The 71796-nt window shown below is 44.9% G+C and overlaps 1 protein-coding gene across 3 annotated transcripts; it reads left to right on the forward strand.

Annotated features, from left to right (window-relative positions):
• The first annotated feature begins 2307 nt into the window (after nt 1-2307).
• On the forward strand, nt 2308-40019 carry SNX19 (sorting nexin 19). Of its 3 annotated transcripts, XM_045555660.1 has the most exons (11): nt 2308-4510; nt 7429-7567; nt 8528-8628; nt 8750-8869; nt 10818-10948; nt 12199-12295; nt 12791-12971; nt 15411-15540; nt 36268-36452; nt 37404-37491; nt 38530-40019. In XM_045555660.1, exons 1-11 carry the CDS (start codon nt 2816-2818, stop codon nt 38660-38662), a joined length of 3000 nt encoding a protein of 999 aa, XP_045411616.1. In that variant the 5' UTR covers nt 2308-2815; the 3' UTR covers nt 38663-40019. The 3 variants fall into 3 exon arrangements, with proteins under 3 accessions (XP_045411616.1, XP_045411618.1, XP_045411617.1); XM_045555662.1 differs by lacking the exon at nt 36268-36452; XM_045555661.1 differs by lacking the exons at nt 2308-4510; nt 7429-7567; nt 8528-8628; nt 8750-8869 and adding an exon at nt 8970-9794.
• Nucleotides 40020-71796: the final 31777 nt, after the last annotated feature.

Here is a 71796-nt window from a genome sequence, read left to right on the forward strand (position 1 = left end):
CGTTTTATGAGCCACCCAGTTCCCCAGTTGACCACCCCTCCTTTGTGTTCCCATTTTATTGTACTTATTTCTATTGCAATTGTCATGACACATCATATGTTTTATTCCATTTATATATTTATGTGTTTCCCTTCTTTACGTAGACTGAGAGCCCCTTGAGGTGAATTATTGTATCTTATTTGTCTTGTTACCCCAACACTCTAGCACTATCCTTTAATGTTGTGAGAAATGAATGATAAAAAGGAAAGAAGGAGGGACCTTGGGAGGTGGTGAGTGGTGTGGCCAATAGCCAGCCTCCCTGCCTTCCCCCACATGCACACACCACTGCACATCAGTCCTGACACTCACCTCCTCTCAGTGATTGATCTGTTTGGAGACCAGCACCTGCCCAGGACCCTAGGCAGAAGCTCACACCAGTCCAAATGACAAGTGCGTTGGCATGTCCATCAAATCCACTTCAGAGTCAGGAAGGCACTCTTGGCTACCTCCATGCTGTAGACCATCTGGACAGGTGGCACAGCGCCCACTCACAAGGTCATTCCTTACCACCCTGATCATCATGCTGCAGAGTGAACTTTCTTGCTGAACTGGCACAGGAAGTCTTCCGCATGGTCATTAGTCCTTTCACCATTCATGTTTCTATTTTAGTTCCCAACTAGGTGGCAGAGATGTTTCTCCAGAGCATTAATGTCATCTTCTAAGTGCTCCCAGGGACAACAGAATGGCCTGGGAAGGTAAACGGGGAAGAGTGCACATCTCGTGTTCCTTCTCTGTGGGAAGACAGGAAGCAGTGAAGTGATGTGAACCATGAAAACACAAACATGCATTCTGGGGTCCCAGGAGGGTGCCCAGTCTGCCTAGTGGAGTAAAACCATTTGCTTTAGAAGTGATTAAATGATGGGTCCTTTTGCATTCAAAGGAAATCTTTGCACCAACAGTAGAAATGGAGATGAGAAAAGAAGCCACAATGCACTTCTTATTGGCACAATTTTTGGCTGCAATTTGCCTGAAGTTTCCCTTAAACATTTAGAGAGTAGTGCTATATTGATGAGACACTGCTTACAGCCTAGAGAATGCTGAGATGGGCAACCACGAGCAGCTCTATGCAAATGATGTATGTCCTGTGCCAAAATAAAATGGAGAGCCGCATTGCAGACAGAACTCCTAGGCACTGGGGTGGGGAAGGAAGCTGGCTTCACACAAAACTGACACGAGCACTTTTACACATGGTCCATGCTACTGGTGTCAGATATTCAATCTTGCTATAGGTATTCTGTCTGTGTGAACAACTGAAGGCAAATTTTCTAAAACCAAAAACAATCAAACAGAGCATGTTCCAAAGCAAACCATACTAGAGAATTATCTGAAAACACACCTCCACTTCTGCCTTCCTTGCCTATGTATTTGAGGAAGAAAGGGGAAGAAGAGATGGAGGTGGATAGAAAAAATAAACCCTTATTCTCGAAGATTTAATATAAAGGCTACTTTCTCTCTGAGGCCCCCCTTAACCACTGCACTGCAGCTCACAGTAATCTTTCTTTCCTTTTAATACCTTTAAGATTTTCATTTTCCTGCATCCCATATTGATTTGCATGATGAGATATTTGGTTGTGTTCAAAGAACTGGACCCCCCAATTAGCAGTGAATTCCTTGAGAACAGGAACTGCTTCCATTCCTCCACTCCACCTCTCACAGTCATTGAACAAAGCAGATGCTCAGAATATTTGATTGCCTGGGTAATGTCACCAGCAAATAACCACAAATCAAAAGTTGATTTCGTGATACAGTGTATGAAATTTAAGGAATCACTTTATCTCTGTGTTATGTTTTATGCCTTGTATTCTGCAATTCCTGAGAACAAGTTAGGCGGGCTGCGTTTGGGGGCGGGCTCTGGGGCAAGCAAGTGTACGTTAAAATCCATCAGGCCAATGAAACTATGCCCCCATGGGATTAAAATAAACTGGATTACTTAGAGTGTGCCCAAGCAGTAAGGGATGTCCGCAGACTTCATTTAATAATTAGAGCTGAGACGCGTTTTAAAGGGTCTGGAAGACAGTCGTCGCAGGTGATTGCCGCGAGGCCGCCCTCAGCTCGGTGGCACTTTCGGAACTTGCGCTCTCCCTTGGCGAGCCTCGCTCTGCGCGCGCTCGGGTCCTCAGCCCCGGGAGCGCGGAGCCGCACGGCGGCTTCCCACCACCAGAGGGCGCCGGGCGGCGCCGCTCCTCCGGGAGCGCGGTCGCTCTCCCAGCGTGCCTCGCTCCCGCCGACGTCGACCCGGAAGTTGTCGCCGGCGGGCGGCCGGCCGGCAGCCCTGATAGATCCGGAGCTGCGGAGCGCAGTCGCCGGGGCAGCCCGGTCCAGCGGTGGTTGCGGGGCGAGGCCGGCGGGGAGGATCTCAGGGAGTCCGCTCCAGGTCGGGGCTCAGTCTGGGCGCGCGGCTCCTGGGGCGTGTGACCCAGTCCTGGCCGGCCGCTGCCCTCGGCGTCTGTGAGTGTTTGGGGAGCCGAGGGCCCGGCGCCGCCCTCCCTGAGGCTGCGAAGAGCTTTCCACCCCGGGCGTTATGAAGGCCGCAGACTTTTCCTCCAAAGCAGCATCTTTGCTGAAAGGAACGAGTTTGAGGTCTCTGTTGGTGATAGGCAGCGGGAGAGGCAGAGCTGTCAGTGTGTCTTTGCAGTGCCTGTAGGCCTTCGAGGGCCCAGAGCCCTGGTTCCCTGAATAGCATCCCGATTTCCTTGTATCTGGGACACAGTCCCTAACCCAGAAGTGAAATAGAAAGAGGACTGTCATCTGAATAAGTCACCTTGCCCGTTCAGCCATGAAGGCAGAGACAGTGCCCCCGTTTCAGGACACCCCAGCTGAGTCCAGCTTTAATCTCAATAATCTGTTGAGTAGTCGGAAGCTGATGGCTGTGGGAGTCTTGCTCGGCTGGCTCCTGGTCATCCACCTTCTGGTCAATGTGTGGCTTCTGTGCCTTCTGTGTGCATCGCTAGTGGTTCTGGGAGGATGGCTGGGCTCCAGTGCCATTGCGGGGGCTTCAGGTCGACTGCATTTGGAACGCTTCATCCCAGTGGCCACCTGCCCTCCATGTCCTGAGGCAGAAAGGCAGCTGGAACAGGAGATTAACTGCACTATCCAGATGATTATTCGGGATTTTGTGTTATCTTGGTATCATTCAGTGAGCCAGGAGCCAGCCTTCGAGGAAGAGATGGAGGCAGCCATGAAAGCATTGGTTCAGGAGCTTCGGAGGAGGATGAGCATGGTAGACAGTCATGCTGTTGCCCAGAGTGTTCTGACTCTCTGTGGTTGTCACCTGCAGAGCTACATTCAGGCAAAGGAAGCCACTGCAGGAAAGCAGAGTGGTCCAGTCGAGCCATCCCAGCTCTGGGAAGCTTACTGCCAGGCCACTGCCCCACATCCTGCTGTGCACAGCCCCAGTGCTGAGGTCACCCACACACGTGGCATTGTGAATATGTTACTGCAAGGGCTAGTGCCCAAGCCCCACCTGGAGACTCGGACTGGACGCCACGTAGTCGTAGAACTTATTACTTGCAACGTAATCCTACCACTGATCAGCAGATTGTCAGATCCTGACTGGATCCACCTTATAGTAGTAGGTATCTTTTCCAAGGCCAGAAATCCAGCACAAGTGGCTAAATCACTCTGCACATCCAGTGCCCTGGAACAGCCCTCAGTGCCCACATCTCTACCACTGATTGCTGAGGCAGAACATCTGCCAGGAGGGAGAGCCCCTTCTCCAGTAGCAGCCTCAGTGTTCCCAAACTGCAGTGAGACAGAGGGGCCTTCAGGCCGCTCCCCAATGATTGAAGAAGGCCATGAAGCTGTAGAGGGAGATTTGGGTGGGATGTCTGAAGAAAGAAAAGTGGGAAACAGCCTCTCTCATTTTCTACAGCCAGATATTCGAGGCCCCTTGTTCTTATGTGAAGACTCAGAGCTGGATTCTCCACTGTGTGAACTGGGCAAAGAAACCATCATGCTCATGACTCCAGGCAACTTCCTCTCTGACAGGATTCAGGATGCCCTGTGTGCCCTAGAGGGTTCCCAGGCTCTGGAGCCTAAGGATGGTGAGGGATCTGAAAGCCTCGAAGGAGCAGAAGCTGAGGAGGGGCCAAGGACAGAGACAGAGACAGGCCTGCTGGTCTCCATGCTGAACTCCTGCCCTGAGATCCAGATTGACACAGCAGACAAGGAGGCAGAGCAAGATGTCACCTCCCTTACAGCTTTGCTGGAGGGGCCAGAAAAGACCTGTCCCCCACGACCCTCATGCTTGGAGAAGGATCTCACCAACGATGTGAGCTCCCTCGATCCTGGTCTGCCACCGGTTTTGCTTTCTTCCTCTCCACCTGGCCCTCTTAGTTCAACTTTCAGCTTTGAGCCCCTGAGTAGTCCAGATGGCCCAGTTGTCATCCAGAACCTTCGTATCACTGGCACCATTACTGCCCGAGAGCACAGTGGCACTGGATTCCACCCATACACTCTCTACACTGTGAAGGTAACAGGATTAAAGCTGCAGGCACCCACTCTGGGGTGGGAATGGGTTTGGAAAGCAGAGTCAGTGAAGCTAATGTTCTCAAGGGGGGAGACGTCTCTTATTAGTTTGCAATGTTTAATTCAACAAGCATCTAAATGTGAATGGTCTGAAGCTAATTTGTTAGGCAGAGTAGGCTCTTATCTTGTACTCGTACAGGACGATACTAGAATCTCAGGGTTGTTAGAATACTGAGGGTGATAGTTTTCAGGGGTTCCCAAACTTGACTGCACCTTAAAATCACTTGGGTTGCTTTTTAAATATACATATTCTGACAGACTTTGATAAATTCTGAATGAGAATTTCCAAGGATGGGTCCCAGGATCCTGTATTTTTTTAATATAGAACTCTCCAGGTAGCATGGAGGCAGCCTGTCCTAAGGCCATTTGCAGGGAACTGCTGCTTTAACCTGACCAGCCCTCTTCATGTCATCTCTGCCAAGTAGTTCTCAAGTCTGTGCTTAAACACCTCCGAGAATGAGGAACTTGCTACCTTGTAAGGCAAATATAGGTAAATAACTTACCTTCCTAAAACAAAGTACAAAAGATACTAGTATTTTTAAAAAGAAAGAAATTAGCAAGGAAGAAGTTTGGAAAGAAAATTCCTGGGCAAGATCCTTTCCATTGGGTTTTACTTGCTTTCTTGAATTTATCTCATTCTGAGTGCCAGAGCTATCACCAGGCACAAGCCTGGGTGCTGTACTCCTCCCCACGAACCCCCAATCCAAGTAAGAGGGAAAGGGCTTTTCCTGATCTGCTGAACACAGCTGCAGCATCACCTCACATTTTTTTTTTTTTTTTTTTTTTTGAGACAGTCTCGGTCTGTTGCCCTGGCTAGAATGCCGTGGCATCAGCCTAGCTCACAGCAACCTCAAACTCCTGGGCTTGAGCAATCCTTCTGTCTCAGCCTCCCGAGGAGCTGGGACTACAGGCATGCGCCACCATGCCCGGCTAATTTTTTTCTCTATATATTTTTAGCTGTCCAAATTATTTCTTTCTATTTTTAGTAGAGACGGGGTCTCACTCTTGCTCAGGCTGGCCTCGAACTCCTGACCTTGAGTGATCCACCTGCCTCGGCCTCCCAGAGTGCTAGGATTACAGGCGTGAGCCACCGCGCCCGGCTCACCTCACATTTTGAAAAGGAACATTATGACATTTTCAAATAAGACAGAATGGAAATAATTAGAAACACACACATGCACACACCTACACCCCTTATAAAATAGGTAAGAGTTAGAAGTACAGATGTCTGGTCATAAAATAACTCAGGCTAGCCTCAAAGGACTGGTATAACTTTGTTAAAATTTTGCCTGCCTTTTTGTTGTAATTCTGGGTGTCCCTGTGACATGCACCTTTTTCACATATAAGTGTTGGCTTCTGATTATTTCATCTTCTATTTATGTTATATTCCAACATTGATATTAAACAACAGTTTTTCCCCCCTCATTAGCAGAAAAAATAAGTTTATGGTAGAATTTTTAAGTTCATAGTCTTTCTTCCATTATTCTTTTTTCTTTCTTGTTGCTGAATTTTGACATCTGCTACTACTTACTCCAAGAAAGGGGTAAAGTGAAAAATGAGAACAAAGGAATATAGCCAATTGTTTGAGTTTGAGATTGGGTTTAGATTTTTGTATGGACATCTTATTTTTATGATTTTTAATTCATATGTCAATATTATACATTCTTATAGTAAAACAGTTTTATGTGATGGAAATGAACATATCAGTATTGGATATTATCCCTCAAGGAGCAGAACATTCCACAGAAAGCTAATTCCCAGGTGCTTCCGGTTTCAGAGTCCCCCCCGCCCCCGCCCCCGAATTCCACCTGCCCCTCTCATCTCAGTCTTTCCTTCTCAGTACTGTTCTAAGGAACTGTTTTGCTCATATCAGCTCATAATGAATACCTCACTCTATCTGCCTCTAGAAAAATTTTAAACACCAGTCTTGAGTCCCACCAACTAGGAGATAGGTTTTCCCATCATGTGCCATGGTACAATTCCTCAACCAAACAATAGAAAGGATTACATATACATTTTGCCCACATCATTTCTCTGTATCTTAACTACTCTGTCAAAAGTCTTCCCATGTACTGAGTTGCAGCTTCCATGCCATTCACGGTGTCTGCTGTTGGGGAATATGCCCACATATCCACCCTCCACAGCTGTAGAAGGCAGCAGACTTTGACCCCTTATAACATCTCCAGTCTTTACATGACTGCTAATAATACAGACGATGTGTACTCAGGAAAAAAATTTCGTTAGCTTTAAGAATAACCATTAGGCAAATTAATCTGCCTAAAGCAAAACAAAAACAAATGCCCCTTTAATTTATTCCAGGCCAGCAAATGGTTTTTGTTCATCTGCTGTTTGGATTATTTGTTCTTTCCCCAACTAATATAGATAATCATTGGTTGAGTGTAGTAGCAAAATTGTTTTCCCCTTATAATGTCTAGCACTGTAATTTAGGGGTAATGGAGGCACTGCTTTTTTTGTAGGTGTTATGCCTTCTGTTTTATACTCAATCTTGGGAATTTGAAAAATAATTATTTAGCTATTTTTGTAAATAAAGAAAGTATCTAGGAGAGGGAGCTTTCAGATGGAAATAGCAGTGGAGAGCAATAAAACTTTGGATTTCTGGGCCATATATACTAAGAAGTACAGCTCATACTTTAATTAGGTAACCACTGGAGTTTGAGTTATTCATTACAACTCAGGTCAGCAATCAGATATAGGAGGTTCTGGAACAGAATAGGGACATCTCCCTTCCTTTATCCCTACTCTACTCTTCCTGTGTGGCCATTGAACAAGTAGTTATTAAAGCCAGAATAGAAGATTACCTAACTCTGGCTGATTGGGTCAACGTATTTGTTCATTCAATAGTACGAGACAGCCCTTGATGGTGAGAACAGCAGCGGCCTGCAGCAGCTGGCCTATCACACTGTGAATCGCCGCTACCGGGAGTTCTTGAATCTGCAGACCCGTCTAGAGGAGAAACCGGATCTACGAAAGTTCATCAAAAGTCAGGAGTTTCCCCAGCTGTGCTGTCTCCTTCCTTCTCACATCCTGCCACCCTGATCCGAGCTTGGTGGCTTCTTGGTTTTGGGGGAGGGATGGAGGATGCAGCATTGCATGTCTCTGCTGCCAAAGTTTGCTTGCAGAGTTTTGAGTTTTAGTGCTGGACAGCACTGATAACATTCTTTCTGAGGTGGTCCTTTGCCACTGCATGCTTTGTTCTGGAGCCCCATCTGGTTTAAGTTTAAAAAAGAGTGTTTACATTTCCACTTGTGCCTATACAGTAGTATGAGGAGTTAAATTCACGTTTCCAGATTCGTACATTGATGGTTTTTAAATACTAAAATATTATGCCAAGGTTCTTGCCACTTGCTTTTAACAACCAGACCTTTAATATGCTGTTTGACACCTCTCAGGCACAAGGGAAAATTTTAAAATGTAATAAAATTTAACTCTAAAAGTAAGCTAGTAACTGGTTGCTGTGTTTTAAAAAAATGCTGATGGTCACACAAATATATTAACAAGTTTGGACATAAATTATGCATTTTATTTCTTAATTACAATAGTTGATATTGAGCTAAAATTGAAAATATATGCAAGGTTCTCTTCTAAGTGCTTTACTTGTTAACTCATGTAATCTTCCTAACAGCTTATGAGATAGATACTATGATTATCCTCATTTTACAGAAAAGAAATGAAGTCACAGAAAGATTACACAACTTGCCTATGGTCATCATTGTAGTAGGGATTAGAGCCAAAATTTAAACTTGGACCATTGAACTTCAAAGCCCTCACTTGTAACCACTATAGTGTTGTATGTATCATACTCCTAGGGTATATTTGGAACTCCTAAAGTTTTAAAAAAAAAAAATCCAAGGAAATAGATTCAATAATTCTGATTTGCTTGTATGTTTATCTGGAATAGCTCTCTGTGAATATTAAATGAATTTTTTTTTCTTTTTTAAAGATGTGAAGGGTCCTAAAAAGCTCTTTCCAGATCTTCCGTTTGGAAACATGGATAGTGACAGAGTAGAAGCCCGTAAGAGCCTCCTGGAATCATTCTTAAAGGTCAGCATCTTCCTGTTTTGGCTTTGCTCTCATTCTAACCCCCGAAAAGCCAAGACAAGGTGGAGAGATCTGGGGATTGGAATTTCCCTTTAAAATTTTTTTGTGTGTCTTACTTTTGCAGCAACTCTGTGCCATTCCTGAGATCGCTAACAGTGAGGAGGTGCAGGAGTTCCTCGCTCTGAACACAGACGCTCGTATTGCCTTCGTCAAGAAACCACTCATGGTCTCTAGAATAGACAAGGTACCAGCAGGGCCACTGTGCTCAGCTTTATTTTCTACCTATAAATGTGGGGTATTCATCAGAATGGAGGCAGTGCTTGAAAAATAAGAGGCTGTGAATGGGGAGGGACAGCACAGAGGGGTCAATAGAACATGGACTAGAATTTTCAAGACCTGTTGCCAGATAGTGGCTGAAGCATCAACTTGCTGAATCATGGTGGAATAGCAGTTGGGAAATGGTACCCCTGACACTAAGTGTAGGCATATTTCCAGAGGGTATGTGATACTATTATTCTAGTGGAGGCAAGTGAGGATAAATCTGTATCTTCATAGGTGGCTGTCTGGGGGTGGGTGTGAGGGGTTGCTAACTGGAGGTAAAGGTCGTTCCCAGTTTTGGTCACACAGGAAAGAGAGCTCTAAGACAAGACACTAGGCTAGGCTTAGATTGATGTAGTGATTCTCTGCGTAAGACAGAGTGTGGAGAGAATTGTACCTTCTTCAAGAGAGTGTCTCAGCACCTGCGGAGATGGTAGAAGGACATTTGTGAAACGTATCTGGGGCCTATAAGCAGTGATCACCAACTGATGCTAGAGTCTGAGGTTTATGTTTACCAGAAGATGGCATGTGTTTTACAAGGTTGGGAAATACTGACTCATTGGCAGAAGAGGGTCCTCCCTCTTCTCATCTGGGCTTGGGGGGACACAATAAAATGGAATTTCAGTGGTAGGTTTTAGAGGACATCCATTGCTATGTGGAAAAAACTGCAAACTTGAAAGGGATCAACTAGGTAAAACCTCCACAGTTCCGTGCAAATGTATTTATTCATTGATTCTTTCAGCATCTACTTACTGGATGGCAGTTTGAGCCAGGCACTTCACTAGTTGCTGGTGATACAAGAGTGGCCAAGACAGATGAGAACACCCCCAACCCCTACAAACTACAATTCTGTGAGCCTAGAGAGCAAGTCGTGTTTTCGAAGCTACTTTATCTATACTCATGCCACCCTCTGTGTTCATTCCTGGTTGGCCCTTCCCTGGCCTTTACTGCAGTCTTACTGACCACTTCGGCCCTGTCTTAGCTGTGCTAGCTGTACTCCTGCTAGCACAGGAGGAGCACCACGAGAATGAGTTAAAGGGGGCCAGGTATTGCTCTGAGCCAGCAGTGTTAATTAGCAAGAGACACCAAAGGAAAAGTAAATGTTTCATTCTGTTTCTGTGACATTTTAAGGTTTTGTTTGTTTGTATGTTTTCCTTTTTAGCAAGTATCTGTGTGCCATTTTCCCATTCTCAGAAATACAGTTAATTCTTATTCTTTAATGAGGAGTATTTTGTTTGGTCTTTATGAGTAGAGAAGTTTATATCAACTCTAGATACCTTAATTTTGACCTGAGTGATTTTTGTTATTCTTTCTTTACCTAATGAAGACAAATTGTTTGAATTGACTAGAGAAGCCAGTTCTTTGCTGTGTGAATTACTCTAAGCATGTTTATGTTACATATGCCCTAGACTGTATTTTTTATTTTTAATTGTCATCTTCACTCTTCCTTTTCTCTTTATGTTCCAACCTATATTACTTTTACTTATTCACAGCTTGGGGAAGGTATTATCAATTTTGAAATTGAAATCACTTTTCTATAGAAAAAGAGAAAAGTTGAAATGGAAAGGACTCCACCAGCCTGCAGATCTCCTAGGTTTTAACTTATTTCACTGTTTGTTTTGGCTTCTTTTCTCATGCCACTGTTTGTTTTACTCTTTGAGGAAGAAGAATTTTATGGCCATAGAGAAAAGGGAGGATGGTTGTCACTAAGTCATTAGCTGGTATTTGACTTTCCTGATGGATAAGGCTCTGCTAGACAGCGTGGCTCTGTACTCATCCTGTTGCATAAAATGCTGTGAGGTGACTGCTCGTTTGGGGGTTTCCATCTGGGACTGTGGATGGCCTTACTGACCCTGCACCTCTGACCCCTGCAGATAGTGGTGAGTGCTATCGTGGATACCTTGAAGACAGCATTTCCTCGCTCTGAACCCCAGAGCCCTACAGAGGAGCTGAGTGAGGCTGAGACTGAAAGCAAGCCTCAGACAGATGGCAAGAAGGCTACCAAGTAAGAAGCCCTCCAGTCACCCAGGGACCCTTCCTCAATTCTCAGGTTGATCCCCAATCCTCAGCCAAAACTTACCCTCATTCTCAAGCCCTAGAAGAGGAGATGGGTCGCATATACCAGTTTTTAGGCAAAGCCAAACCCTGGGCTCCTCAGTGCTCCACCCAGAGGAGCCTGAGTTGCTACAGAAGAAGCGTGGCTGAATGTTTGTTTTTGCCATAGAAACCCGGGGCCCAACTGACCTGGGATTTTTGACTAGAAGGAAAACTCTAAAATATGGATATTCTCTTTTCTATTTTCCTGGGAAATAGAGATATTTCTTTCCTACTGAGGATTAAGGCATATAACTGATATTTGCCATCGTTTCTGGAAATCTTGGCTTAGAATTTACATATACTAGCGATAAACAGGAAAGGGCTAGAATGGAAACTTGCAGGCCCTATTTTAGTAACTGGTTGACTGCTGCTACTCTGCTGCACTAGGGTCCCAGCTGTTCTCTGGCAGCATTCAAAGCCCATGTGTGGAAGGCATGGGCACCAAACTTACCCTTACTGAAAATTTCATTTATGTCCGGGTCATCACGAAGGAGAGAGGGGGACTGTGTGTGTCTATGTGTGTGTGCCTGCATGTCTGACCCCATCTGTCTTTGTCTGTGTGCCCATGTTTCATGGCCCAGCAATAAAAGATTCACAGTACTTAGCCTTTTTAACCTGGGCCCATATTTTGATGGATGACCATGATGCCTGTGCCTACAAGTCCCCTATTCCTTGAAATGTTGAAGTTATCAATGTTTCAATGTTGCAGTTTCTTCTCTGGTTTTAGTTGAACATAAAGGGGATAAATGGATGTCCAAAAAGGGTACACTACCAACAACAATAACAAAAATACTTGGTCTATGCCACTTGTCTGTTTAATCTTCAACAAATTTTTAGTTAGTGCCTAGGATGTGCTAGCCACTCTTCTAGCCTGTGGAAGTATAGCCATGATACAGATTGGTCCCTATTTTATTTGGTGCCCTATCACAAGTGCACTATAGTTATAGCTTAGTGTAAGTTGCACTATCTATTAAGAGTCAGAATATACATTGTTTGGGGGATTTCAAGGCCAAGTCTTTGCTGGCAACTCTGACCATAGTAAGCTCCCAAGAATAAGCATGGGTGCTATTGTTTTAACGTATTATCAATACTTGCCAGCTCATATGGGGATCAAGACCATGAATTACATTCTGTTTCTACTTTTTGTTTCTGTACCAGGTCCAGACTGAGGTTCTCATCCAGTAAAATTGCTCCCGCAGTAAGTGTTACTGCAGCACATGACAAGATTCTCTATTGTCTCCAGGAAGCCAATGTGGTAAGAACCAAAGCCCAGGGAATTTGAGACATTAAGATCTGGGAAGTTGATTCTGCAGTTATAGGCAGTTGAGATATTCTCTAAAGTCAGAAAGGTTCTGCTAAAGGACTTCTAACATCTGGATCTCTAATTTTTATGCTAAAATGATTTTCTCTTGGGTGGTTTGGAATTCCTACCAGTTCTGGGTTGGCAGATTGCCTTCTCAAGGGTAGTAGGTTTGGGATACTAGATGACAACATGAGAAAGAAAGCCAGTTCTGGGAAGAGAACAGATGACCCAAAAATGTGTGCAGAAGTGATCCCAGAATCGCAGGGTGGGGTTGTTTTACTTGCAACTTGAGTAAAAAGTAAAACCTTTCCTAAAGTAGTCACAGATTCAGTGGGGTTCTATACCCATGGTACTTTTACAAGGGAGAGATGGGGAAACCCAGAGCACTGCATTTGCTGCCCTCCTGTCTACATTCTTTATGTGATGTGCCACTGGCTGTTTCTTCAGGAGTCAGAGATCCTATCCATGTCTGGGATGTTATCCTTTATTGAAAAACAGACAAAGTTACTGGAAATGCAGCCAGCAGGAGTCCCAGAAAAAGCTCCTGAACAAATCCCCAAAGGATACGTGGACAGTTACTTGTCAGATGCAGCCGTGCCAGCCCAAGACCTCAGAAACAGTGATCTAGGTGAGTGGCCAGGTCTCTGCTCCCACAGCAGAGGGAGCCAGAGTGAAGTTTACCTGGGACTTGGGATAGTTGGACTTCGTAGCTTTAATTTCTTTTCTGTTCAGCTGAGTGAGTCAGATTTTGAACTCCAATGTTGGAGGTGATATGCTAGGATACAGAGATGGGTAGGACACAGTCCCCAGAGTTCAGTCGAGCAGAGGATCAGGGCACAAACACAGGGAGTTCTAATCCAGCAGGATGAGATCTATGCTTATAATATTGATATCTCGTCGAAGTTATTTTTATCATGCTTTGGCATATCAAACTTCTGCCGTTCTCTAGAAAGTTTCTTCCTTTAGCATCTGCAACACCACTTTCCTGGTTTTCTTTCTGCCTTTCTTGTGGCCCCTTCTCAATCTGCTGTGTTGGCTCCCTTATCCACCTTCCAGAGCTGGATTTTTGGCTCTTTGTTATTCGGCACACTCTCCCTGTTGATCCCACCTGTACTGTTATTTTCAACTCTAACACATGTGTGATGATGCTTAAATGTTTGATGTTATCTCCTCTCGAATATACTGTAGGGCAACTGAAGTGTAACATGTTCAAAATGGAATTCATCTTTTTCCCTATATCTCTTCCTCTTCTTTATTAACTACCATGGCAGACAATACCACCCAGTTACCCAAGGGTGAGCGGAGAGGGAGAAGAGGTGAAGGTTCTGCTCCCTCCGTATAAGTATTAATATTAGAGGCAGGGCAGGTTTGCTTCCCAGGAAAAGAAGGGCAGATGTTAAAAATTCATAGTCCTGGATATTAATTAATATGTTTGCTAAACTAGAAATTTAAAAAAGAGTTTATCAATTTCAAGACAGAGGCCTCTGCTTAGAACATAAGATCACAAAATCTTGAATTCAGAAGGGTAATAAAAGCTGATTGCACCACTGTCTCTTAGGTGCCCATGAACAAATCACTTATGCTCTGTGGACCTGAATTTAAGTGTGTGAAACATGAGGTTGACAGCCCCATCCCTTCACTTGGATCTCACTGGTTACTGAAGCCAGGATGGCAGTGAAAACATCAGAGAACTCTTAAGAGACTGTAAATAAGGTGGTGTGGGTTAAACAATACCCTTCTAGCCAAAATGAAGCCTGTAAATGTTGAATGTCATGTCTCTAAGGGGATAGTTTATGCCTGAGCCCATCTTTTAGCCCTGAGAAATTCAAAACGCTCATGGGATGGAACATCTCCCATTTTCTTCAAGAGGACTTGGTGGTACCTTGTTTGCTTTCTTATTTTTTACTGCTATGACTAAGTGTTACCACATGGTGGCAGTTGTAGGCAAATGCTAAACCTGAGAAAGTAACAGAACTGCAGAGGATGACAAAGGCTCAGGGTGATGCTGTTTCCCAAGGAACAGGATATCCCATCTTTGAGCAAATGGCTAGAAAGCAAACAACCTATCAGTCCCATGCCCCTGGAAATGTAAGGGAGAGATGATTAAGAGGGAAGTAGGGTTCAGTTCTAGTAGACCTGTCCAAATCTGAAGTCATTCATGTTCTAAAGAACCCTTAAAAGAGGATAGCTTGGACATGCTAACCCAGAGAACACTTGCTGGTCCTAGACTGACCCAGTCAATATTGATGATTAATTGTAGTACTAATACAGCAAAAGCACCGGATATCTCAGATTCATTCTGGAACATTATATCCTCCTGGTGAAAGTCTCCCCAGAAGCAAATCAGAAATGATGTGGGACTCCCACACCAGATTTAGGGAATAGATGCTTTCCTCCATAAAATGCATTTGTTCAGAAAACTTCAGCTTAACATGGGGTATGAGCTCATTTGTGGCCATTCCAGCCTTTGCAACAGGAAAGAAACCAGTAATTGTCATGGCATTTTACCAGAGCTGTGACATTCGTCCTAGAACTGCATATTATCTTGAAATTTAGCTAAAGCCTCCTGAATCCAAACCCAGCACACTGTATAATGGAGCTGCTTTCAAAGCAAGGTTTTGCAGGAGAATGAAACTCAAGTCTGTCCACATCTGCCCACAGCATTTCCATGATGCTTTTTGGGGGTGAGTGGAATGCAAGGATAGAAGAAACTAGGCCTTGCCAGTTCCCGTTGCTCACTAGTTGTGAGTTCTTCCGTGGAACAGAACATACTCATCATCCTGGGGAAATATTGAAGAAATAGAAGCTAAGTAGGCAAAATAATTATATGCAAAGTTTTTAAAAACATAGAAATATTTACTATTTCTATGAAGATATCAGAAACACAAAAGAATTGTCAAGAAATACAGAGCCTGTCACTGAAATTTCTAGATAGGAAGTGACATCTCTTGATTTGAGTGCAGAGGGGTTACAAAAGCACAATGTGAAGGTGGAAAAGACCCAGGTGCCACCCAGCACATGAACGATGAGTATGGGTCTGTACTTTTGACGTCTTTGCCTCCCTCAGGAACAGAGACAGAGTTAGCCGACACAGCCCTGGATCTGCTCCTCTTGCTGCTAATGGAACAGTGGAAATGGCTATGTACTGAAAACATGCAGAAATTTCTTCGTCTTATCTTTGGGACCCTAGTTCAGAGGTAAGACTGCTGAATTCTCCTTCACATTAGAGTCTTAAATTGCACTTCAGTTGGATGTGATGCTGAATTTTGCACTTGAAAGGGTAAGTATAGAGTTTAAAGAACCTGTGACCATAAGAGAAGATCAATTCTCTGTTACAGACATACAGGGATGAAGGCTGCCTTGAGAGTATCAAAAAGCTTTCATTAATCACCTTGCTGAGGAAAGTTTGAAAGTGTGTGGTTCTGTAAGACTTCTGGCATAACGCACTGAGTTACAGGCATTGCCTGCGATCCTTAAATTGTCCACCCAGTTACGTACTCAAGCCCCACACCTTTCACCTGACTTCATATTGTCACTGTGATGATAAATAGTGGGAAAGAAAAGGAGAAAACACCCACTTCACTGCTGTTGAAATAAAGATTGTTTTCTCTGAGAAAAGCATAAATATTCACAACTGAAGAAGTACTTACTGACACAGGATGGTAAAAATAGAGGGAAGTTTGTATTTGCAAGTTGGCTTTTATAATCCAGGCCTTGTAATCCCAACACCACTTGATCTCCTTAAAGATTGTACACAGGTGGAGTTTTTAGCTGCTGACTTTCTAACCATGGAACTGATGACTTTGCTAACCTGGAGAAGGGCAGAAACTGTCTCTGAGCCAAACAGACACACGTAGTGCTTGGGCTTTGGCCACTCTTGTTTTGAACTCTCTCTTACAAGACTTCCTGGCAGATCCCAAAGTAAGAATCAGCCAAATACTAACTTCCTCTGTTAGCATGTGGCTCCTGCTAAGAGACTAATCAAAAAAATCTTCTTTTACAAAGAATTATGTATCTCCTCTACAAGTAGAAAATCCATTAACAACAAGCAATTAAATTTCCCTTTTCATACTCAAAGTTACACAGGTTCAAGGAGGCTTAGTAAACTTGAATCGTAAAGAGACTAAGTGAAAGAAGAGGAGGCACATCTATATTTGCTGAGTGCTTATTTGTGCCAGCACCTGACCTCTGTTTACAGATAATTTCTTACAGCGGCCAAGTGAGGTAGGTAGCCCCATTTTACAGAATGAGAAAATAGAGCTTGGCAAACTCAATAAACATGCCCTAAGTCAGAGTTAGTGGAATTTTAAGCCAAATTTGTATGACTCCAAAGCTGTTTCTTGGCTTGACTGGTAGAAATCTGTCCAGGCTGTTTTGTAGCATTCCCTTTACCTTAAAATACTTATATCTCTCTATCCAACTAGGGATTTATTTTGATCTTATTCCTTATTCACTGAAAAAAATATTAATAAGGACTATCAGTAATGAAGAAAACAGGCACAGTCCCTACTTTCACATATTTTACAGTTTAGTTGGGGTGAGAACTGAAACTCAGGGCCTCACCCAGATCACAAAGCTAATAGGCATTGGAGCCGAAATTCAAACCCAGCTGTTCCAAAGTCCAAGTTCTTATCTACTGCAGTAGGTTACTATTATTCTATATTTATTCTTTGAGCTTCAGTTTCCTCATCTGGAAAACAGGAATAATGATGGTGTCTATCTCTTTGGGTATATACGTGTCCAGTAAATGTTAGGTCTTGCCACATGCTCTTCAGGAAAGAAAAGAAGAACAAAAAATATTTTCTGTTCCTAGTGCCTTCAGCTAGTGGCCCCAAATAAGCTCCACTTTTTATGTCTTCAAGACACCCCACCCCATACCAGTCTCCTCCTGCCAGCTGCCACCATCCCTGTTGTGCCCATCTCTGAGCTATGTGGAACTGGGCTTCTAAACAATGAAGCCTTTGTGAGGCCTTTCAAGGTGATTGTGTGCCAGTGGGCTCATTTGTTTGTTAAACAACCAGAACATTACCATGTGGTACATCAGGAAGCAAAATCCTGGGCTCTTCCCAGTTCAGGCAAGCACAGGTTAAGTACACAGTGCAGTGGTATTTTTCAGGTGTAGTGATGCTCCTGGTGACATGGGCATGGGAGAGCTGCTGGAGTCAAGTGGGCCATTCTCCCTGAGAAGAGCTTTTGAGTCAGGCAGAGTCCCTCCACTTCCCACACCCATTCCTACCCTCCACTAGAGCCACCCCTCCGGGGAGCTGGGGAGATAGCTGTCTGGTGAATGAAAACTACCAGAACCCAAGTAAAGCTCATGCCAGAAAGGAAATCAGGATGAGGGATTACAGCTGAATTTCCCTTGATTTTCTTTTCACTTTCTGGGTGTTTTTTGTTGTCATCATCGCTGCTGTTTGTATGTGTGTGCGTGCTTTTTTTTGTTCTGTTTTTTAATGGAGAGGCATCACTGTTTGGAAAAGCAGGAAAATTCTGAACATATTTAGTGAATTTGAATGAAGCCAATGTGAAAATTGTACAAGAGCAGAATTTTATGGCTAGTTGCTTTTGAAAAACTCATTGTTACTGTGTAGTCTGTTATCATTGTTCATCATAGATATTTCCAGGTGATGATATTTCATACTTGTTCAGTTATCTCATATTCTTTCCTGCTAAAAAGTTTTTATATCTAATCAAACAGTATCTCCTGCCTATTTTGTTTTGTATTAGCTGTAATGAAAATGGGACCATGCTGGTTAGCATTCTCCTCACCCTAAGCTTCCACAGACGAGAATTAAAAGAAGAATCTCATCCTTCCCTGTTTGAGGCCTTTCATTTCTCCCTTCAAATCATTATCCTCATCTTCTTAATATTTTTAGCCCTCTTGTTAAGTATCGTTTGCTGGTTTCACAGTGTTCTTGAAGCCTCCCTAAGACAGGAAGCATGAAGTTGTGGTAGCTTAAGAAAGGACCAGTTCCCCTTGCAGAGGCTGCAGGGATCTAACACTCATGGCCTCACACCTGCAAGTCCGTGTGCGTGGTGGACATAGAAAAGACAGCGCTCATTTCAGGATTCAGCGTAGACGTTGGTCATCTCAGCAGCATCAGATTTACTATCCAGCAAACATTTGTTGAGAGTTGATTTTGTGCAGACACTGTACTGAACACTGCAAGGATATTGTATCATTTAATTCCCTCAAAAGCCGTGTGAAAGAGGTATTATGACCTCCATGTCAAAGATGAGGAAACTAAGACTTATAATGAATTTGAGTTATTTAATCAAGATCACAGGGCTAATTATTATATCACAAGCAGAATTTAAATCCAGGTTTTTCTGATTTCTAGCTATGTGGTTCTCTAAATTTCAGGATCAGATCTTTGCCCTGTGATTTGCAGGAATAAAAGCTAACTCAAAAGTCTTTGGCTCTGAGGAATGTACATTCCCCAAAAGATTATCAGGCAGTTTGTGGAATCCAAACTGCATCTCCATATTTACGCACTCGCATATAACATAAAGGGCACTACCGCAAGCTTAAGTCAGCCCATGTTACTGTGCCCTGGATAGCTTGGTTTTTAATTTTAAAAAGTGGTTTATGCAGTGCTACACTTTATTCACTTTGGTAAGCAAGCACTCTGGGAACTTGATACCTCCCCAGAGCTGTAGCACCCTCACTACTGCACCTACCCTGCCCCTACCAAGAGACATGGGGTGAGGTCCTAGTGTCCCCCTATCTCTGTGACTGCTGCCCAGGAGGCTCCATGTTTGCTCCTGAAACCACAGCTAGCTAAGCCATATGCTTTTGCAGGGTACTTGGGTTCTCTTCCATTAAGTTCTGTGCTTTAAAGAGCAGGATAGTTGGTATTAGTGCCACAGGTGCCTACTGCCTTTCCTCAAGTTATCTGAAACACACTGCAGTTTGGGCATCAGGGATGCTACGGCCACCTAGATTTGGGTGTATCTCTTCCTTCAAATGTCCTCATTTTCCAACCTACAGCATATTATCCAAGCAGGCAAGTTTATTTCTTCTTCTTCTGGCTTTGTTTACTCTCCTTGCTCCCTTAAAAGACCTATATACATAACTGCCTTGGACTCCAAAGACTTCTGCCAAATTATAAGTACACTCTCTCTGGCCTGCAGGGAGGAAAAAGAAACCAGAGTAAATTCAACCTCATAACCCCTCCTTCTAAGCCAAAGTTGGAAGAGTTCTGACCTGAGCCAGGCTTATAAATCTCCCTTGATTGTTGATGGTGTGGAGAATGTGGAGGAGGGGAACTACAGAGAAGTTAGATGCCCAAAAAAGGCATTGTTAAGTCAAAGGGAAGTCTTGCACGCATGCGTGCCTAACCTTGTGTGTCAGCTTCTGTGCTGGGAACATCCAATTATGTAACAAGGAACTCTCCTTATTTGGAGTGAGAGACACAGGGAGGGGAAGGGGAGTGGGGGTAGCAATCTAAGCCAAGGAGTGAATCCAGCTTGTGCAAACTCTGCTCATGTCCGAAAACAGAAGAAACTTGACAATAGCCCTGCGTGCATCAGAATCAGGTTTAGGGAATTGGACAAGTACTCAGAGCTAGACTGGGTTGGAGGGAAAGAGGAGAGATGTACTGTGCTCCATTGATGGTAGAAGGTGGTGGGCAGGAAGATCCAGCCAAGGTAAGGGGTGAGATTATTATGGAGTCCTGATGTAGAGTGAAGGAATGAGAAGAAGCTGGACCAGCTCCCTGCCTGGACGCCTAGAGTAACGCCACAATAAAAATAGGAGCCAGGCCAGCAGTAGAGTGCGCGAATGCCACATCCGTGGCTTTGCCCTCCCCATGGCCCTGAAGATGGCATCAGATCCTGTGTCAGAAGGGCAGCAGACGCATTCCTGGCATCTACGTCAGCATTTCTTAGTTAGAGAGTGGGGGGGCGGGGACAGGGGGATGTTGGGGGCATGTGGGAATGGACTTGCCTGGAAGAAAGTGTAGGAAAAAAACGAGAAGGTTCTGTGATCTGGAGGCAGCAGAGATTGAAAAGTATGTAAAGTCAGGAAGTATACAGAGTAAGAAAAAAATAATTTGCAGGTTTAAGGAGTCCAACAAGCAATGGACTTTAAGTGCAAGCTCTGAAACTTATACCAGGTCTTGGAATCATTTCCTTAGAAAAGATGTCTCTCTACAAACCATCTCCCAGAAAAGGTCAGGAGAAGGTTTGTGGCAGCATCTAGGAGCATTGGAAAAGGCTGTGCTACCAGGTGGGATGTCTGTCATCTAAGGACAGTTGGGAGTGGCTGCCCTTGCCTCTATTCTCTTAGGTCACTCCAGAGTCACAGGTGTTCTCTCAGTGGAAGTGTACTTTAAGGGCTGGTTTTTTGGGGGGCATGTCTAAGCCCCGAAGGTGGATAAGGGACTTTGTGACATTGGTTATTTATAAAGGGAAACTCCAGATCTGCCACCAAAGGCCACAAGTAATTACAGTCGGAAAAGAACTGACATTTATTAAATATTAACTATACCAGGTAAGCAGCTGTGTACTTTATGTACTAATGTGCAGTTCTGTGTTATTTCCATTTTATAAGTGAAGAAAATTATATTCAGAGTAAATAACCTTCCCCAAATCAGAACTAGTAAGTACCACCCCTAAGATTCCACTTAAGTTATCCTACCTGGCCTCAAAGCCCATGCACTTAATACTGCTGTGCACTGCCTGCCTCTGCAAGCTTTCTCACAAAGCAGGGGCCCCTAGAATTGGCTTTACTTGAAAGTCGCTGTGCCTTACTCCCATCTAATCTCTCTTGCTCTGCATCTGACTTTCCATCAGGGACACATGATCTGATGGTAGCATCTAAATTTGTTTCTGCCTGCATATTCTGATGTTATCGCTAAAGCACTCCTGGGCTAGACATTATGTAGTCTCTCTTAGGTATCTCCATCCTGCATCCTATTCGCAATCAGGAAAAGATTATCAGAGTTAAGGTTCGTGGTTTCCTAGGAAACACAGATTATAGTTTTTTCCTTTCTACACAACTTTTTATTCTTTCAGTTCAGCTCTGGTGCCTTACTATATCTTACAACAGATTTCTTCCTATGCACTTCTCTAGAAATATACATACTTTTTGCAAGAGCCCCAGATACAAATAAAGTCAAGCTACGTCTTCCAGTTTGTCTGTCAGATTATTTCTGGCCCTCTGGTCATTGGCTCAGGCTGTTTTTAGAGGTACTGAAATTGTTTTTCTCAGTGATGGCTTTACTCTGGTTGTGTTGTGTCTCCAGAGGGGGAAGGAGCGCTGCTTGCCCCATGCCTCTCCATTAGACTGTGCCAAAGGGAAGTTCTTGACTTCAGAGACTGGGCCAGAATGGGCCCCAGCAGTTTCTCCTGTCATGAGTGGTCTGCCCATCATATTTCTTGGGTGTCACTTATTCTACAGCCATCTTAGGATAAAGACATCCTGGCTTTTCTGTCATGTGCTGACAGTCTCTGCTGGAATGTGTCTTTGAGGTTGTAGCAGGTGGATGGTAGCTGGCAGCCTCGTTCCTGTGCTTTGTGTTTGTACTTTGGTATATGATACATGCTCTTAAATTTTCATACACTCAAACAGAGGTACAGAATTGGTCATTGTAAAAGTTAAGAAAAAAATAGAACATCGTGAGTTATTTCAGCCTCAGATCCTTTTTCTACAAGTCAAGTTGTTGATATCTCTCGCCTATCTATAACAACAAATAAGAGCCCAAGTATGACATTTCAATGACAGCTTCAGACAGTATGTAAGCATCTTGAGAGCAAGGACTGTGTCTTATTCACCATTATACCTTGAACACCTAGGCCCATACATAGAAGGCACCTGATAAATTTGTGTCCAGTAAATGAATGTATAAGATCACACACCATTCCACTTGGATCAGTCCCTCTGCTTATCACTAGTGAGAGTCTTAGGGGTTCCTCATCTATACTGGTGGAAAAGAAGCACAAATGGAGACTGACTCTTCCATTCCTCCCTCACAGGACTTCCCCAGCACTTTAATTCCAAGAGCCATGGTTGGGCCTAAGCAAAAAGGCCATCTCCCATTCTAGTGGCACTCCTTTCCAGAAGAGTGCAGTGCCCTTGGCCAACCTGGGCCTCCCACCATGAAGCCCCACCAAACTTGCCCTCTCTGGAAGCATCTCCTGCTATTGTGACTTCCCAACCAATTTCTTTCTGCATGGGAAAGAACATGGGCTTTGACGTCAGATCTGAATTCAAATCCTGCTTTGAGGCTTACTATCTATCTATGTGACTTAGAACAAGTCACTTAACCTCCCTTTGCCTCAGTCACTCTCCAAATGGGAATAACAGCTTAGCTCATGAAGTTGTTTGGGAGACGAGATAATTTGGAAGTAAATGTTAGAGAGGCTTTATAAAAGAAGGTCTATGTTTAGAGCTAGATCTTGTAAGATAGGTATCATTTAGACTAGTTTAGGTTAAAGAATATTCCCGGCATTAAAACATTTTTAAAAGAAGAGGAGGAACATTATTTCTACTTTCAAACAAAAAGTAATCTTTAGACATATTTTGAATATTTTTAGCTAGCATCTTTCTGAGAGTATCTGTGTGTGTTGCTTTTGTTGTTAGCCTACCAAGCTGTTGCTGCACAGGAAGTTAGTACAGAAATTCTCCCTCTAGACACCAGAGGGTGCTGCAGGTTAAACAATACCCACTTACTTTCTTGGCGACAGAACCCTGTATTTGGCAGTAAGTCCTCTGCCTTGGTTGTGATACAGTAGTATTGAGGCCAGTCGCTGGCTTGCCCCGTGATTCAGAGGCCACTTCCCTGCCTACTCCAGTGACTTTTAGACAAGCCCCGTTTCTTTCATCTTTCATCCTTCTTCCCTTTGTTCTGATGGGTCTTCAGCATATACTTGCTTCTCTGGGCAGTGTATACTTCCAGAAGTTGCCCCTTCGAGTGCATTCCACTTGTTAAGAATTCAGGGCTGGAGCTGGTACATTCAGAACAAAGTGAACCAGAGAGTCTGTGGTGCTGATGAGACCAGCTGGACAGCTGGGTTACCCTCTATAAGTTAATTGGTCCTACACTGAGGGCCTTTTTGGATTCCAAAGTCCTAGATACTGTACACCTCACTAAGGTAGAGATTGTCAGTGCTAGATTGCCCTGGTGTTAAGAATCTCATTAACCTGTTACATAATCCAGGGTATTTCCTATTGCTTTCAGCCATGGATGGAGATCGTTTAGCTCTCTCTCATTAACTTGGTTTTGGAGAAACAACCACATGTCAGTTTTGATTTTTACCTGTCCTTAGTGGCTGCTCCCAGTGTCCTGTAGAAGAGTAGACCTATTTGGCACTGGAGCAGGAAGGGAGTAGAGGTGAATTGGTGGGAGATATGCTTTAGTCTAGCTCTACTGTAATGCTGGCACTGCAGGATGTCTTGGGGGGAATTTGGCCTTCCCAGGAGGGAGACTTACTGTGTGAATGTGCATCAAGGGAAGTCGCTCATGTTTTCTTTTTTTTTTTTTTTTCCTAGTTTTATGTATTCTCTATGTTTTCTAACCACAGTTGATGTCCCTAAGTCGCTACTATGTTGGCATTCTGGAGTTGCCACTGCTTTGTCCTTATATCCTTAAGATCAGGATAATAGCCTTCTCCTTGCAAGGTTTTAAAATTTAGCATGGAGACAGAAAACTAGAAACAAATACCCTTGGTAACTCATGTACACCAAGGTGATTTTATTAATCATAATCACATTTCCTTCTCCTCTACACCTCTCCCAATGTTCTTCCTCTTTCTTTAACTTGGACAACTGCTTCTCATGCTCATCCTTTATTCTCCTCCAGGATAGTCTTTTTTAGTCTCCTGTAGTCATTTTCACAGCGCAATTTGAAGTCCTACCATATGTACTTATTTAAATGCAGTCCCCAATAATTCTCCTCCAAATCGTGGCTGAGCACACTCTAAATCTGTTATTTATAATATTTGTAGCAGTTGGGAAGTCGGCCTCTTCTAAGTAGAGAGCACATAATTACTTATCACTTCTCCCTCCTCCAACCCTTCCCTTCCCATCCTGCTTTCCTGTGGGGGTTCTGTGCCCAGGGCAGAGCAGGGAGGTCTCCCTGTGAGGTAAAGTCACTGTGAACAATAGGGGCTCTGGTTGTCAAGACAACCACTAAATTACTGCCTTCTCCCCTCCTTTGTGTCTTGCTTTTCTTCCTGGTGCCCCAGCACTAAGAGTTTTGCTCCCTCTCCCTGCCCTTTCCCCTCTACCAGACTCAATTTTCTTCTGAATGGGTGGCCACTTTAATTACCTTTCCCTTCTCCACCCCACCTCCCTGCCCTCGCCCTTGGTGCTGAGAAAGGCAGGGTCAGGATAACTACCTGGGGACTGAGAATGAGCCAGGCTTGCTGTTCACACGGGGCTGAGGAAAGGAGGAGACAGAGACATTTTGGATCCTATAGTCTCCACAGTGTAAATTTCATTATTTAGTTCATAGAGGTCTAGTTTTAGGAAGGATCTTTTCATATTACCTGTAACCCCATGGGGCCCCTTCCCAATCTTCTTAACCACTCAGCACCAAGTGGTTCTGTCCCAATATTTACTTCCCTGAGCCTGCCAGGAGAGTGAGTTTATTAACAGTGGGAAAACCAAAGCATGAAATGCAAAGCTCCTTGCCGTCCATTAGTTCCCTGGATCTGGTAGAATTTTTTAAGAGATTCTGAAGGAGTCTTTTTCTCTGTCACATGCACAAACATACAAGCGCTTTCAAAAATGCTTTTATTTTTCTCATTTGATCTTGATGATAACATTGTGAAGAAGCCAAGACAAGAATTAGCCCATTTTATACAGAAGGTAGCCAGAACTCAGAAAGTTTGTTCAACTTTTTAAGTGGTTAAGCCAGGCTCACACCTATCTGTGGCTTTTCAGTGTTCTTTCTAAAGTGTGTCAGCCCTGATTTTGTCAAAGCTGGATTACAATTCATCGATGACAACATGGTGACGGGCTGAAGAAAGTTGATATGAAAAATCTTCAGAGGCACACGGATGTTTGCAATAAACTTTCAGATTGAAATCCTAAGGGTGTCACAATACTCAAATCTAGAACAAATTTCTAGAGATCTCCCTTTGTGATTGGGTTTATTTATCCCAACAATACAGAATCACCAAGTGTGATTGTCATGTATTTGGTAAAAAGGTAGACTGACCTTTGTTTTTGGTCTTTTCTTTCCTCCCATTCTACCATCTTCTTTTCTTCTTACTAGTTTCAAATAACGGGTTGGAATCAATTTGATGCCCCTCTATCCATCAGAGGCACTTCCCAAAACACAAGTCTGTTTCTCCTCCAGGATTTATAGTGTGAGATATGAAGCATGGCTGACCTACCCCCTTGCCTTCCATTCTCTCCCTTCCAGAGGAACGCATAACCAGATGGGAATTGCCCATTTCATGGGTTATTCCTGAGGAATTCTTAATTCCAGGTCAGCTGAGTTACTACCCAGCATACTCCTTACAACATCAGTCCCACAGCTGGTGTATTGGCCCACAGTTTAATTTTATTATTAGGAAAGTAAATCTGCCAAATGTTTATATAAACACAAATGAAATGCCAAATACTAAGGATTTCTCTATTGTCCACTGTTTTTTAATCTATCATTGTCCTGCTTCATAAACATGAATAAGAGCCCATTAGTTTTTGCTGCTTTAAGTATTGGGATGCATGCCTTCTGCAAAGCTTATTTTGAGCCGTGTGTCATGCTCTAAGACCAGTGTTTCTCCCATACACAGCATTAATTCGCTTACTAACCAATATGTATTGATTGCTTGTTCTATGCCAGACACTATGTTAAATGATCAAAATACCAAAAGAAGACCCCAAATCCCTACCATAGGAGAGTTTCATATCCAGTTGAGGCACAAACATATAAATAGTTCTAGCATAAAATTAGGGCTTTGAAAAGAATTCTATATGTCATTCAGAGAATGGACTAAGTAATCAATTATGAGGGGCCCCAAGAGGCTTACCCAGAAGGTGACATAAGAGATGGGATTTAAAGAATGAGGGGAGTTGACAGCAGACAGTGGTGGATAGAGCAGTCAAGGCAGAGCAGTAAAACAATACAGCATATTTGTGGCAGTCAAAGAAGTTGAATATGATTAGGAATATATGAAGTGCAAGAAGAGTGGCTAAAGATAACACTGAAGAGTTTAATGGGAGCCAACTCATATAGAGTCCTGTGAATCATTCAAAGAACATAGCATTTGTCCCCCTTTTGGTAGGAAGCAAATTTACAAAACATAAACAGGTGATGACATGATTAAATTTGCAATTTAGAAAAATCACTAAATAGTGCTGGGGAAGATTCATTTGAAGAAAGCAAAGTTGGAACCAGGGAGGTAAATTAGGAAGGAGTCACACTGATAGAGATGAGAGGTGAGGAAGAGCTCAACTAAGATTGTTGCTATAGAGATGGTGAAGAGTGGGAAATTCATGAGATATTGAGGAGATAGGATCAACTGGATTTAGTGACTGTTTATATGATCATGTGGTATTGGATTGGGGTCAGGGAAGAGGAAAAATCAAGAATTACTTACATAGTTTTCTACCTTGGGGATCGGGAAGCATTAACTAATAGGATGGTGTAGTATCTTTCTGAAGAATATATCTGAGTTGTGATTAAAATTCTGTTGCTTACTAAGTCGATAGATTGTTATCTACTTTGATTTGTGTAAGAATAAATGATACCTGAAGAAGCATAGATTATTTCTCTAATAATTTTAAGATTGTTTTTCTATAGAAAACTTAAGGCCAAGATTATGTTTTCATCTTTTCTTCTTTCTGTAAGTTCCATCTTTGGAAGAAAAAGGAAAATATGGAATGAATAGCTAACTGTGTAGCTGATACCAAGGGAAGGTTTTTAAATTTTCTCTGCCATGACATAGGGTAACTCACATGGTTAACTCACTGCTGAATACAGAGCACAACTCAGAATAGTATAAGAATGTGTTTGGCAGAAGACCCATCAACCCAGTGAAGAGGAAGAGGTTGAAAAAAATTTCAGATAAAATTAAAGCTGGATATTGTGGAAAACAGTTGACAAAGAAAGGAAAGCAGAGGTGGATGAGAGGTACTGGAATTCAGAGCATGAGATAAGAACTAATACTCTTTTATATGCTATAGTAACAGATGAACTTAAAACACCAGAAGGTATCACTGACAGTTTTGCAATAGGATTGATTCATTCAGGAAATATTCAATGGTTTATTGTATGAATGGCACTATTATGGTAATAAAGGAGATATTAAAATGAATTACATAAGATCCTTGCCCTCAAAACCTTACAATGTTATTGTTTTGGTATTTATAAGAAGCTCAACCAGTGTTCTGAGTAAATGAATAAACAAATTAAAAACACTTTTCAATGAGGAAGAAAAAGAATCAGCAACAAATGGGACGAGGGTAGTTGACTGAGATCAGATTCCAGATGAACATATATTAAAAATAGAAAAGAGGGGCACAGCACGTGGTAATGTAACTAATAAAAGTAGGGTCCAATAAACAAACTCAGAAGGAGCTGAAGTTACAGATAAATATTAGGGGGACAGACTTAAAAAACACATGTTAAAAACAAGAACAAAGAAAACATAGGTACTTTGTAACATATGCTGTAGTATTAACTGGTTACATGGAGAAAGCATTTATTCTTTCACTCAATGCAAATGAATGGGTCTGCTATTTGCTAGGCTAGTTTCTATTTTCTTTGTCAAGGAAAATGGTCTAAAAGGATGAATTGAATAGATGTGATTGAAGTAGAATTGAAAACTAAAATAGTAATGAATATAGTAAGAGCATTTACCTGTTTTAAAGTTCATGTACATGGCCTAGATGAATTATATTTCATGAAACTGAAAGAATTTATATTTAACATTAAAGACCTAATGTCATTAGGAAACATTGGCATATCTCCATATGGGTTAGACATGTACAAATATCTTTCCATTTAAAAAATAAAGGTTGTTTACCCTGACACTTATCTCTAGAAATTTCTGAAGCAGATTATGAAATAGGTGTTTGTGAATACTCAGGAAGGGAAATAGTGAGCCCTAGAAACTGATATGAGTTCAATAGGAGTATGCCCTGCCTGATTAGTGTTTGGGGGTAGTTACATTGTATATGGATTTCAACAAGCTTTTCCAAGACCTATGTGTACAAAATGGACATATGTGGCCTGGGCTATAGTATTTATAAGCGATTCGTGGCTAGTTGAGTGTCTGTAGCCCAGGAGTATTAATTAATGTCATAAATTGATGTCAACCTGGAGGGAAATTTCTAGTAATAGAGCATTACTCTTGATCTCATGCTGTTCAATTTTTTCATCAGTAAATTTGCAAGAAACTCTAATCTTAGAAGAATGGTTAATACTCTAGGTGACACAAATTAAGATTCAAAAAAAATTAGGGCCAGGCGCGGTGACTCATGCCTGTAATCCTAGCACTCTGGGAGGCCGAGGCAGGCGGATTGTTTGAGTTCGCGAGTTCAAGACCAGCCTGAGCAAGATCGAGACCCCGTCTCTACTGAAGGTAGAAAGAAATTGGCTGGACAACTAAAAATATATAGAAAAAATTAGCTGGGCATGGTGGCGCATGCCTGTGGTCCCAGCTACTCGGGAGGCTGAGGCAGTAGGATTGCTTGAGCCCAGGAATTTGAGGTTGCTGTGAGCTAGGCTGACGCCATGGCACTCTAGCCGGGGCAACAGAGTAAGACTCTGTCTTTACAAAAAAAAAAAAAAATTAGAAAGGTTAGAGTGATAATCTAAAACCAATGAGATAGAATTTGGTAGAAATAAATATATAAACCAGAATTTAGATTTTCTTTTAAATTATACAAATACAGAATGGTAAGACTAGGCTTAACCGATGGGCACATGATTTTTTTTTTAATGTACATATGTGGACTTAGGGTTTTCATTGACTGCAAACTCAATATGAGTCGGTACTTTGATGTGTGTGCCAAAAAGCTATCTTAGGCTGTATTAATAGAAGTATGGTGTCTAAATCAAGGAACACATTAATCCCCTATATTCTGTGCTGGTCTGGTCACATTTCAGGGCTGTTTGGTTCTGGGCACTTCATTTTAAAAGAGAATAACAAAGCAGCACATACCCAGAGGCTGGAGCCAGGATGAGGAATGGTTCATTTCTCTCCTTCATTCATCAGACATTTATTGAGTACCTGCTGGGTACCCATATTTGAGGTTGGCAAAATCAAGGATGTATAGCTTATAGAAGAGACTTAGGGGAGAAATAATAGCTGAATTTTAAAATGCAAAGTCTCGTCTTTGGAAGAGATTTGACATAGTATCTGCTAACTCCAGAGGGTTGAACTAGGACCAATGACTAGAATTTACAAGGTGGCAGATTTGAGGTTGCCAATATTTAAGAAACATCTCTGATGAATTAAAATTATCCTTTCCAGGAATTAAGCAACTTCCCCAAGGTCACATTGCTAATGGGTGGCAGAATAGGATAAAAGCCCAAGTTTCTGGATTCACAGGCCAGAGCCCTTGCTTATGTCATGATATTACAGAGAGGGTTTCTGCTTTGGGAGGAGGTTGGATAAGGTAACCTCTAAGTTTTCTTCTAACTCTCAAGTTCTCTGTTCTTATACACCACTTGCTATGAAATGTTTCTTTTTGGTTCTCAGTGTTTTCAAGCGTAGAACTGGTGAGATTGGAAAAGATAACCACTAAGATTCAACAGATGATTTCTTGACATCCCTTCCTTGATTAAGAATCCTTCAATTCTTTATGCATATTAATTGTATATCCGTAACTTCTACATTACTAATCGAAAAGAAAAACTGTTTGTGACTAGATATAAAAGTGTGGAACTCAGATTCTTACCCTGTGGTGTTTAGACAGTGTTAAGTCTTCCCTTGAAGCACATGTTTCAAAGATGTGGATCCATGATTTGAAACATGAAAGCAAAAATCAAGGAAGAAATTGTGTGGACCCTGAGCCATTTTAGATTTCACAATAGTCATTGGGAAAAAGAAACCAGAGTTTCTTGCCCTGGGAGTTCATTTCCTCCTCATTCTTCTCCAACACATGGCAGGAAAGGATGGTGACCTAGATACACAGTCACAGGGCAGCAATGTTGAACTTTCTCAGACACAGCTGAGTAACTTGGGTCTGGCTAGTTATAGGACTCAGAAGCCTAGAGCTGTGAGCTGACAAGGGGGAACCGTCTACAAACACAAGAAGGGGCTGCGGCAGGAAGACGAGGCCTGGGAAAGAAATCAGAGGTAAAAGAAGTGTTACTTTTATCTGGTGTGAAATTGGCAAAAACAACTTGTTTAATGGGGAATGCCCTGAATCCACAATATTGCCCCCAAGACCTTTCTCTCCCACCCTATAGATCGGGCTACTGATTGGATGAGCCAGTACTCATCCAGGACCAGCCAGTACTCATCCACTCCTCAGCCAGGACCAGCCCTACAGAACACAGTGTCCGTGGCTTATGCCATTGCAAACGTTTTACAGGGTGCCTGGGTGGGTGGAGGTGGGGAACGTTTCCAAGAAGCTAAAAATGTGGCTTGGGCTTTTCCCCCTCTCTTGGAACTGCTGATTCTTTATACTATGTCACTGTTTTTCAAACTTTTTAAAAAATTGATCCTACGGTAAGGAATACGGTTTACCTTGCAGCCCACTATGAACACATGCATGAGTGCACACACACAAAAACATATCTTATATATACATACATATATATGAAACAACAGTGTCTCAAAACATGAGATACACTTTCATATATTGTATTCTAATCTATTTCTATTTAGATTTCTTTAAATGTTGTCACAAACAACAAAACAGATTGTTTGGCCTCTAATAATGTCCAGGCCACAATTTGAAAAATACTGTGGTACAACGGCCAGATTTAAAATAACTGAGAAAGTAGCCTGATAACATTATGTCCAAAAGACCCCATATCTAAAGCAGTGATTCTCAGCTGGAGCCGTTGTTTCCTCAGGGGACATGTTGCAATGTCTGGACACATTTTTGATTGTCACAACTAGCATCTAGCTTGAGGGAAGGAGGGACAGGGACGCTGCTGAACATTTTACAATGCACAAGATAGTCCCCTATGACCAAGATTTAGCAGTCCGAAAACATCGGTAGTACCAAAGTTGGAAACCCTGCTCTAGGGATAATAAAATGAGTCAATCCTTCCAATTTATGGGAGGTCTATTTAGAATGATGGAAGCTTTAACTTGATCTTCCTCCTCTCTCTCTTTTCCTTTGAACTGCATTTGGTACCTTAAGATGGTGTTGGACCATAATCGCCCTTGGATTGTCTGCAGAGGTACAGCCCAGTGGCCACAAAGGCCAAAGTAATGGGCCTATTGTTTTCTTTCATTAGACTGCACCGGGCATTTTTATTTAGGATGTTGTAATCGCTCTTATGAATATTTTCTCTTTTGTGACTTCAACATCCTCCTCCCTCTCTCTTCCTTATTAAGCCATATCAATTCAGGACCCTTCCTCATCCAGCCATGGCAGCTGTCTCAGAAAAGAAGTGAAGAGGATTTGGCTAATTGGACTAGACATGGTCTTTAAAACCATCTCTCCTTTCTCATGAGATTTGATTCTGCTATTTTGATGGGAAATGACCTTCTACTAACCTTGAAGTGCCATCTTAAGCCCTAGTATTAAACTGTCTCCTTTTTAGCCATTGCTTCATTCCTCTATCTGTAGCTATTTCAGACCAGGTTCCCTTGAACATGGAGTAGACGTGCAGTCCCAGTGTAGTGGCAAGCACTGATCTCCACATCCTCCCTCCTTCCTTGCCTAGCATGGGAGAAACTCTTGAATGTTTCAGTGCCACAATGTCGTCGTCGTTTTGCCATTTTATTAGCTATTTATGGGCCCCGTAGTAAGTCTCTGAATCATTCAGAGATGGCTTGACAGAACAGACCTAGTTTTTTTTTTTTCTTTTATTTGGGATTAAGGCAGGATGATAGAAAGAAGTGTCTCTAAATCAAACCAGAATAGTGATGGAAAATAAAACCATTGCTATTTAAGGCTATTCTCTACTATATTTATTTTAGCATATTTACTTCATGCATCTTGTGTTACATAAACGATAGCATTTGTATTTAGTAAATGATTTATTGTAAGTAATTTATAATGAATAGTGGGAAGAATATATGTGTGTCTATTCATCTTGAAACCTCAGATTTCTGTTAGCCTAATAGTAAGTGGTACCAGCAGATTCCAGAAACCAATGCTGGAAAAGTTCCTATATGTTGGACTTCAGACATGTAAATTCTATTCCTTTTGCTTACAGAGAGCTGTAGGGATACATATCTCTTTTTAACCTTCCCAACCTATGTTAAGAATAGAAAGATGCCATGTGGAATAGAGAGGTGAAGGGAGTTAATGAGGAGGCTTTGAAGGCTCGGTGTCTCTTTTGACACCCCTGTACCTAATCTCTTTGTCTTCTCTGCTCTAGCTCAGCTTCCAAATAAACTGAGCAAGACTGAGGGAGGTAATAAAGTTAGATAAAGAAATGGTGGTGTGTACTGAGCTCCACTTTAGCGAAGGATAATAGAATAAAAGGAAGGGGAAGGGGAGAGAAGAGATCATTGGATGAAGAAACCCCCACTGTCTTCGCTGTTATCAGCAACCTGTTGGCATTTGGCTCCAGTGGGTATCAAGCTAGGTAAATTATACCAAATCCCTGAATCTGGTGATTTACAACTTAAGAAAGGCATCGTGTGTGATGATAAAGCATGTCTTGGAAATTGACTTACAGCTTACAAATTTTAAAGATTATATTGTGTGAGGGGCAGTGGCAGTAGTGGAGGTGATTTTCTTGGTTTGGGCTTTGTCATTTTTTTCCTTCCAGACTGGAATGTTCATCATTCATGATGAGACACTACACCTCAGAAGTTTCTGTGAAAACAAAAATCTGTCGCACTTGATCTACACAGGCGGCGCCCAAAGGTCTAGGAGAAAGGCTGTGTTGGCTTAGGGCTGGGAAGAAGCCGGGCAAGAGGGGAATCCTGAAGAGCAAGCGAGTGTTCAGACCACGTGTGGCACAGGCCTGTGGTTTGTGTCCTTCACCTTCAGGGTGTGGGGGAGAGTCAGGGAGGCTGGTGCTCTGCAGCACCCAGCACATAGAAGCCACTTTCTCACCTCGTCCCTCTTTGTCAGCCTGGATGGAGTTTGTTTTATTTCTCCCAGTTTGTCCAAGTCTTGTTCTTACATTCCTGGGACTGACTTCCAGGGCCTTCTGTGCACCAGCTCTGTGCCTCGGTCTTACAGTGCTTGCCAGCGTCTCATCTCCTCTGCAGTTGCCATTTACTTGGGAGGTTCAGTTCTCTTTGTTGGTTAGCTCTGCTTATTAGCTCCCACAAATTTTATTCACAGACTCATCATCAGGTGCTTATTTTTACTTTTTCATACTTTGATTTTCTTCCCACCATTCCTACTTAAAGTTTGATAAGCCATAGACTAATAGATTTGTATAAATTTATAAATTCTTATTTTGCCACATGCTGCAATTTATTTTGCACCCAGCACATGTACGTGAGATGCTAAATCACCATGGAAGAGAACAAGGAGGACATCCTTGCCCTAAAGCATTGTGAGGTCCTGTCCCCATCGGGTGAATTAATGTTAATGCAGAACAGTCAAACTCCTGCCGTGTAAGACATGCCTGAAAGATGTCTGAGGTACCCAGATTTGCTGGTGTGTAAGTGCCCAGTCTCAAAGGGATTGTGTGGATGCTGAGATAGCTTTGAAGAGTTTGAGCCACAGTCATTATTGGCACCAGAGGACAGAAATAAGGGCAAACTGGCTTATTACGTGAGTGTGTGAATAAGCAACTGAGCTAGAACTAATTCTAGTGGACTGTGTCTTGTTCTCGGCTCCTTAGATGACTTAAATATTTTGGTTTGTAAGACCTTGCCCTTCTCCCTCAAATCACTTCGATGAGACCCTCACATACGTCATTCACCTCAGCGTAAGGCACAGAAGTGTATGTGACTTGAGGTGAAGAAGGGAGACCTTGAGTTACTTGATCCCCTGCAGAAAAGCTGACCAGGTCATTGCAGCCACCTCCCTCTGGTGACCCTCTTATATAAACAAGAACAGGAATTCTTGCTACTGGATCCCTTTCATCAGGCGTCTTAGGCTCGCTGAATGAAAAGCCCTATAAAAAGGAGATGCAGCCCTAATAATAACAAATACGATCGTGATGGCTATTTTGGGCAAGAGCAGCTTTGTGCCGCTCTGATCTCCATCGATGTCTGCCATTCTTGCCCTGCTATTACCTTTCAGACTTCCTATTCTTAGAACCATTTGTGAGCCCTGGGCTTGGGGGATTGCAGCCCCCAAGGCTGGAATGCCCAGCTTGAGTGGAATGCAGACTGTCTGGCAGAGTGGAGGTTAAATAAAGTTTGCCTTGGCAACCCCCTCTGCTCTTGGATAGGCGACAAGTGACTCGGGTATAGGAGCAATGGCATGAGCCGCCATGTGGTGCAGCACCAGAGTCCTCTGTGCATGAGTGGAAGTGGTTCATTGTCCATCCATGACCAACAGTCATGCCAGTCTTAAGTGAGGCATGTACTGAGGAGGCCTCAACAGTCTTGAACCTCCGCTAGTGACCATATTGCTCTGAGAAAAATGCAGAGACAAAGAAAGAATAATATAAAACACTTGCCAGGTTTCAACTGAACTCCAGATGTGGTATATCTGCCCCCTCCAAGTAATTGAGTCATTTTTGAAAGTAAAGCAAGGGGCAAAATTTTCATTGTAATAAGAATAATTGCCAATCAACAAACATTTCTTGAGCACCAGGGCACTATGGAAAGTTTTTTAAAAATATAAGCCACAGAACTCCTACAGCATGTATAGTTTAGTTGAAGAAATAAAGCTATAAACACATGATAAAACAATTCATACTCCGCAGTAAAATGTTAGCTCCAAACCTGTGCTGTAGAGCTACATGCCAAAGGAGGTCTAAGGAGAAGGAGAGCACTTGGCGCTGGGATGGTCAAGAAGGATTTCGAGGAGGAGATGGGGTTTAAACAGGCCTTGCCAGGGGGACAGACTTCAGCTCCTGGGGAGAAGAGGGCCTTGTCAGTGAGAGGACTATTAGGAGCAAAGGGCAGGTGTAGGAAATCCTCAAGACAGATCACAGGGACTTAAAGACCAACTGGACGTGGCTGGGGTGGGGAGGGGGCGGGATTTGTGTAAAAATGGCAAACATTTAACTATGAAGCTGGCATGTACATGTTACTGACAAGGTTATGTACTGGAGGAGAGCCGTGACGGGGTGCAGCCTCACCCAGAGACCAAGTCCCTTTTAGTATTCTGTTTTGTAAAACCCCTAGCATAGCACGTGGCTCATACTCAGTAAATGACACTATCATTATTGTTGCTCCTGTCAAATTCTGTGGTTCCCAAGTTGTTGAATTGGCCGTTTCCGTTGTGAGAGTTGGTGCTGACTTTGCTTTGCCCTGTTATGATTGCTCACTTGATTCATGGTGTCTAAGTCCATTTGGGCTGCTACAAAATACCATAGACTGGGTGGATTATAAAGAACAGAAATATATTTCTCACAGTTCTGAAAGCTGGGAAGTCCAAGATCAAAACACCAGCAGATTCGGTGTCTGGTGAGGGCCTGCTTCCTGGTTCACAGACAGCTGATTTTTCCATGTCCTCATGTAGCAAAAGGGGCAAGGAATCTCTCTGGGTTCTCATTTATAAGGGCACTCACCCCATTCATGAGGACTCCACCCCCATGTCCTAATCACCTCCCAAAAGCCCTGCCTCCTCATACCATCACCTTGGGGGTTAGCATTTCAGCATATGAATGGGGGGGACAGGGACATTCAGTCCCTTGCCTTGCTACACCCTTTCTTTCAGGTTTGTCTGAACTTTCGTCTCTCTTCTACCACAGGTGGCTAGAGGTGCAGGTGGCTAATCTAACAAGTCCACAGCGTTGGGTGCAGTACCTCCGGCTTCTTCGGGAGTCCATCTGGCCTGGTGGAGTTTTGCCTAAGCTTCCTCGGCCTGTAAGGACTCAGGAGCAAAAAGTGGCTACTGAGAAACAGGCTTTGCAGAGCCTGGTGGGAGTCCTGCCAGGTAATTGGACCGATGGGATCAATTATACTCATAGCTGTTCCCCTTGCATCCTGCTTTGCCACCGTTACCACGTGCCCCTTCCCGTTTTTAAAAGGGCACTGAGTGAGGCTAAACTCAAAACCCATTGACACACCGGTTCTCAGGCTAATAGGAAAATGATCAGGGCTACGGTTTTTGCATCCCTCACTGAGGTGATGCCGAGGGAATGGGAAGGATCGCTGTGGCTGTACCTAAATACCGGTGAGAATCCACAGATATCTAGGTTAATAACTTTCGTTTTTTGTTTTTTGTTTTTTTTTTTTTTTACTTCAGCTCATCATGGGAAGGTTAATAACTTTTGGGCAGGCCTGGGGAAACCGTGCCTACAGGGGCAGGTCTCAGAGCTGTTCCCACCAGGCGAGGTCTTTGGGTGCTCTGCCAACTCATGGCATTTGGGACCAGGGAAGAAAATGACAGGTCCTGCCAAAGCTCAGACTTGGTAAATTGTATGAGGCTTGGTCCTTAGCAGTAAGTGAAAACAAAGCCTGAGAAGGTTTTTTTCCCTTTCGCTCAGTGTTGTTTTTGGAGGGCAGGGAAGGTAGCTTGTTGCCTGTGGCTGTGGTAACCAGGGAATAGCAGTGAACTCAGTTCTGGACCCTCAGTTTTATTTACCCTTATTAACCCTCTCTTTGCCAGCCTGAGCTGTTATATCAGAAGTAGTACCTGCACTTTAGTGGCAGGTTACAAAATTATTTTTTGAGGATCATTCGTATTTAAACACCTAACTTAAGAAACATATTTTTCTTAGCTTTTCCCTGTTTTATGAGGATTTTCATTTGGCTATGTGGTTTAGAGGTATGCCAGACATAGCCAGTCTGTGTAAAGACGACAGAGATCCTGGGAAGAGAATCTTCTTAGAGTCTAAGGCTTCAATGGTAACGTGAAAATCGCGTCTGTTTTTTTCCTTATCAGACTTTGTAGTAGAAATCCTTGGGGTGAACAGATGTCAGCTGAGCTGGGGTCTAGTCCTGGAGTCACTACAGCAGCCCCTCATCAACAGGTAGGCAAAAAACATGTACTCAGCATCAGCATAGCCACAGCTGTCTCTGGTCTCAGAGGTATCTAAGGTTTCTAAGTGAAAAGCCCACATTGGGGAAAATGGGACTTTAGTCTTTACTGGCTCTAGGCTCCTGATTGCAAAGTGTGACGTCCAAGTCTACACACACTAAGTAAAATCCACCCTGCCAGACTTCAGAGCAGGTTATCATGTGGTAGTAAGCTACTCTTGGATCAACCACCATTTGCGTTTGGAAGAACTCTATGCAGGCCCCCATGTGATCTGCTGAAAATGCCCTTTTAGGCTGTAGGCTTGTTCCGTGCTCTTCCAGCATCTGCCAGCCCAGTGGGAACATGCCCTGCCCTGTGTATTATGTGCTGTATGATGATTTTCAACATAGGGTTATGGCCTCATAGCAAAGCTATGATTAGTGTTAGGATCAGAAGTTGTCTTCGCTTAACGACAAGGCACAGTATACAAGATAGTGAGATTGGAATTTGATAAAGGGACCAGGCTTGTAGAATAATCCAGAATGGATAGATTCCATTTCTTGGGCTGGAATGCTTCTGGAAAGCATTAAGTAATCTTGCACTCCTCTCTCAAACCCTAGCCTAAAGTACACTGTGTCTGTTAACTTCCACTCCTCAAGGGTCCTGGCTTTGCCTCATTGCCTGCAAGGCAGCCTATAAATTTCTACTGATGAATTATGAGAAACAGCAATAATCAGAATCTCTGAAAACTCCTAATAACCTGACATCACAGGGATTTTCCCTCACAGTTCTTCAGAGCAGTGCTGATGTGCTAATGTAACTATATAAAGAGAAATGGAATTTTATAAAACCTAGTCTCAAGTACTATGCTTGCCTTTGTTAGAGTCATAGCCTTTATTAGTTCAACAAACATTAATTTCATGGCAGAAACTTCATCAAGCTATTAAAGTTTAGAGTATCAGTCATGGGAGGAGAAAATAATGTCATAAACAGGATCTTGTGTTTCCTGATTGAGCCAGACCCTCTAAGTTGTTTTGTCCATTTGTTTCAGGCATTTAATTTTCTGCCTCGGGGACATCATCCTGGAATTCTTGGATCTCAGTGCCTCTGTTGAGGAGTCTGCTACAACCACCTCTGCCTCAGATACCCCAGGCAACCCTAAGAGGATGGGTGTCTCCCCTTAGCTGTAGGTTATTCACACATTCTTCCAGTTCAGGAAAGGAGAGTTATTCACCCACCCAGAGAGCAGGCAGGAGGCCTGTGCCCTCTGGAACTAGGATGTAGCTCAGAAGGCTTGGGTCAGTGGCTCAATTCTCCCCTCTGGTTCTACTCCATTTGTAGCAGGCTATGGGGGCATCTTTGTCCCAATTGCATGCTCATCCAGTTCCAAGTCCATTTTGTGGTGTTTGGATTGTTGCTGGTGAATAGATCCTGTTTCCTTTAGAAAAGGAAGCTGTGAGGTAGAGGAATGAGCCCCTTTGCTTCTCCTTTTGCCCTCCTCCCTATCATTGTTTGCCAAAAGCCTGGCCCCGTGCGCACGTGTACTTAATCCACTAACACACAAGCTCTGGATGGAATAGTAAAACTATAGCCAGATTTCCTTGGAGGAGAAAACAGTCTTCTGAGCTCTCTGTTCCCACCTGGAAACTGAAAATTCATTCAAGGCCACTGCTGAAAGCCAGACCCCTGAGTCCTACCTAGTTTCCCAGCAATTCCAGGAGAAGAACGAAGGAAAAGATTTCTTAAGGGACTTCTTGCCCATTGGCTATTTTCCAACACATCAGCTTATGGAGGATGTCATGAAGGCTGCTTCCCTGGGTGGCTACACTTTTCCTGTCCAGAAGACTTCAAAGCAGACTGCCAGAGCTTCTGGTAAATCCACCCCACCCTTCACACCCTTTCCTGAAAGGGAGTTGCACCACAGATTTTATTTATTAGCTTTCCTCTCAACCGCCTGCACAAGAGCAATATGAGGTTTTGAATTAGTGACCTTCCCTCTATCTTCAGCAAAACCACTTGGCAAGTTGCATGTTCAGCCTGTGTTTCCAAAGAGAAGGGAAAGCACTTGCCCCATGGCTGAGAATGCCCAAAGATTAGGAAGCTGAGGTGATGAAGGGGTCTCTCTGCGCAAGTCTTAGGCAGGGAACTTTTACTCTGAACAGATAATGTTAGCAAATTTGCAGGGAATAGCTTTTTATTTCCTGTTCTTTAAGGCTCTGATTAGCCTTTAAGAACAGCAGTGATGAAGGCGGAGGTGCCCTGTCAGGCCGCAGTGTGTGTTAGAAAGAAGGAACACTTAGGAGGAATTGCTAGTGGGAAAGGAGGCCGCTGGGAAGTCCCAAGGGAGGTACTGCACGTTAAACGTATGTGAACAGCTGGCAAAGAGGTTTCGAGTGTGTCACTTTAGCTTCACCCTTGCCTGTTAGCACCCTGTTTCCACTGAACGTGAGACCCTCCCAGGTGGTGTGAAGAGCAAGTGTCAGGTTTCTTAGACCCTGAAGTAGGTGACGAGCACACAATTAAAGTGGTTTGTGGAAGAAAGTTGTGAAATCTTTTTACTTTTTTGCCCCTGTAGAGGTTTTTAACCATAAATTGTGTTCTGATGTACTTGGGAGGCTTAGGTGTGCTATTCTGCCAAAGGCAAGGAGGTGAATGAAATAATGTCTCATGGGCTGTTCCAGCCTTAAAAGTTGATTATTACAATGGCTTTATGGCTCCAAAGCTCTTGAAGCATCTCCCACCCTAGACTTTCACAGGCAGAGCTCAGCACCTCGACCTTTGGTGAGTACCTGCAGGGATCCAGCTGGACATACTAGAGCTGACCCTTTAGGTCGGTCAGTGAGGGCCAAGATGCTGTTCTGGGTAGGTGGAGGTGGGTAGCCCTGTTTTCTGCCAGGTTCTCTCCACATACCTTCCCCTCACGTGTACTTAGCCACCTTTGTAGCTTTGAATCTGCTGCCAGTTCTGGCTCACGTGTGGCACAAAATCGTTAAGTTGACAACTGGACAATACCATGAAATCCCCGTGGCTATAAATTCTAAGGAATCTTTTGACACTTCCAGTCCAGTGAACTTAACTTGTATTTCATGTTACATAAGAGCCCCACCTCTGCTCCACCTGCCCCCAAAAGATAAGCTGTCCTCAGACCTTCCTTCTACTCAGAATGGAAATACTAGGTTCAGACAGCAAGAGGCCTTGGGAGAGAGCCACAGTTGTCCGGAAGAGATACTACCAGCTGAGACAGTGACAAAAGGCAGTGAAGAATTGGGCCTGTACTAATCCAGAACTTTTTTTTTTACATGTGATTAAATTTTATTCATTTAAGTCAGAATTTTAATATTTGAGATAAGACCAAAGCCCTTTCCCTCATCTTAGAATCACATAAAAAAGAGGAAGGGGGTGATACTGTGTTCTCTCTGTCAGATTCTAAATAGGATCCTTGCCATTGCTTATTTGAATTTAAGAAAGCTATACTCACTCATCAAAGACAACTCACATTTTCATTTTCACATTCGTGAATTAGGCTTAATAATAAAATATGAAAGGAAAATATATTCCTAAATCTTTAATACAAGCTGCTCCAATTTCCAAGTGGAGTTTCCAATTTATAAGGTAGGGTTTTATTTTTATTGTTGTGAAGGAACTCATAATGTGAGGTCTACCCTCTTAACAAATTAAGCGCATCAGCAGCACAGTGCTTCTCAGCAGACCTCTACAGGCTGTCCTCCTTGCTTACCTGACGCTTTATACCCACTGAGCAGCAGCTCCCGCTTCCCCCTTGCCCCAGCCTCTAACAGTCATCGTTCTGGTTTCTGCTTCTATGAGCTTGACTGCGTTAGATACCTCATATAAGTGGAGTCATGCAGTGTTTGTCTTTTTATGACTGGCTTATTTCACTTAGCATAATGTCCTCCAGGTTTATCCATTTTGTGGCATGTGACAGAATTTCTTCATTTTTAAGGCTGAAAATATTCCATTATATGGATATACCACATTTTCTTCATCCATCCGATGAACATTTAGGTTGCCTTCGCATCTTGGTTATTGTGACTAATGCTGCATCATACATGGGAATGCGAATATCTCTTCAAGACCCTGCTTTTTAAATAAATACCCAGAAGTAGGATGGCTGGATCACATAGCAGTTCTATTTTTAATTTTTTGGAGAACCTTCATACCGTTTTCCATATGGCTGCACCATTTTACATTTCCACCAACAGTGTGCAAGGGCTTCAGTTTCTCCACATCCTTACCAACACTTGTATATTTTGTTTGGCTTTTTTATAATGGCCATCCTAACAGGTATGAGGTGATATCTCATTGTGGTTTTGATTTTTATAACCCAGAACATTTTTGAGTCTTTCTTTGCCCTCTCCAGCCTATTCATTTTCAACACCCTCTCCTCCTTTGCTCATAGTGCCCAACAACAGCTGCTAGGTCCCGGATGGAGTGAAAATGTGTGTAAACATGGTCCCTGGCCATACGAGTTATGATGCTTCAGACAGGAATTAAACTACTAGGAAAATTTATTTTTTTCGTAACATTAGTACCTGAATAGGTAAACCCCCAGATTTGGTGATTCAGCAACTCTGGGACCTCATAAGGGGCCTGGATTCTTTCTACCTGTCTGCTCTGTCATTCTAACCATGGCAGCCCTGTCCTCAGACTGCCTTTGTCATGGCACTACAGTCCTGGGTTTCATACCCAGATAACGTCTGTGGAAGAACAGGGCTGTCTCTTCCATGTTTTCGTCTAAAGAATGAGGGAACCATTTACCAGAAGCCTCTTACCCTGACTCGTTGGCCAGAGCTGCCCACCCTGTGTCGATCCACAGACGTTGGGAATAGTGTTACCATCGTTGGCTTCCAATAGTATTTACCCCTGGAGATGAGGTCACCTTCCTGGAAGGTCAGATATGTATGAAAATAATTAGATGTTAGCAAGGAAGAAGCCGAGAATGGGTATCGATAGACATTGTCTGCTATAGGGGTGATTCTGCCAACATTCAGCAAGTCCCCCATGGGACCCTGAAAGTACCTAGTGCCAGCTGACAGCACCACTTAAGGCACTTTATGTATCTTATGTGATCTGTACATCAACTGTTTAAGGTAGGTTCTGTTACATATCCCCATGTTATAGGTGGGAAACACAGGGGCATAGCGAGGTTGTGACTGACCCACAGTCACTTATAAGGCAGTGGCACAGCCTAAATGCAAATCACGTCAGTCAGCCTACATGCATAACCACTTTACAAACTGCCTTTCTGTCTTACAAAGCAAAATAAGACCCAGTTCTCACTTTTAAGGAGTCTATAGTCTAGTATAGGAGCCAACAAACTTTTTCTGTAACAGGCTAAAGAGTAAATATTTCAGTCTTTGCAGCTGAATGGTCTCTTGTAACTACTCAGCATTTCCATTGTAGTGTGAAAACAGACACAAATAAGTATGGCTGTGTTCCAGTACAACTTGATTTTACAAAAATAGGCAGCTGGCTGGATTTAGCCCATGATTTGTAGTTTGTGGACCCCTGGTCTAGTGAGTTAGAATAGTTTATCATACTTCAATGTGCATGTGATTCACGCGGGATCTGGCTAAAATGCAAGTTTTGATTCACCTCTGAGGTGAGGCCTGGTAAAAATGCAAGTGCTGTGCTATGACAATGTCGACAGCGTGATTATGCCCCCACCCTGCTGTCTGAGGGAGAGCTGGAGAGTCCTGACTTCAGGAGCACACTCAGCCAAGCTGTCCTGGCAGCCTCCGCTTCCCCAGCCCCGCAGCACCTGCTGTTTGTCCCGTCTTCTTTGCACTGGAGCAAGATGTGTTTTCCCAGGATGAGAAGAGGAAGGTTGGCCAATGCTGCTGGATACGAAAGGGGAAGGAACGGGGAAGGAACAGTAATGAGGGAGGAAGGGAAACCATGATGCTTTTGTAGTTGAAGGCCTAATTGGGCAAGCTCTGCCATCACTTGGCACCTCTGTTTCCTTTCCCCTGGGAATGCCAGAAGTCACAGGGCAGTAGTCACTCCCACTGCCTCTGAGACAAGAGAATGCAATCATTGAAGGGTGAATTTCAACTAGCAAATATCCGCCACTCCTTTGTGGTATGAAGGATGAGAGATGCTGCTACACACCATGTTTGTATTTCTTAGGAGAAAGGCAGGGAGGAAGACATTGCCCAAACATGAATTCCATATCCTAAGACTTAGCTGATGTTTATTGTTATACAAAGACGACACTGGCTGGTTTAAAAAAAAAAAAAAGAAAGAAAGAAAGAAAAAATAATGTTTAAGTGTCAAGCAAGACATAAGTGAAAATCATCAGAGCGTTTTTCCTTCTGTGACTCAGTAGCAACAGTGTGTGAGGCAGGGGCCACTCTGAAGTGGTCGAGGAGCTCAGGCAGCAGCAGTGACCCTGGCAGATCTGCTCTGCTGCTCTCAGGTCTGCCGAGCCTTCTTGCCACCTCCCGTCACTCTCACCCGTCTCTGGTCTGAAAGTCCACTTTAACTCTGCTCTCTTGGAAACAGAAACAAGCACGTGAGAGGATGCAGAGAACTCCTGGCTTTGTCTCCACATGTCTTCACTCTCCAAACCTTACTTCTGCTTCTGTAGAAGTCAGCAGCAAACTGTCTCCGGGATGTGGAAGGTTGGGAAAGAAGAATAAAAGAAACACAACATGAAAGTAATAGTATCAAGATCAAACTTAGAAAACATTTCTTGAAGTGATGTTATCTACTCTTTTTAAACCAAAGTAGATCCCTTGTCACAAGCCAGTGTTTATTGAGGAAGCGTAAGCTAATTTTAATATTAAGTGTTACAATGATTAAGAAGGTAAGTCTGTGGTTATATGTAAGTAAGCCACAATTGGACTTTTTACCCTTCCCCTTTGTTCCGTGTCACTGCTGCACCCTGCTGTAAGCAAGGAGGGTTGGCTATGATGCTTCCAGAAACTTGGATTACCCCACGAGGGTAAATACCTAGCCAGATAAACACAAAAGTCCTATTTGTAGATAAAGAGACTAACGTGTCTCCAGAAGCTGTGACTTGTCTGTACCGGGCTGAACTGGATTTGGTGGCCTGTAAGCCCAGGTCATCAGTCCTGTCGCATGTGCCGCTTGTTGAAGAATCACCCTGCCCCTGTAACTATCAGGAAGAGTAACCACGAGTGTTGATGTGAAATGTCTGCCTTTCATACCTTGGCACCAAGTAGGACAGACCTTATTAAGAGAGGAAAAACTTTTTGGAGTTTACATCCTTTACAAATGCTGCTTGTATGGAATCCAAATTCAATAAGATGGTGGCAGGCCAGTTCCTTTGCAGCTTCATGTGCTAATGTTTAAAGTGTGCCTTCTACTGTCTATAAATACAAATGATTCTTTCATGAATAATGGGGGCACCTTTCATTAAGGCCTCATGAGTCTCCAGGAGAATCACGTGGGCTTGGTTGGCAGTAGGGAATTTTCTTAGGGACACAATGTATTATAGAGATAGTTGAGGCAGGAGATTGGAGGAGAAACTTTCACAGATCCAGGGATTTGCAGTCTGCCCCAAACCTTGCTCTGTCCTGCTCCCGTTCTTTCCACCCTCTTCTTTCCACTGGGCAGATCACCTTCCCTCCTGCAGCTGCGCAGCTGGGCCAATTCAAGTTCCACCTTCTCATGAAGCATTACCTGATGGCACCACCCAAAACTCTTTCTGCTTCCTCTGAGTTGTTTACACTGTCTCTCAAGTCTATGTGCATGTAAATGAGGTCTTCAGTAAGACATTATAACTCTTCAAGGGCAATGAACTTATCTTGTATCCCTTTTAGTCCTAGTATACCCCTGTGCCTCCCCAACTTCTCTATATGTACATACCTAGTGCATGGTAAGTACAGAATAAATTCTGAAGTTTACTTAAAGAAAAGATTATGCTTATTAACTTTAAGAGGTAAAATATGTGAATAAATCCAATGAACGAAGAATTTGCTGGGGACAGAAGATGGAGGTGGGGATGAGGGGTGGCAATTTTCATCTTTAGGACCTTATGTTTTTATTCAACTGCAATATGAAATGAAAGAAATTTGTGTTTTTATTTCCTGTCAGAACACAGTTTTACGGCAGTACTGTCTGCAGTCTATGTGAGCCATAAGTTTCTAAAACTTTAAACATGTTAAAGAAAATGGGTCCTGATTTGAAAATGGCTTTTAAAGTCATCCAGTCATAAAAATATCCAACATATCCTTCAGACTGCAGTCCCCAACTTTACTCCTTTATCTCACTGAGATCAGAATAAAAAAAAAATCTACCTACAAAAAATATTCTCAACTCCTTCCTGCCCCAGACACAAATTTGTAAGGAATGCAATTACCATGAAAAGAAAATAAAGACAAAACTTTCTCTTTCACTTGCTATCTGGCTTCTTTAAAGTTATCCTTGAATTTCTGTGGTCCCAGGTTTAATTTTTTTTTTTATTTCACACCTTCTGAAATAGCTTATCTATGCCATGTCTAAGGTACCACAAGGAAAGCTCTTTAAAAACAAAGTAATAAGCTTGGAGAAAAGGGGTAGCAGAAATTCCTCACTAATACAGGGCACTTGCTGTCTTCCCCACCATGTTTGCTGGCTCAACCGTTTGCCTAAACCCAACAGAAATGCCGTAAGAATGAAAACGAAGGAATCTAGGACATCTGGTCAACGTGTTGGCCCTGTGGGGATAAAATCATCTGCTGTTTCCGAGCCTGAAGGACAAGCCTCCAGGCCATGATGGGAAAGAAGGCGAGAACTGGTAGAGGAGCAGAGGAGGAAGTTCAGCCTGAGAAGCTAAGCAATGACGCACTTCATAAAAAGAAACTCTAGACAGCTTAGTGCTTGGGTCATATAGTTTAGAGTAGGCCTGTATAAGAAGGATCCCATCTGCTGTGGAATGAAGTCCATTCCTCATGCCAGTGCACATTTGTACAACACATGACGTGGAATAGTCTCTGGAGCCAAGACTGTTTCTATATCCACCCTGGGGGCAGATTGGTCAGTCTCCAGTGTAAACCTCCTTGAGATTAACCACTTATGCCAGTGGAGAACACTGTATAATTAATACCAGAACTTTCCCAGACAGCTTTGTACATCCCGCATATGGGTGAGGACCCAAAAAGTTTCCTTTTCAGTGGATCTATTTGGATGAGGTAGAGAAATCTGTTGCTGAAATGTTTGAATCGGAAGCTATCCCCATGTATAGGTGCGTACCTTGCATAGATGTGGGCTTGTGAGTGGCATATGGCACTGGTATCCACAGATCAAAGGGGCACACGTGTGCTTATGTGTATACAGCAGTAACACCTATGGTCTTTGTTCCTGCAAGAGCAGGATTTTGTACCTCCTTTTAGTAAGCTGGAGAGGATCGAGGCAAGAGCTTGTGTTTCAGCAAGCTCCAAGTATAGTTTGGACATGGAAGAATGACTACTGTTAGGATAGAATGACCTAAATTCTTTGTAGGATTAAGGTTTCTGTAGATTTTTCCCAAGTGATGGAAATTTTCCTGATCTAGTCTCTTTTATAACTGGCAGCCCTGGACCAATGGTTTGCCTCACCCAGTCGTTTCTCTGTGCTCATTTCTGAAACCCTTTAGAAAAAAGCAAAGCTAAGTAAATAGCAACAAAAGAAAAACCTTCAAAAAAAAAACTCTTTGTAGCTGTCATTTCTCTTTTTCTCATGTAGTGCCAAAATTGCTTTCTCTTTATCCCTAATTTTTTCTCCTGTATCAGCTTATCAGTCTTAGTGGGTGACTTGGCTGTCCCACTAGTCTGTCTTTTTGATAGTTAATATGGACATCCACTTAAGGCTGTAGGTAAACCTTAAATGTATGCCCTTTCTTGTACTTGACTCCACAATTGATATTCTCTGACGAAGGTTGGCCCAATATTCCCATCTGTGAAATCAGAATAACCACCAACTCTCAGATTAAACATTTTGACAAATTCTTTATATGTTCCAAACTATTCACACAACTAGGAAGTTTAGCCATGCAAATCTCTTCTGATTTTAAGTCCAAATTCTGAAACTCAGAACATTTAGTGACTTGTTGAGCTTTCTGTGGAAAATCTATGGTAAAAACAGTTCAGACATTGGAAAATACAAAATAGCGTCTAGAAACACTGATAAAGCTTCCTCTCTTCAAATCACCTCTACAAGTTCAGCTTCTTAGAGAAAATTTCTGAAAACAAATGAGAAAATACTGAATAATTAATGCTCAAAGGGAAAGATGATATGTAAAAGCAAAAGACTGTTCACTGCATATGTTCATAGTCTATATGCCTTTTACCTACACAGATAGGCAGTGTAATAAAGAAGTTGCTTTTTAAAAAATAAGATTAAATGAAGTCTATCCTAAATTGTCTGGACTTAGTGCAGCTTGCTTAAAACATACACATGGAGAAGCACCTAGTGTAGCCAGGCTTCTTTCTAACCTGCCCTTTGGGAATGTTTGTGTTTCTTCCCTACTGGGCTGTAAACCCCTTAGAGACAGATTGTCTTATTTACTATTGTTTTTCCAGCATTTAGGACTATGCCATGGCATACAATTTTCTCCTTGTATATTCTGTCCTCTCACAAATTCTCAGGGAAGTTTTGGCCAATGCACAGCTTAGTGACACGTGGTGTGACTTCCATAAATGAAGTTGGCAGCCTTCTTGTGGCAGTGAGTAACATTTTTCTTTCCTTCTGGTAGGCTTGGAATCCTCACTGCCATCTGGCAATTTTCTTTCCATCTTCCTACACTCACAGTAAAAGCCCACGCCCCTCACAACCCCATTGACTAAACCAGATAGCAGCAAGAACACCAAGTTCCCAGCGAGCAAAGGTGAAGCCTTAGGCTTTTGTCTCTCTCAGACCCCCCCTCTGCTGTGAAAATATACCGAGGTGCTGGGTGGCAGGGCTTGGAGGAGTACTTAACCTCAAACAGAAGAAGAGGGTCCTGAGAGTTCCATAGCGTAGCAGCCTCTATCTGAAATTTGAGGCTCTGGCAGGCCTGTTGCCACAGTAACTGAGACTGCCTGTCTGATCCGAGGGGGAAATGTCCCCAGAAGCAGACCCCAGGCTGGCAGCTCTTAACTGTGACCCATCTCATAAGCACATATCCAGCTGTAGCCTCTTGGTTGCTGGGGTGAAAGGGCCTCTTTATCGCCACAGGAAGAATCTGATGAACTCTGGGCTCAAAAAGGGTGTCGAGTTTTTTCCACTAACAGACAGACTCTCCAATCCCCAGCCCAACCCCTGGTGAAAGGGGCTTTGCCCTGCCCCATTTCGTGTTGTTTATAATGCTGGGCTAGAGTAGGAAAGCAATAACACCAAAGGAAGCAAATTCTCTTGTGTCAGTGGGGGAAAGCCTCTGCCACTGGTATGTGAAAAGGGGAGGCAGGGACGGGAGGAGAAAGCCAGCTTCCTGGGGATTCCTTAGTGCCTAACGGCTGTCACTGACTGTTTCAGCTCACAGGAGCACACACCACGGTAAGCAGGTGCTGATTTCAATCTTAAAGGGAAGTATTTCCTTGCCACAGGAAAACAGGTGATTAATAGTATCATGAGACCCACATAGATGGTGCCTAGTTTAACTCTTCAGGCAATACAAAGTTAGAGGTGGATCCATTTCAGAGATGAGGTTGTTTTTAAAAAGTTCATTCTTTGGAATTGTCACTGGGGCATGATATGGATCATGAGCAAATTCCCACTCACCCAAAACCTGCCCAAAAGGAAAGCAATGAAATGGGGAGAAACACATATTTGCTTAGCATCAGAAGAGCTGGCTTCTCTTCGTGGGTCCTGCTGATCGTGGACAAATCCCTTTACTTCCCTGACTTTGGTTTCTTCCATACAAAGAAGCTGGACTGAGGCTGGGCACAGCGGCTCATACCTGTAACCCCAGCACTTCGGGAGGCTGAGGTGGGAGGATCACTTGAGGCCAGGAATTCAGGACCAACCTGGGCAACATTGTGAGAACCCATCTCTACAAACAAACAAAAAAATTAGCTGGGCGTGGTGCACACCTGTAGTCCCAGCTACATAGGAGGCTGAGGCAGGAGGGTCACTTAAGCTCAAACTGGGCAACAGGATGAGACCTCGTCTCTAAAAATGAACAAGTGGTACTGGATCATGGGCAAGACCCTGTTCAACTTATAGAGCAGAAACTCCCAGGTCATGGCCAGTGTGTGGAACAGTGATGATACTCTCCAAATATTTGTCCTGAAAATGAACGAATGATTTCATTTCATCTTGACTTTCATCTCGATAGAGATTTTCTTCCACCTCATTGAGGTCTCAGTTTCAGGAAGGAAGGAAGGAAGCATAGCGAAAGAGGAAGGTAGGGAAGAAGCCGTGGGATTCTCTTCCTGAGGGGATTATCCTTGCCTTTCTCTGGGCTTCTAGGACAAAAAGTTCCTATCCTACATTTTCCCTCTTTAAACCTGCCAAGATCGAGTTGACTAAAGATATTATACAGATTTGAAGGATAAGCCACACCCCCAAACTTTCATGGCGTCCAAGGACCTATTCACCACTATTTGCTTTCCTAGGATGGTCCTGGTGTTGATAATCAAAGTATTCACTTTGATTTTTCTGCCAGCCTCTCGCTCTGTCTTTACGCATTTCCTCTTTACTCATCATTCCTACTGTACGCACGTACAGGCATTTCTAAGTCACACAGTGTTTCACATCCAATATTTTATTTACATCTTGACAATCACTTTTAAGGTAATTAGGGAAGTTATTCATGTTCTTATTTTACTGAAGAGGAAGCTGAAATGCAGAGAGCTTGTCTCCTGCCCAGTTTATTGGGAAGCAGCAGCACAAGGATTAAGAACAGGGGCCCTGCGGGCACACAGGAGAATCCCAGCTCTGTGTCCTTGGGGAAGTGACTTCAAACCTCTGTGTTTTACCCATCGAATGAGCATAAGAATGGTGCTTTTCTCAGAGATTGGGTGGGCGAGGGGGCTGGATGACACAATATATTTAAGAATAACCCCTAGCACACAACGCATTAAAAACGTTTGTCATTATTGTTGGCAAAGCCAAGACTATAATCTGAGTCTTCCGGCTTCCTAGCTCAGTGATGTTCTGCTGCCCTACACCATAATGTTCTTAATATACAGATGGGAACCTAAAGTTCTCAGCATTTTGGTGAAAAACTCATCCAAGGTCTCCATGTTCAGTAGGTCTAGAACGAAGGGCTCCGGCATTCCACTCAGTCCTCCGCCGGTAAACCATGCCGCACCCGATTGCTCTGGGAAGGTTGTTGACCCTCTTAAATTTTTAAAATTTATAAACCAAGCACTCTCATCTAATATTACTGACAGCCTGAAGACAGACTCTCCCACTCTTCTGGGGAAACAGTCTTCTAACTTTCAATCTTTGGGATAAAAGGCTTACAGTAATTCGTTATAACAATGGTCACATGTTTATTGCTACCTCCAGGCCTTTTTTCATGCTATTTCTTGTCCACTGGAATTGTTATCAATGCCAGAACATTCGAATATTTGAGCATTTGTTTATAGTTCTCTGAGTACAAATCCTGTTTTTTGCAGCTTCATTATGTAATTTTTGAGAATGCAGACTATGTCGTATGTTGGTTTGTGCTCTCCACTGCGAATAACAAAATGCTCAGTAAACAGTAGATACACAAATGTTTCTTGATTCATGAGTTGACTGATGGACTGATGGTGACATCTCAGAATGGTTAACAATTTTCCCTACCTCTTAATTGCAAGTTCCAGATGATCAAAGAATTCACATAGATGGCATTCAACACTATAGTACCTCAATAAGTGTGGAAGTTTCAGGATTCATACTTGCAGGAGAGGAGGAACCTCTCTCTGCACTCACACCAGGTCATTGGCTGCAAAGCCTCAGCTCCTGGCCTCTGCCCTGTCGGCCTGCACACTGTGTGCACGGAAAAACAGGCTTACCCTGTCGCCCGAAGTCTGTACTCCACGTTGGTGTGCCTGAGCCAAACATGACCTTGTTCTACACTTAAAAACAAGTGAAAGTCATCTGCCAGGGTCACTTGCTACTAAAGTCCTGCGACAGAAGGGGCTCTGCTTAAAGGGCAGCTCAAATCCAGGCATTAAAATAACCCAAATGGTGTCGTTTTCTGATCAAATTCCTTTCCCTGTCGGGTTTGTGATTTTTGAGCCTGAGAATGTCCCTCGCGGCTCAGGTTTCTCCGCTGTCACACTGGTCTCAGGCCTGGAATGTGAGCACTGGCCATTGAGGTCTGATGTAACTATGTCACAGTCCCAAAATGGAGAGACATTATCTCATAGATGGTGGCAGCAGGCAGGCACCAGTGTGCTGCTGGCAGGCAGGGCTCAGAATCCAGCCCTGGGAGCATCCCACATCCACGGTTCTCAGTGGACAGATGGCCTGATGCCCCAGCCTCCAGCCGTGCTCCAGTACACGGGGGTCTTCCACATCTGCATGCTCAGGAGCAGAGGCAGCAAGACAGGCTGGGATGGAGACAGGCTCATTTCTGGACAAGTCATGTTGGTTTTCAGAAAGGTGATGCCTAGTCAGAAAGCCCTTGAGCACCGGGAGGGCCTGGGCGGAGTGCAGAGAGCAGCCATTCACACGAGGAGGGACTGGGCCTGGGTCTCCTGGGCCCCCCACGGCCCACTCCCCTCCGCCATTTTCTCCCCCAAAGGATGCGGAGCTGCCATCCCTCCTTAGCTGGCCCCTGGGGGCAGGATTGTCTTACCCAGGGCAGGTGGGGCCTGGTGGCATATGAGGTAAACATCCCTTCCAGCACTCGGAGGATGAGGCCTCAGGGGAAACTCCTACCCCTCTCCCAGAGTAACAGCATCAGAGCCCTGACCACCTGGTCGTGGAGCATTTGGAGTCAGAGAAGCGCCTTCGTATTCAGCCCCAGCACAAGGGGTCCGGCCGGCTCCTTCCTCCTGTTCAGCCTCTTCACACCCCTTGCTTGCCATTGCTCTGCTGTGAGGCGCTTTTGGTCCAGCCACGCCACTGCCAGTGAGGCCATGCCCACTCCGCCGTGCCCCCTGCTCACCGTCCTTGTCAGGGCAGTCTGCCTCTGTCTGCCGGGCCCTCTCCTCCAGGTCCCGCTGAAACTCCCCTGTAGGGCCGGGCATCTCCGAGGGCCCCAGCCCCTCTCCAGAGGAGCACCTGCACCATGCCCTGACGCTTGGCACGCGCCTCCCTCCACCACGGGGGCACCTGTCGTGCGGGTTCGCGCGTGTCCCTCAGAAGCGTCCTGCAGCGCAGACGGTGTTTTATCTCTGGTGCTCCCGGGGCCCAGCAACGAGCCCTGCTCCCTATCCTGTCTGATTTTTCTTCATAGCACTTACTACCAATTAATTTGTATTACATTATACTCTATCACCTTATGCTGTATATTTAAATTTTTTAATTGACCAGTAAAAATCATCTCTTCATGGGGTACAACATGACATTTCGATACATGTATACATTGTGGAATAGCTAAATCAAGCTATTTAACACATGGATTACCTCACGTACTTATCATTTTTTGTGGCGAGACCACTCAAAATCTACTCTCTGAGCTATTTTCAAATATACAATATATTATTATTAACTGTAGTCACCATGTTGTACAGTAGATGTTTTGAACTTATTCCTCTTTTCTAACTAAAATTTTGTGTCCTTTGACCAACATCCCCCCAACCCCCCAGCCCCTCAGCCTCCGTTAACCACTGCTTTACTCTCTGTTTCTACGAGTTCAGCTTTTTTAGATTTCACATATAAGTGAGATCATGCAGTATTTGTCTTTCTGTGCTGGTTCATTTCACTTATATACATACATATATATTTTTAATTTTTGATTGTTTGTGATCCCCATAAGAATGCAAGCCCATGAGGACCAAGACTTTGCCTTATTGATAGTCTGTCCTACAGCTCTGTGTAGAGTGGCGTCTGGAATATTGTAGGTGCTCACTATTTGTTCCATGAATGGATAAGTGAATGAATGAACATTGGTCAGCAAAATGAGGACCACTCTTAGGATGATGTGCGTGGAGCCAGTCACGGAATGATGTAAGGCTTCCTTGCAAAGAACATTCAATCTGTAAAGGTCCTTGAAAGCAGGTCAACTCCCCGATTGTACAGCGTAGGAAACCGAGCCCCAGCGAGGGGAAATGGGTAGAAATAGACATTTGGAAAGTTGATATTTTTTCACTTTTGATAGTTACTCCTAGAGCATGGTCTGATGTGACAATTCCTCTGGCCAGATTCCAAGTTACCAATTTTCTATGGGTTTTGCATTAGAATAATTTTTATTGTAATCAAAAGCAAAAACGAAGAGAATAGGCCGGTAGCATAAAACGCCACCCTTCGTGCTTCAGTGTTTTGAGAGGCATTACTGAAAAGAAAGCATCTATACTGCTTTGGTCAAGCATCCCTCAGTAGCTTAGATTTCCACAAACACTGGGAACATTACTTCATTCTTCCCATCCTTTGTGAGTTAGGCAGAACCCTGCAGTACTGTCTGCATTTGCAGTGGAGAGGAAATCCAAGCATCTGCTCAAAGCTAAGCTGCAGTTGTGGCCCTGTCTTCACTTGGCTTCTCCCCAGGCAACTGGGGAATGCAGATGGGGTCACTGCAGGTGGACTCGACCCCACTCAGAGCACCACTGGGAATGGCTCAGCTGTGCCGTGGGTGTTGGCATCAATCAGACAACAGTCATTCCAGATGTTCCTCTTTTTTTTTTTAATTCTCCAGAGAATTCCAGTAAAGTCCTACCCAGTCAAAAGCCTTCTCTCCCAGTTGACCTTTGGGGTTGACTGCCCTTATGGCTCTCCAAGTAAGATTGTGTTTGACAGCAATGAAACCAATAGTTTAACAGCAGTAATTCCTTGGCAGGACAGATTGGTATGAGGCTTGTCCCAAAACAAAGTAATCCTTGCAGGGAAGTGTATTTCAAGTTCAACTCACGTTCCCAAGACAGATTCTCCTGTGGCTGACACAGGAGCCGAGGCTGAGCCCCATCCAGGGACATCTAATGATTGCCAACAACACGACAGAGCAGAGTGAAGATTCAGGGGCAGAGTATGTTCCTGATGGAACTCCTTCTGGGGAAGGGTTGTTCTATGCTCCAGCCTGTTCTTCTTAAACTGCCTTGTTAGTGACTTCAGCCCTGGAGGGGGGCCGTGTGGGTCAGAATAACATCCCCTTTCCTGTCCTTCTACTTCTTTCTCCTCCCCACTTCTTTTCCATAATTCTCCGCATTCTTCTCTCACCACTTATCACCATTTTCACTGCTGTATTTGCTGCCTTTCCGGACATTTTGTCACCAGGGAGTGTGACATGTCTTAGGAATTTATGACTTCATATGCTTCTGATCCCCTGCACCTAAATTCTTATAAACTCTTGCTTTCTAGGCTTGGTTTCCCTGCACAGGCGCACAGAGTCACCCAAACCTCAGAGGTGCAAGTGCCCAGGGGCATCATGGTCAGCTGCGGCTCATCTTCTGAAGTTCCACAAGAGGGCGCCCGAGATCGCCCAGGTCAGGCCACCCCCGGCGGCCGCGTGGCCGGCAGGTGGCGCTGTTGCTTTAGCCATCGAGAAGGGCGCGGCGGTGCGCGCGGGGCTGGGGACGCAGCGTACCCGAGCGAGGAGGGCCATGCCAGGAAGAGATGCTGCGCTGTCCCAGCCGCACCTCGCCCGCCGCCCTGGGAGGCACCGCCGCGCTCCGGGAGAGAAAAGAGCCACCCCACTCGGCGGAAAGGCCCTGGGTGCGGAACCCGAGTTCTTAGGCGCCGGCCCGGCCGCGCAGCCACTTGGCCAGGAAACCGAGAGACCCATCCGTTCCTGCCCTCGGCTTCCTCCGCCTTCCACGTGTGCGACATTCGTCAACGACAAACTCTGCGTGGCGGGGCCTTGGGATTCCGCACACGAAGGCGCAGCCCCGGCCCTGGGTGCAGTCGCTGTTGTGCTCGGAAGGTCCCCGCGTGAGGAGCGGAGCGGAGGGCAGAGCCGCGGGGCGCCCAGGAGCAGGGCTGGGCGGGAAGGCGTCCTGGCGACGGCCACAGGCTCGGGGGCGGTTGGGGCCCGGCCTGGGCGGGAGCCGGGCAGGGGTCTGGGCTCAGTGCGGGCGCCAGGCAGACCGGGCGGGCGCGGGAGCGGCCAGGACGGAGCGGACGAGGACGCAGCCACCAGATGCGCGGGGCTCGCAGCCTGTGGGATGTCGTCTGCAGGGCTTGGGGGCCGCACGCTTTGCAGAAGTACGATGAGCAGTGGTGTCCCTGACACACGTATTCATTTACAGGTACATAAATCCGTGCTCCCGTGGGGACAAATGAGGAGCCCTGGAAGGGGCGTTGCAGCCAGGCCCGTCCCTGGCCAGGTTTCCCTGGACTCGGCACCATCACCGGGCACTGTTTCTCCTCTTTCTTCCCTGCCTTCTTATGATATTGACTCGTTAAGATCTAAAATTAAAGAGCAACCATATATTTATTTGGCAAGATAAATATATACAGTCTTTATGTGGGATAAGTAGTCACCAGTTTATAAAGGCATAATATTGTCATCTGTTCATCAAAACAAAGGCGCAGGCCCACGTTTTGTGATGAGAAACAGGAGACCCCGAGAGCTTAGGTGCCTGGCCCGAGGCTACCTGATTAGTGAGTGGGGGCACGGGCACCCCGTCTGGGCTGCCTCACCTGACCGCACGCTCTCTGGGGCCTGACAGAGTTTACTGCCCATCTGGGAAGGGAAATCCAGCACCCCCCGGACCCAGCTCATTCACTCATTCTGTGAGACACTGCACCATGTGACCTGCAGGGTCTAAAGATACGGGTCCATGTCACATGCAGAATTCCACTGTTCACAGAGACAGGGGTGGCTGTTCCTTGTGTTCGTTCTAAAACCCCACCATCCCAATGTGATGGTAGTGATGGAACACCCAGTATGCCCTGAGATCTGAAGAGAGCGGACCGTCTGCATCCGTTTGAGCTGCTATAACAATACCAGAGACCTAATGGCTGATAAACGATTGGCATTGGTTTCTCACAGTTCAGAGGCTGAAGGTCCAAGACCAAGATGCCAGCAGGCGCAGTGTCTCGTGAGGGCCATTTCCTCATGAGACAGCTGTCTTCTCACTGTGACCTCACGTGGCAGAAGGGACAAACTTCCTTGGGCTTCTTTTATAAGGGCCCTAATCCTACCCATGAGGGCTCCACCCATGACCTAATCACCCCCAAAGGCCCCACCTCCTAATGCCATCACACTGGGGGTTAGGTTTCAACATATGAATTGTGGGGGGACACAAACATTTAGACCACAGGATAGGAGGGTTGTCACATGCACTACTTTACAAGGTTAGTGACCAGGGCTCCATGCCTACAGCAGTAAGAGGCTTTGTCAGCACCTGTGACAATGTTGCAGGGAGGGCCATCCGAGTGTGACTAAGACTCAGTGTACCCGTAGTTAAAATGGCATCTTTCCCAGATGTTTGACCTCCAAACAGAAAGCAGCTGGCAGTTTCATGTTTTAAAGTTTCTGCTGCAGAGACCCCTTGTCAGTGTGTTGAAGTTTGTGGAGAGAATGTTTTTAATCAACAAAGTGTGCTGAAATGGCATGCAAAGTTCCAGGAATAAAGCCCACTGGTGAGGCAGAGGGAAGTGGGAGTCCAGCAAAGACAAATGAAGGACCCCATTCCTGACTTCACTGTGCAGAAGCCAAGTCAACAAGAGGACCATGATGGGGCAGGACACCCCCCCCCAAAAAAACACAGCAGTTCCCGAGAACAAATAATATGCAAATATCCTGGGAATAATGTGCAAATTAGCCTCAGATTTCCTGAAAAATCTCTTGAGTTGAGAGGGCCTAAAGAGCTATCTCTCCAAAGCTCACAATCAGTGGATGATGGTACTAAATCCCAGAGAGGGGAAGCAACTTGCCCTAATAGAAATAGCTAACATCAAGGGGAGCTCACAGCGAGTTTCAGCGCTCCATGTAGAGTAACTCATTCATCCTCCCAAAGGTGGCACGAAGTATGAGCTACCCCCACCCCCCATCTACAGATGGAGAAAATGAAGCTCACACCCACCCAGTTAGTAAAGGGCAGAGCTGGAATTCACACCAGGCAGCCCAGCTCCCAGCTGATCCTCGTAACCACTTTGCTACACCGCTGGCTCCAAGCACTGCAGCAAATCGGCACCAAAGCCAGGACTAAAACCCTGGTAGCCCAGACCCCAGTTCCTGTTCTTTCCACCATTCCACTCTTTCTTCAAATAGGTCCAGAAAGCTCTTTCCTCAAAGCCATGGCCCTTGCTGGTCCCTCTATCTGGAATGTTCCTCTATTAGATTTGCACAGAACCTATTCCTTCAATTGCATTTCTGACCCCCACAAATGAAATAGCAACACCCTCCTCTGCAGCCCAGCACGTCTACCCCTTACTCTGCTTTACTCACTGGTAACAGTTATCACCACCCATACTATTTCTTGTGTATTTATTCATTTTTTTGGTTTAGTGTCTTCTCCTAAAATGCAAGCTCCATAAAGGCAAACATCTTTGCTTTCTTCCATGATAATATCCCCAGTGCCTGGCACATATCAGCATATTCGGTAAACATTTGATGAATGAGTAAATGACTAAATAAACAAATCGGAAAATAAATAAATTCACATGCCCAAAGCACTCAGGCACTCTGTACCACGTGTTGAAAGTCCTCCCTGACTGCTTGTTACTGAGATGCTACCCCAGCATCCAGATCCACGTCAGATCCTACCTTCTTCGTGAAACCTTCCAAATCTTTCCGCTCTCTGAGTTACTGGCTGCGATTTATTCCTTGAGTTTTAATAGGATGTATCCAAGAATTTTCTACTAAGCTGTAGGCACTTCTGAAAGGGAAGATATTATACATCAATTAATCATCAGCAATTAACACTTCTGAATATACTAAAACAATGCATGTACACTGTATAGATGGCAGATATTAACTAAAATACAGTTAGAGTGGCATAAGCACAAAGAGCATGCCAGTCACTGTGCTAGGGACTTTACACACTCTACCCACTGCCAGATGTCCCCAGCTTCCTGCCCTCCTGGCATCTGTGCGGAACTATACTGCCCACACCCTTCCTGGGTGGGTAACACCAGGTGACCAACTCCAGCCAATCAGACATAAGCAAACCCGCTACCCACTTAAGAGCTTCTGAGACGCCCTTCAGAGCCCTCCTTTCCTCTTGGCTCGGCCAACTGGCAGCCTTCGAGGGGGTGCTGCTTGGTCAGCCTGAGTCCCTAAATGACTATCATGAGCAGGGGACCCCTGCGTCCCCAGTGTCACCCCAGCCGAACTGCACAGCAATCATTTGACGTAGTCCGTGCTATCATTGTTTCACAGATAAAGGAACAGGTGCTGAGATAGTAAATGATTTGCCCAAGTCACATGGCTAGTAAGTGACAGAGCCAGGAGTGGAACTGGGCATGTGCAGTGCTGGAGGCCCTCACTTTCAGCTACTTGCACTCTGTCCCCCAAGTCTTACTGAGTGAAAGTAAGGAGCAGGAAAGTGGGAATAGCAGCTGTTTCCTGCAAAGCAGAAGCTTTGTAAGGGCACCATGGCCTTGGGCTCTTGGGGGCCAAGGGAGGTCAAGAGGGCACTGGGATCGTGGGCAGATGGTTATGAAAGGTCCTGGGGAGAAAGTGCACCCTTGCCAACACCCTCCCAGATCACGGTTTTGCTTGCTGGAGAGTTAGAATCCTTGGTCTTTGGTTTGATTCTTTCTCATTGCACACTGAGCAACCAGGAAGTCAGCAAATACGTCAGTGAGCTCTTACCGCGTGCCAGGCACCGCACTGAGGGCACCTTGATGACCCCGACACCCCAGCCGCTGCTTCCAAGGACCTGCAGGCTGCCCGCTGGCCCCTCCCCACTCTCTCCTGCAGGAGGTGCTCATACTGCTGCCAACCGCAGGGCAGCTGTCAGGGAGACGCTGTGGGTTCAGTGATTCATGTCAGAGGCCCCATGGCCAAACCCCAGCTCCGCCACCTACAGTGGGGACCATTTGGCGCGCGACTTTTAAGCCTCTGTGCACTCAGCTCCTCGTCTGCCCAAAGCTCTCCTGTTCCTGTGGCTGTTTCATAGGTACAGAGACCAGTACATACAGAGACACAATTTTGTAAATGTGAAAATGGGAGGTTGGGACTGGGAGACCTTCTATTTCTAGTCTTTCCAGTCTCATATTTAGTTTTTAAAGGAGGGAAGGTAGAGATGTATTTTCACCAACATGGGGGTTCATTAAGAGGAAGGGGTGGAGACTCTGCAAAGGAGCCAAACACTAACCAAATAGAATTCTTGTGTCCTGATGGCTTTGAAAACACACCGCCCGGCTGGACGCAGTCGCACCTCCTCACTACACAGGCTGGCCATGTAGGCGGCGGAGCTCTTGGGGTGCTTCTGAAGAAATGAAAATATTGTCAGTATTATCATACTGCTAGATATGTCCCTCTCGAGATTCTAGATGCACCTGTGTGATGCCTCGTCCACCAGTTCCTGCATCCCTGCTTCCGGGACCGAGGAACAGAGTCTCCGGATCAGCTTGGCGCCTCTGCTGCTTCCTCAGCACGAGTCTGAAGGTACTTTGTGCTGAAGAAAGAGACCGAGACCAGGAAGGAGGAGGACATCAGAAGCAGGGAGAGAGAGGTGCAAGCAAGAGAGAAAGGGCGACAAGAGCGAGAGGTAATAAGAGATCTCAACCCTTGATTTCTGCTCGAGGACTCACCAACACATTGCATTTGTTTGGAAGAGCAAATGAGGTGTGATTTGTTATGGAAGGCAGACCTTGAAGCTCACACTATAAATAGCTTATAATAAGCAAAATTCTCACTAGGCCAGAAGAAAAGGTACCTGACAAGAAAGAGGGTACTACTGACCATAAAGAACAAACCATTGGCCGGGCGCGGTGGCTCATGCCTGTAATCCTAGCACTCTGGGAGACCAAGGCGGGTGGATTGTTTGAGCTCAGGAGTTAGAGACCAGCCTGAGCAAGAGCAAGACCCTGTCTCTACTCAGCTAGGCTGACGCCACGGCACTCACTCTAGCCCGGGCAACAGAGCGAGACTCTGTCTCAAAAAAAAAAAAAAAAAGAACAGACCATTACTACTGAAATGGTAAGGGCCAGACCACTCTCATGCGTGCCATGTATTCCCCCCTCACCAGGGTGATGCTGCCCATCCTGTTTGCTTGGGACTGTTTTGGTTTTAGCAGTGACAGTCTTGGACCCCTGGAAACCCCTCAGTCCCGGGCAAACCAGGATGGTTGGTCACCCTACCTCTGCTGGAAACACCTTCCTCCCACGCCGCCTCTCTCACCTCACCTCTTGGGGAAGGCGTCAAACTGCTGCTTCAAATATAACCCCTCTGTGATCCCGCAAGCAGAACATGCGCTTGTCTGTGTTCCCATGGCACCTTTTACGTAACAGCAATAGCGCTTAATGATTGTACTCCATTTGCTTATTGCAAAAATGTGTTTCTCTCTCATAAAAGTGTAAATTCCTTAAAGCTGGTGATCTTATCTTACTTATATCTGAATCTCTGGTACCCCAGTAAACAAATGCTTGCTGATTATATGAATGAATAAACAAAGGAGCAGAGGGAGTCTGAGAAAACCGTATTTCCTTCACTCCTAAATATCAAAAATTACTTGAGATAGCCCCACCTGTACCAAACTACATGGATATGGTAGAAAATTCTGAAGGTCGGTATCACATGGAGAAGAAACAACGATTCTTGGAAGTCAGGAGCCTCCCACACTAAATTTTTTACCTGATGCTAATATGGTACCTGACGTTTCCACCATTCAAAATGTATTCCTTTGGGTTAAACCAAATGTCTCCTCTTGCCTAGGACCTGCCCAGACTGTATAAAATCTTATTTTGCCATTCATCCAGGTGACTGGCCTAAGAGCTCAAAACAATCACCCCGGCATTGAGGTCTTGCTCAAACAGCCCAAGGTACCAGGCAACATAAAAATGGCTGTATTTCTAAATGACAAATACTTCAATTATGGGGATTAAAATGTTCTCTGGGGTGTTCTCTTTATAGGTGGCCTACCAAAAGAACTCAAGCAGAGGCTTTATTATCATTAATACTTTTCGTTTGCAGTTGGACCTGAAGGAGGACAGGGTCCCATCATCTCAGGAAGACTAAATTGGTGATAATTTATTGCTGTGGTTGAAAGAACCCAGATTACTGGCAACCGTATCTACTGTGCGCTCTGGGAGCTACGTGGTTTCCCTGAACTTGGACTTCAGTTGCTCCATGACAGGTGCATTCCTGTCTGAGAGTCACTGAAAGGTGGAGAGGAGGGAGCCACGTGGGGCACCTTTAAGAAGAGACAGCTACAGACCTACGGACGTGTCGGCAATGAAAAGTGAGGAAAGCGGTGTGGCCTGGGGAGGAAGATTAAATAGTCAGAGGGAAAGAGGTTTCTAAGACATAAGAACCCAAAGAGAGAGGGCTTCAGGGTAAACATCCAGAACCTCACTTAAGAAAACCAAGAAGATTTCACAGTGACCCCTAGCAGAGAGGAGAGGCACCGTGAAATTGCATTTGCAGCCTTAGCCTTGAAATTGTATAAATTGAGGACTAATCTGTTTCGAATGTTCCTGCCTTTCTGGTCTCTTTGGTTTATAATCTAAGACCATCTTATGAAATACTTTGAACCTGGATCTGAGTTGAACGTGAAGCACAGCGGAGCGTGTGAGAGAATAACTGTGCCACAAATCTGGATGAGAAATAGTTTAAAATCATTCAGGAAACCCCTACCCGGAACACTGCACGAAAGGAACAGAGCAGACTTGCAGAGCGCAACTCATCGGGGAGCCGGGTGCCGCGAAGGCTCAGGCAGGGCTCTGACGGGGCCACCGCGCGGGCTCACCGAGGACTCCCTGCGAGGGACCGGGTGTGCCCAGTGCCCGGCCGGGCCAGCGCAGCAGTCCCCAGGGAACCGCGGCTTCCTGCTCTGCGTGTGCTTAGTCTGCCAGACCTGAACAGGAGCCGCCAGAGACTGGCTGCTCTGGGTTGTAACCCTCACGCATGAGAGCTGGCCAGGACGCGAGGCTGGCGGGCGTGGTGTCAGGTTATATGTGCTTCACAGTCAGAGAGGATGAGCCTTGGAGCCCCACGGACCTGGGCTCGGGTCTCAGTCCTGTCGTTTACCCGTCTGTGATGGGGGATCAACCACCGAAGTTTATAGATGCTCAGTTATGTGTGAATAAAACGAGGCTGCCTGCTCCCCTGGCATCTGGTTTTGATGGGCACATGAACGAATGCCGAGGGGACAGTGCCCGCGCGGAGCTCCGCTCCCGGAAGGCGCTCACGTTAATTCCTGTCCTCTGCTAGGACGGAAGTGGGATTCCAAAGACACTGACTCCGTCACCGGTTTCTACGCCCACCCAGGCCGCTGTCCTCTCATCCTGATGACCTCAGTAGCCACTCCAACCCTCTGACGAGAATCAGAGACCAGCCGTTGACCAGAGGCCCTAGTGAGTGAGCCACTCAGCAGCCACCGTGCTGGGACCGCATCAGAAATCTTCCAAACCCTTCAGTGGCCTCCCGTTCCCGGCTCCTCAGCGGCCTCCGGAGGTCTTTCGTGGGCTGGCTCCTGCTTCCTGCTCCCCTCAGGGCTCACAGCTGTGACATGCACCCCTCCCACCCTGCCCTGTGGCGAGGACTTAAGTTGGCCCTTCTGCGTGCCCTTCCTCTACTTGGATGACTCCTGCCCAGTCTTCGGGATTCCGAGTACTGTCACTTCCAGGTTCCACTGGCCCTCGGACCGGGCCGGGGCCCCCTTACATGCTCTGTCATAACAAGGAGCAGGAGCTTGGCCGGACTCTGCCGACCACACTGTAAACCCTGAGGGCAGGGGCTCTGTCTTGTTCTCTGCTCTCCCCCAGCACAGAGAACGGCACGGAAGAGGGACTCAGCAAATATGTTTTTCAAACTTTTAGTTTGAAGCAATGATAGACTGGAAGAAAAGTTGCAAAAATCCTTTCCCAGCTTTCTCTCATGTTAACATCTTATAAACCCTAGTAAAATGATCGTGATATTATCATTGGCACATACTCCTGGCTAGTCTATGACATTTGGATTTCACCAATTTTCCCACTCGTGGCCTTTTTCTTGTCCTGGATCCCCCACTGCATTTAGTCATCGTGTCTCCTTAGTCTCCTCCAGGCTGTGAGGGAGGTCCTCAGTCTTTCTTTGTCTTTAATGACATTGACACTTTTGAAGAGGACAGATCGGTTATGTCATAGAGTGTTCCTCTCTTTGGGTGTGTGTCTGGTGTTTTCTCAACGTTGCCTTTGGGGCAAGAACACCACAGAGTGATGCTATGTCCCTCTCAGTGCATCACATCAGGTAGTACATGATGTCACTGCACCTTGTCACCAGGATGTCCACAGTGGTCACTCGGTTAAGGTGATGTCTGTTGGGTTTCTCTGCTGTAAAGTTGACTGTTTTCCCTATAATTGGTAAGCATTATGGGAGGAGATACTGGAGATCAATACATACTTTTTAATACATCAGTGAATGTTGGAACAAAGGGCGGAATCTGAAGAAAAGACAATTAAAGGGCTGTAAGTATGGGCTCTGTGCCTGCATTTTAAAAACATACATCGAGGATAACAGAAAATGAAAGAATGAATGAGACAGCAGGATGGATCTATGCCACCAGCATCCCTGCACCTACAGGAAGCATTTCCAGAGCTACAGCCTCTGCGTCCAGGGGCTGAGAATCCTGTCCGCTCCACCCAGGAGACCACCCTGGGGTAGCACGTTCGGATCTAGGCATCACTCTTCAAGTTGGATTCAGTGGCACTGCATCAAAAGTGCACTTAGCTTTCCCAAACCCCACCCTACAGCCTCAGCAAAAGAGAAAAACCCCCGTCTGAATCATGTTGATGAGAGTAAGCCTGGTTACATGTTTATGCACCCAGCCCATCTTCATCCTCTTTATCTCATATTTTATATTTTATGCACACTTGAAGAGGTTTTCAAGAGTGAGATGACTCAACACCATTTTCACTTCTGCTACAGCACAGTCCCTGGGGGAGGTTGGTTCAACATGCAGCAGACTGGAGCCCATTCGGTGAGGCGAGCAAACACACCTTGGTCTGCTGGGAAAGGCCAAAGGCACGGAAGATGCCCAGATATAAAAAGGCAGCACTACTCAGGAAGGGGCAGAATAGTTGTCTTAGTCAGCTCAGGCTGACTAAGGAAATACCATAGACCAAGTGGCTTTAACAAAAGAAATTTATTTTCTCACAATTCCGGAGGTTGGGAAGTCTAAGATCAAGGTGCCGGCCAGTTTAGTTCTGGGGAAGCCCATCTTCCTGGCTTGCAGATGACCTCTCTGTTTCCTCATGTGGTAGAGAGAAACCAAGAGAGAGCTCTCGTATTTCTTCTTACAAGGACACTAATTCTATCAGATCAGGGCCCCACCCTTGTGACCTCATTTAATCTTAGCCACCTCTATGAAAGCCCTGTGTCCAAATATAGTGACATTGGAGATTAGAAGTTCAACACATGAGCTTGGGGAGGATGCAGACACTGAGTCCATAGCAGCAATTATCCTCCAGTGTCTCTCAGTCCATTGCTTGTGTAACGGGGTGTTTGAGAGGGACTTCTCTCATTGTCTCAGTGTCTGCTGAAGCCCTAACACTCAGCACAATAGTTGTCAACTACCCCCAAAGTTAAAGAGAGGTGCCAGGCCAAGAATTTGTTCTACTTGCATTAGCCTGTCACCCACCTCCAGACGATGTCAGAAAAGACTAACTGCCCGTCAGGAGAGGGCCACAAACAGCGCGGCCTCTCTAGAAAGAGAGCCAGGTGACCAAGTGCCCCCCTAATCCTCCAGTACTCAGGCCACCGAGATGCATGGCACAGAACCTCCCAACGGGTTTGCTCATGTCCCCTGGAATTGGGGCAGATTCTGGAACCGCTATCTGGCTGACCCTTGCAAGAAAGTCTGAAGGAGAGAGTCTCTGCTCGCGGGGCCCATGCTGGCAGAATGAAGGGAGCTGAACCAAAAGTAGGACAAGAATACGTGTGCCCAGGGTCCACATGTGAACCCTGAGGAAGAGACCTGCATGAAGCAGTCTGAAAACTCTCTATCACAGCAGACCACCAGACGTGGGGAGTGCAGGGCAGGTGACCCCAGCAAGAGGATACTGTGGTGAGCGCCCGGCCATGGGCTGAGAGAATGTCATCAACATCCAGCCAAGGGAGGCTGTACCCACACCAGAAAATCGCAGTGGAAAGGCCCCAGCAGCAGGAGATCAGAGGAACCAGGGAAGTGCCCAGGAGAGAAGGAGGCAGCACTGGGTGCTGCACTGGGAGCGCACCTGCCCAGCAAGGAAGACCCTTCCCCACCGCCCTTTTCCTTCTCCCCCTCCCAGCCGCTAAGGCGCAGGCCACCTGCAGAGCAGGAAGGAGGCACGGAGCAGCAGGGGACAGAGAGGAGAAGCAGATCTCTGCAGGATTCTCAGCCCCAACCAGCCCGGGCAGGGGAAGGCAACAGTAGTGATTGAAAGGGAGTTTGGAGTTTGATGAAGGACTGCCCTGAACTTTTAATATCTGTAAAAGACCAGAATATTCCACGGGATCTTCATGAAAGAAGAAGGAATTAAAAAAAGAGTTTTACACAAAGTGAAGGAATAATAAAGTTCCTTCCTGTTTGCACTGTACCAAGTCTGGTCATTGAGAAACAAAACAAAACAAAGAGCTCTCTCCAGAGCTGACATTTTGGGTGTGCTTACCTGTGTAGCCACTCAGGGCCGTGCACTTAGAGAAGCTCCACACTTGGTTTAATGTCCTGATGTTACCATCTTGACATTCTTAATAATTTTTAACAAGGGGCCCTACCTTTTCATTTTGCAGTGGGCCCTGTAAATTATGTAGCAAGTCCTCATTACACATGTAACAGGGACTTGGCCATGTTCCATGTGACCCCACAAGGCAGAAGGGGACCAATCCGTGAAATGTAGAGAGCAACAGATTTTAGCTCAATACAGGGGCCCCTTATCCTCAGGGGTTATGTTCCACGGCCCCCAGTGGATGCCTGAAACCACAGATAGTACCAAACCCTGTATGTGCTATGTTTTTCCTACACATACATACTTGTGACAAAGTTTGGGATGCAACAGCAAAATTAGCATGAATTTCTTTTTCCTTCTTTACAATTCTATGGGTAGAAGATTTGTTCTTACATAGATCTGAGCAACCTCAGGATGCTATTTGTTTTCTTTCCTGATTAAATGGAGAACTTTCACCTTTTCACTCAAAGGAAACGCTTTATAGCTTCTCTTTGGCACATCTGAATTGCCAGCGTCACTGCTCCTGTGCTTTGGGCCATGATGAAGTAAAATAAGGGTGACTTGAACACAAACACCGTGATAACATGACAGTTGATCTGATAACCCAGACAGCTGCTAAGTGACTCACGTGCAGGCAGTGTAGACAGTGTGGAGACGCTGGACAGAGGGATGATTCACATCCTGCATGGGATGGAGCAGGACAGCGTGAGATTTCATCACACTACTCAGTACAGCAGGCAATTTAGAACTTACGAATTGTTTATTTCTGGAATTTTCCATTTAATATTTTCAGTCCATGGTTGACTGTGGGTAACTGAAACCTTGGAAAGCGAAACCACACATAAGGGGGGACTAGTGAATTAAGAAGAGTTTTTTAATACTCATGGCTTCCCAGACTGGAACAGGTAGTGTGAAGAGGTGGTGCTTCCACTCTAGAATCCAGACAGCAGAGGTGGGTCAGCCCCTTGGCAGAGTCTTAGAGGAATAATTCACGCTTTGGACTCCAGGGCCTCCAAAGTCCCTTCCAGCCCTGGGATTATCTAATTGTTTGATTAATGAATTTCTTTCAAGATGTCTACTTTGCCAACTTAACCAGGAAATGCATTCACTAGTGCTGTGACCGGGTAAGAGTCTTTCCAGCCTATAACCCCCGATGGACAGAGTTTTGCTGGCTCCCTGGGTTTCTGTCCAAATTGTGAGCTGTTGTTTTCCTTTAATGACAACATTACTGCCATTACTCTTGAGAGTCCTCTTGATCACTGTAGGTTGGATCTTATTACGGCTGGCACCATTGTGACTTCTCGCATCTAAGAAAAAACTTTTTAAAAGTCCCAGAAAACATCTTGGACTGAAAGCCTCTTTCATTAATCATCATTCTGACAAAGAAGCATAAACAAATCTGACACATACTGACTTAATTTAACATTGAAAGTCTATGTATGTGTTTTGGTAATTGTTGGTTGTCATTATCGCTATTAGCCAGGGAGAGGTTTTAAGGGACGAAAAGAAAGTCAGGTTCTTTCAGAGATCTTCCACATAGAACCTCCCAAGTCTGTCTTCTGTGTTCTACCTTTATGGTGCTGTCTCTGGAGCCACAGGGATTGAAGCTCCACTGCAAAGACCCACCCCTGACGTCCCAGGAACCGACAGGAAACGAGTCTGCTCCACCATGCTCGCTCGCCAGTCTCCCTGCAGACTCCCTCCTCCTACGTAGTGGGAGACTTTGAGTTTCTTTCATATCACATTTTGACCTTGACCTTTATAGCATTTAGCCTCCCTACAATGGATTCTATGTATCTGCACACCCTCCGAGCAGGCCCCTAATTAGAGCTATCCATTAAGCTGTCAGAAAGAAATCCCCAACTCAATCATGTCTTTATCAGACTCCGGCTGCCAACGGGGTCAAGTTAGGCGTCAAGTCTGACCTGCCCAGAGCCCCTGTCATGTGCTGGTCCCCACACTCACTGGGGCCTTTGTGACCAGGCAGGCCAGACAGCCACCTGGCTGCCCCGGCTCAGTCCCTCTCCGACTGCATCGCCCAGACAGGGCGGAGCCGAGAGAGGGTCTCTCGCCCAGACAGTGGGGCTGCCATACAGTGGGGCCTTCTCCTTGGCACTCTCTTGGGGGAATTTTGTGCACCGAAGTCATATGGGGTTGTCAGAGTCCTAAACTGGAAAGGGGGACTCTACTAACAGGGAGGAATCTGGTTTCAGGGAAAAAAAGTCTTCAGTTTGGACCTGCTTTCAGAGACTGTAGAATCAGAGGATTTTATCACTGCAGAGGAACTTGTATTTGTCGAACCCTTCACTGTGCAGATCCAGACACGTGATGAAAGGACTTTCACTTTTATTGCTGAGTCTGGTTTTCTGGAGTTTCAAGTGAGGGATATTTTACAGAGAGCTCCATGAGAATGAGGGTAATCCGAGGTTGTTCATGTGTGGTTTTACATTATTCTCTAGCTGCTTCATGCAAATTTGTTTTGTCTCCCATAAAATTTCTCAAGGAGAGAGGTTATTCCTCCTCTATACCCTGTGGTGTCAAGCAAAGAGAGTACTTTAAAATATTTGTTGAGAGTTAGTCCATGGTTTTTCCTCATTTTTCTACGCTTGAATGTGTGTGTTTTTCTGTGTATCCCCAACTAGATTATAAACACTGTGTGCAAATTAACCACCAAATGTCATTGCTAGTCTTATTATCACATTTAAAGATGAGGACACTGCCGTCCAGGGAAGCGAAGCTACTTGCACGAGATCACCCAAGCTGTATACGATTTAAACCCAGATCCACTTACCGCCCACTGGGTGTTCTTCCCGCAGCCCCAGGTCCCCTCCTTGTTAAAACACGTTAGTAGATAATGTTGAGGGGTACAGAGGAAAGAAGACATCAGAACAGGTGGGGTGAGTCAGCCCTGAACTATTAACATTATTATTGTTATTAGTAAGACCTTAAACATAACCCTGCCCATGGAGCTGTTAGACAAAACAAAGATAAGCACTGGTAACAGTTTCATGTATAGCCTTCGGTAAATGAAACTAACAGCAAGTCTGTGCCATGTATCTGCGGTCCCCCGGGCGGTGGCCTGGCGGCCTGGTACCAGTCTGTGGCCCGTTAAGAAACAGGCCGTGCATCAATGCCTGGACTCCGCACCTCCTACCCCCTACCACATCCCACCCTCCTACCCCTGGTCCATGGAAAAATTGTCTTCCACGAAACCGGTCCCTGGTGCCAAAAGGTTGGGGACCACTGCCATATGTGTGTGTGTGTATGTGTGTCTGTGTGTGTGTATGGACTAATGCATATATATACACATATGCATTTTTAGTTAGCCAAGAGGAATTTTGCCATAAACATTGCTCTGCACTTGCCTTTTTTCAATTAATGACGTTCCTTAGAGCTCTTTCTGTACCAGCACATGTAGATCTATCTACTTTAAAGGGCACTGATGGTTGGACATACCATAACTTACTGACTCACTCCCTTATGGATGGCCGGTTAGGTTGTTTCCAGATTTATGCTTAGAAATGTGCACTTTTAACAACCTCTCCTGGGGGAATTTTAAGTCACTATCTTGACATGAGATCAGTATTTTGGAATCACCAATAGTCTTATACCCTTATTCTTTACAGATGATAAAAATGAAGTCTAGAGCGGTTTGGGAGCCTTAACTGCTAGTGGAAAAACCATAACCAGAATCCAGTCTTCACACCCCTGCCCGCGGGCCACTCAAGGGCCTGAGCACGCTTGCTTTGCTATTTGTTAGACACCACCATCCTCACCTCCAGGGACACCCCGAATCTGGCAGCCCTCAAACCTCACAGTCTTTGTTAAAAGAACTGATTCATCACAAGATTCTCATCATGGTTTAAATTTTATTAGCCCAGAGATCACCGAGTTAAACTTCCCATTTTTGTAGATGAACCAAAGTGCCTTGAATAAAGACGTAATTCAATAAAAACTCAATCCTCTCATAAAATTGAATATCCTCTGGCCCCCCAATGAACCCCAAAACTTACTAGATTTCTTCTGCAGATGATGTGAGATGGGTTGTTTTACCTAACTAACCCCGTCATGCCTTTAAAAACACATTGTTATTTAAATAATTACATTTCTTTTATTCTGCAAATGTATAAAACAGCAAGCACAGTGATTCTAGGAAAGCCAGGGCTGGGGGCCGGGAGTTGTCGTATGGGGAATTTTAGGTTGTTCATTCAGGAATTATGAACAAAAAGCAGATCAGAGCAGTACACGTTTAGCTTGCGGGTCGGGTCGGGTCGGGTCGTCCTGAGCACTAATTCTTGCAAATTGCCACATGCAGAGTTGCTCACACAGTGAAGGAGAGAGCCAACTAGGAGAACTTTCTAGGGGTGAGGATCTGAAAGCTACGCTGACTTTTCAGACTAAGTGGTTTTTCATGGTTTGTTTTAAAGAAACAAATAGGATTTTTTAATTCAACAGCAAAAAACAAAGTTTTCAGTTTGGTTTCAATAGTGAAAATAATAATTGTGTAATGATTAAATTATTTGTCACCCTGACTGGGCTGAGGGATGCCCAGATAGCTGGGAAGACGTGTTTCTGGGTGCGTCTCTGTGAATGTCTCTGGAAGAGGTTGGCATTTGGATCAGTAGAATGAGTGAAAAAGATCCACCCTCACCAGTGTGAGTGGTGTCCAATCCACTGCAGCCCGGACGGGCCAAAAAGGTAGAGGAGGAGTGAGCTCTCCCGCTCCTCTGGAGCTGGGACACCCGTCTTCTCCTGCCTCTGGACTTCAGAGCTCCAGGCTTTCCGGCCTTCGGACTCGGACTGCTTCACACCCCCAGCTCCGGTTCCCAGCTCGCAGTCAGCACAAAGTGGGACTTCTTGGCCTCCACAGTTGTGTGAGCCAATTCTCATAATAAAGCCCCTCTTAAGTATCTACATCTGTCCTATTTCTTTCTGTTTCTTTGGAGAATGCCATTAATACAAATAGCTACCATGCATTGAACACCTGCTGGGCAAGCAATGTCCTCAGCGCTTTACCCAGGGAACCCATAGCACACCTTAGGACAAGCCAAGAGACAAAAGAGGAGTATTTGATCCTTGGGAACTTCTGCATATCAATTGCTTAACAACTTCCTGACCATTACTGTGCGCCATGCCGGGGGTTTCCCACCAGTCTGTCTGGGATGCCTACCGTGTCCCAGAACAGACAATGGGAGCTGTTCTTTCTATGCCACGGCCTGGCCCCACTCTCTGTTTCTGCATGTCTTTAGCACTTGAGAGTAGGGATCACGTAGGGTAGTTTGAAAGGAGATGAGCAGAGTTTCAGGGCACCGGTGGCCATCCATCCTTCCTCCTGGATGATCCCTGGGAAACAACAAGGTCATCCAACACAGCCCCTGGGGCCAGGAGATGTGTCCTCATCAAAGGTGAAGGTGGTGCTGTGGCCTTGGGCTGGCCCGCTTCCTGATGCTCACCCTAACCCTGTCCTTGTGGTCCCTCCTGGCCTGGTCCCCACGTTGAGCCACAC

The sequence above is a fragment of the Lemur catta genome, chromosome 7 (assembly GCF_020740605.2).
Source record: "Lemur catta isolate mLemCat1 chromosome 7, mLemCat1.pri, whole genome shotgun sequence".
In the NCBI taxonomy this organism is placed as follows: Eukaryota; Metazoa; Chordata; class Mammalia; order Primates; family Lemuridae; genus Lemur; species Lemur catta.

Coding starts and splice junctions, on each gene's coding strand:
- SNX19 (XM_045555660.1), top strand. CDS start 2,816: ATGAAGGCAGAGACAGTGCCCCCGTTTCAGGACACCCCAGCTGAGTCC. Junction 15,541..36,267: donor TTTGGGACCCTAGTTCAGAG/GTAAGACTGCTG, acceptor CTTCTACCACAG/GTGGCTAGAGGTGCAGGTGG. Junction 37,492..38,529: donor CAGCAGCCCCTCATCAACAG/GTAGGCAAAAAA, acceptor CATTTGTTTCAG/GCATTTAATTTTCTGCCTCG.